This window comes from Gracilinanus agilis, chromosome 5, assembly GCF_016433145.1.
Source record: "Gracilinanus agilis isolate LMUSP501 chromosome 5, AgileGrace, whole genome shotgun sequence".
Lineage (NCBI taxonomy): Eukaryota > Metazoa > Chordata > Mammalia > Didelphimorphia > Didelphidae > Gracilinanus > Gracilinanus agilis.
The window spans coordinates 178,401,650-178,473,738 of NC_058134.1; the positions used below are offsets into that span (position 1 = coordinate 178,401,650).

The 72,089-nt window shown below is 37.2% G+C and overlaps 1 protein-coding gene across 1 annotated transcript; it reads right to left on the bottom strand.

Moving 5' to 3' along the window:
* Positions 1-4,025: 4,025 nt before the first annotated feature.
* On the bottom strand, positions 4,026-51,004 carry ITIH2 (inter-alpha-trypsin inhibitor heavy chain 2). The gene is made up of 21 exons (XM_044677853.1): positions 50,883-51,004; positions 48,774-48,848; positions 45,776-45,814; positions 42,617-42,789; positions 40,372-40,476; positions 38,291-38,453; positions 36,916-37,023; positions 35,349-35,477; positions 32,641-32,757; positions 30,584-30,752; positions 29,335-29,460; positions 27,570-27,751; positions 24,943-25,128; positions 21,856-21,995; positions 18,008-18,180; positions 15,698-15,832; positions 11,894-12,007; positions 7,975-8,173; positions 7,528-7,700; positions 5,405-5,516; positions 4,026-4,477 (listed from the first exon to the last, which is right to left on the bottom strand). The coding sequence occupies exons 1-21, from the start codon at positions 50,964-50,966 to the stop codon at positions 4,318-4,320; spliced, it is 2,862 nt and encodes a 953-aa protein (XP_044533788.1). The 5' UTR covers positions 50,967-51,004; the 3' UTR covers positions 4,026-4,317.
* Between the last annotated feature and the right edge of the window lie 21,085 nt (positions 51,005-72,089).

The window sequence follows — 72,089 nt, forward strand, 5'->3', positions numbered from 1 at the left end:
AAATGTAAGGTATTCTATTACAAAAACTGACCTGAAAAAAACAGATCTAGGAGAGAGAATTTAAGAATCAATGGACTACCAAAAAAGCTTGACCAAAAAAAAAAAAATTAAGCCTGAATATCATGTTTCAATAAATCATGAAAGTAAACTGCCTAGACTTATTATTTTATGTGTGCATATATACGTAAAATAATATGTTGTAACAAGTAAAATAAGAAAGAGTACCCCACTCATCATTTGAAAGAAACCCCAAAATGAAAACCCCAGGTGGTAATATCATAGCCAAAATCTAGAGTTTATGGATAAAGAAAAATACTCTGAAGAATCAACTAAAATAAAATAACTTCAGTAGAATTTTAGGATATAAAATATATTCACATGAAATATCAGTATTTTATCAATGAAATCTAGCAGGAATAAATATAAATTTCATTTAAATTAAAGCAGAATAAATATATAAAATACTTGAATATACACATAGGAACTATATGAATAAAACTACAAAATACTTTATGGAAATAAAGACAAGCCTAAATAATTGGAAAAAATATTAATTACTCCTAGGTAGACTGAAGCAATATTATAAAAATAACCATATTATTAAGGAGGCAGAGGGTACCATGGATAGAGTGCTGAGACTGGAAGTCAGGAAGACCTGAGTTCAAGTGTAGCTTTGGGCACTTACTGTGTGACCCTGGGCAAGCTACTTAACCTCTGTTTTGCCTCAGTCTCCTCATCTCTAAAATTAGATCAATAATAGCACCTATCTCTAAGAGTTGTCAAGAGGATTAAAACGAGGTAATTATAAAGTGCCTAGCACAGTGCTTGGTGCACAATAAATACTATATAGATGTTAGCTATTATTATTAAATTAACTTATTTAGTGTCTTCCAATTAAATTATCAAAGAATAATATTGAATAGAATAATACTGAAATTCATTTGGAGGAACAAAAGGGAAACTGCAAAGTAAAGCATTTCTAAGGTTTCATCTCACACCAATAAAGATGAACAAACATGACAAAAAATGTTTTGAAGAGGTACAGGAAAATGGGCATGTTGATGAACTGTTGGTGGAGTTGCTTAATTGTTCTGGAAAGCAATTTGGAATTATGCCTCCAAACTGTCTGCAATCTTTGGCCCATTGATACCACTCTAAGGTTTATACCCTAAAGAGAGCAAAGCAAAGAAAATGTCCTATATGCTCAAAAATATTTATAGCAGCATTTTTTTAGTGGTGGCAAAGAATGAGAAACAAAGGGAAGGAATGCACAAATTCGTCTATCGGAATGTAATAGAATACTTATCATGTTGGAAGTATGAAGATAGGATTAACTCTTCCCTGCCCATTTTTTGATTTAATCACCCAAAGCATATACACCCCACTTATCCTTAAGTATGGGGAGGTCTGTGACCCACGTGTGTGAAAGTGGGTGACGAATCAGAATTGACTGACTATCCTAAGCAAAGCTTTAGCTGTAGTTGGTCCATGTAAAGTGGAAGGAAGACACAGGAAGTGACGAAAAGAAATGGTCTTTAAACGTGGCAAGAACTTCCTGTGAAGAGGTTTTTTTTCCGCCTTCAACTTGACCCTGGAGGAGCTTTGGCTGAGGACTGCTTTCTATTTTCTATTAGGACTACCACATGGGTGAGTGAAAAAAGCTGATTTCCTTTCCCTGACTTGTTCTGGAGGTACTAGCCTCTGGAAAGGTCCCTTGTCTTGGAGGAGGTCTCGTGGCTAAAACCCTTGTTTAATTTACCTCTGGGCCCCCTTTGCTGGGACCTTTGAAGCCCTGCCTGGTTCGGACTAGGCCAGAGTAAATATCTATTCTCTCTGATTTTCTTACTTTCACTCTTTCTCCTTTTGTAAATAACCTATCACAAAAAATCATTTGGAATTAAGTAATAATTCCTGGCAACTACACTCTTATAAATGTAGTCCATCCCTTTTATTTTTACCCCTAACGTTCTGGCCCTTACAGAAGAAATGATTAAGGAGATGGTGTCAGAGGAAACTGGTGAAACTTGGGAAATTATGTAGAGTGAAGTGAGCAGAATGAGAACAGTTCCCACTATAACATCACTGTAAAAACAATTTTCAAACTTAGCAACTCTGATCAACACAGTGGATAACCATGATTGTGGAGGATAAGTGGAGAAGAATGCTGCCCACCTCCCAATAAAAAGGTAATGGACTAAACGTGCAGACTCGAGACATAAATTTTTAGGCATGGGAACAGATGGGAATTTGTTTTCCTTGACTATGAATGTTTGTGACAAGACCCTTGTTTGTCTTTTTTTTTGGTGGGAGAAAGGACAGATGGGATGGAAAAATGTTTGGTAATTGGAAAAAATGATATTTAAATAAAAAATAAAAACTTGCAAAGCAATGTCCAGCTTTTACTTGTTTACATGAGATTACTCTCTTTAATTCTATTGAGGAACTCTAGTCATACTTCATAAAAGAATCATTGGATGTTAACACCTTGTTAACACATTAACACTTCATTATCTCTGTTATCTATTTTTTTGCTTTCTGTGACTGCATCAACTAGGAGGAGAGCACACCCTCCCTTCCTTAACTATATTTAAATATGTATTTGTATATATATGTGGACATATAGATTTGGGGGGAATTTTTTTTTTTGCATTAGCCTGTGATTGGTGTAGGGAACTTTCCATGAGGAAATTCCCTTTACCAATTCTAATTACATCTACTTTTTATGTACTGTTATGAGAAAGAGATAAGTATAGTAGGAGAGGTGAAGGTTTGCAGAGGACGGATGCATGAGACCTGGAGATGGAAAGATCTGGCATGCTGGAAGGAAGGGTTAAGCTGGAACTGAGGAGTTGTTAGCTCTCTCGCTCAGAATGTGAACCTGGAGGGAGTGATTGCCAAGTCCTGAGGGTTTTATCCTGTCCTCGTTACTGTCCTTGTTGCTGTGTTTCCTTGGAAGAAGATGCTGTGAATCTGACGCTAGCCTGAACCAGCACCCAACTATCTGCAAGGTCAGTAAGCAGAGGTCTGGGTCCAATTGGACCTGGGACCTACCTTTGAGGCCTGTCTGATCTGTCATAGACCAGCACCTCTATTAATAATCAAGAGAGGTTTGGATAGTGTAGGATAGCTAGAACAGGGTCTGAGTTACAGGTTAGAGAGGTGAAGGGTGATATGCAGACCATCAAAATCTCTGAAGGCCCTTCGTGAGAAAGTTTAGATCTGGGGTTATTAGCTAGTGAACTAGTGACAGGGATTCCCCTTCCCCCCCAAAACTCTCTGTGGAAATATACTACACCTTCCATTGACTTTACCCAGTTCTGTGACTGAGTGATCTGTGTGCTAGACCCAGATCAGGCTCTGGCCTGGTCAGGGCTACTTGCTGGGCACTTCAACCCACAGTGTGAAAACCCTGGCACTGGCCCAAAAGAATCAGTTGGTCTCTCAACTGACTATGCCCCCAAAACCCACCAATACAGTACATACACATATATGTGTGTCTGTATATATAGATGTACATATATGTAGTTTTAAACACTTACCTTCCATTACACAATCAGTTCTGTGTATTGTTTTTAAGGCAGAAGAGTGGTAAGGGCTAAGCAGTGGGGGCTAAGTGGCTTCCCCAGGGTCACCCAACTAGGAATTGTCTGAGGCCAGATTGGAACCCAGGACCTCCAGTCTCTAGGCCTGGCTCTCAATCCACAGAGCTACCCAGCTGCCCCCCTCCCCCCGCCATATTTATATATATATAACATTAACAATGAAAAAATTCAGTCAGGTATGTTCACTTTGGAAGTATATTCATCATGGAAAAGGACTCTGGAAATGAATCAACAGCAGAAAATTTAGCTATAACTAATGTATTTGCATATTCTTTGATTAAAATATTAGTAACTCAAGAAATGATAAAGGTTTAAAAAAATGTATTTTTTGAAATAATCAGTTTCATCAGACAATTGTTTTGGCTACAATTTGGATTTATTGAAAACAACAACAACAACAATGTCCAACAATACTTCAAGACATACTAACAGCATTACTTTTTATTTTGTGTAAAAACTATGCTGTAAAAAGGGGACCAATACAAAGGAAGAGTTTGTTTCAGATATTTTAATAGATGGTTTTTTAGTTTTAAAACATTGCAACTTCCTTGAAAGATGACTCTTTTTCTCCAGCTTCCACTCTTACATGGCTAGGGTCAAGTTCAAATCTTTTTATATATAATTTAGTAATTTTAAAGTTCCAAAATTGGAAAAAATGAGAAAAATGAGGGATGGGAGAAAATTAGACTTCTTTTCATAATATCCAAGATTTTATCTAGACATTTTTGAAAGGTTCTTTGAGGAAGCTGTAGAGCTGAGGGACAAGGTAATCCTTATAATGTCCATCAAGGAAACCTTTTCCGCTGTTGTGTACAAACCAGCAGGGAACATCTGTTCCCAGCACTATATCCGTTCTGTAGTCTTTCTGCAAACCCCTGAAAAGATAGACAGTTAGCACAGTTAGGTCAGGGATCAGGAGAGACTAAGAGACATTTCTGCCATTCTTGATACTAATTACAAGTTGCCATTATTCCTACTGTGCTCATACTAGCAGTGTGGGACATCTGGACAAAGGGTAGGGAAGAGGGCACTTGAAAGGGTGAAGAAAAAGCAATATCGACTTAAGTATGCAACTGGTTTGATCACATTTCCTACATAGAGGCATTGGGATATTGAGCTTTCCAGAAAGGGCTTCACAGAAGATTTAATGAATAGGAGAAATCAAATTTCAAGGGATTATTGAGCAGCTCTTCATGAATTTTAAGAAGAATAAACCCGATCCCTTCTATTCTCTTCATTTCTTCTTTCTTTTGTAAGCAGGTTTAGAAGAGTTACCAACTCAAAGCTGGCTAACTGGTAAAACAACAAACAAATTCAGGAATGATCTTTTGTTTGCAAGGGAGCTAAATATGAAGAGAATTTGTTGAGGTTATTTCGTGATTACTGCTATTCTTTGGACTTAATGAGATGCAACTTGTCTGTATCTTACAAATATGTTGAATTTCACAGCCTATACAGGTTGTTGATCAGTCACCATTTTAATAAAGAAAAAACCCTGAAGGAGATATAAGATGGGATTTAGACTAGGTTTCACTTTGTGGAACTGAAGAATAAACAGAAAGGTAATTGAATAGTTAGCTAATTGTTCTTGGCATTTAATAATACACAAATATATCTTTTATTTAAAGATATCAGTGGCGTTCATACTACAAAAATGATAAGTTTTCTAAATATTCTCTTCCAGTGAGATTTGGTCAGTTTGAGGGAAGAAAGGTTTGATATCCTTTCTTTGCCTCTTCTTCATTTTGAAGTGGAAATTCAATTCCATTATGGCTTTTTCCTCACCCAAGCAATTCACTCACCTGGTAACAGTTAGCTTGTGTCCTTTAACTTCCATGCTAGCTTCTGGCTTCCCAGGGTCTCGACCAGGTCTCTCATTGAAGATTCGTACTTTTGGCTCATGCATGAACTGACCTAAAGAAATAAATGTTGAAGTCTTTTTTATTTAGCTAATGCTTTTTCATGCCTCTTTAGGCTTTATCAACCTAGATTGCTATGTGTGTGAGTCCTGTTAGTTAACAGCATTCCTTCCAGAGTTTTTAGGGTGGGAAATGCCCTCTAGAAAATGAAGGAAGTGATGCTCAGGAGAGGGGGTGACAGGTGTATTTCAGAGAGCTGGATCCCTGCTGCTTCCCTCTTGGACTCATCTCATGAGAGATCTAAGCATGGAATAGATCATAATTGAAATCACATTTGTTAAATCACAAATGAGGAGTAAAGTATTGATGTGTATGTGAAATTTAGGGAGTCATGGAAAGGGGGAACAGAGCCTGCAAAATACAGGCTTCTGCCTGAGACCCAAAGAAGGGGTGGTGTTTGTGTTTTTGTTTAGGACATGAGATCCTTAGATCTAGAGGGTTATTGAAAGGCTAAAAGAAAATAGTCAACCCCTTTATCAAAGCCATTGTCCTAATATAACTTTACTGCCTTTGTGAACTAGTTAACCTCATCTACCTGTTAATCAAGGTAGCTTAGGTGGCACAGTGGTAGAACTCTGGGCCTAAAGTCAGTAAGACTCATCTCCTTGAGTTCAAATCTGACCATGGGTAAGTCACCTTAACCCTGTTTGCCTCAATTTCCTCATCTGTAAAATGAGCTGGAGAAGGAAATGGCAAACTATTCCAGTATCTTTGCCAAGAAAACCCCAAATGGGGTCAAAAAGACCTATTAAATATTTTCAATGTAAAAATTTAAGTTTTAATATTAAAATTTTACCTGTCTTTTCAAAAGATGATCAAATCTCAAAGATAGAATCGGCATCAGAGATCATCTTAACCCAACCAGTACTTCAATAGAGATATATTCCACAATATCACTAATAAATGAGCATCCAAATGAAAGTTGTGCAGTGATGAGGCACTTTTCTGGATAGCCCATGCCATTTTGGGGCAGCTCTAATTATTGGGAAAATTATCTTGACATGTACCCAAATCTGCCTTTCTGAAACTTCTACTCATGGCTCCTATTTTTTCCCTCAGGGGCCAAGACTATGATGAGTTTAATTTAATACATTTAATACCCCTTTCACACAGAGTCATGGTTTTACAGCTTGAGGGGATTTGAAAGATTACCTAGGCTATTTCCTGCTGTTTACAGTTGAAGAACTGAATCTCTGAGTCCTGAAGAGACTTTATGATCATGCAGATAATAAAGGCACATACAGGATTTGAACAGAGGTCCTCTGTTTCTAAATCTAGCACTCTTTCCACTGTTCCTTACTGCCTCCAATGCATGAAGACAGCCATCACATCTCCTGTAAGTCATTCCTATTCCTGCTAAACAATTTCTTTAGCAAATCTTGGGGTGGCACGGTCTCCCCTGTACATATCTCATTCTGTCAACATTCTTCCTATGGTGTTCCTAGAACTAAACATCATCTTCCAGATTTGGTCTGGCCTGTGAGATTAACACCTCTCTTATCCTGATCATGATGTCTCTTTAAACTGTTCTGGTTTATGAGTATGAAATCTTGTCTCTGAAGAAGCTTTACTTGAATTTTTGAATAGCTATAGCCTTCATTTATTCTCCTCTGAATTGTCAGGTTTTTTTCCCCCAGAATTACAGAATCTTTAGGGTCCAAATAGTCAAAGGAGTAACTAACTGAACAAGAATATATAGCCTTTGCTTGAACAGCATGTATATGAGAGAACCTAATGGGACAGATGTGGGGGAAGCCACTACTTTCCAAGGAAATAAATTCTCCTTTTGGTAAGTTCTAATTGTCAGGAAATTTTCTTCTTTACATCAAGTCTAAATTTACTTCTTTGCGACTTCCAAACCTATTCTTCATGATTTCTATTATGAACAATAATTGGTCCTTGGCTTTCTTCAGTTGCAACTTCTAGCTTAGAAAAGAAAGCCGTTTGAAGTTCTAATAATACCTAGAGATTTGGTGATATCAACCATTTTCAAACAAGTACTTTACCTATTAGTCCATGGGCATTCAGTGAAAACTTGTTTGTGGGAGGAATATAAATACCCAGAAAATCTACATTAACAGGATGTTTCTTCCAGACACGGTGAAGTAAAACTGAGAAGGACATATCTCCATCCAGGGTGATGTTCACAGTCTTCTCTTTTTTTACCGAGACAAGTAACCTAACAAAAGAGTAAGACCAATGTAAGATTAGTTTTATTTCTGGACAGACCTAGAAAGCAGCTCCACTCAACCCCAACAATAGCCATGAGCATTTCTCAGCATTGCTCCTCATAATTTTTTTGTTAAAAAAATTTGCAAGACATTGTTAATATAGATCCTATTTATGTCATTAATTTATTTTAATATACTATCTCATGTTAACATGTGGTTGACTAGATTATTTCAAAGATAAAATATAAATGGAAAAAAGAATTGTGATACAATGATACTTACTTCTTATGAACAATGTGAGCTGTGTCCAACCATGACATAATGGTACTATGGCGACCATTTTTCAGGGTGATCATCTCTGTGCTAATTTCTATTTTCGTGTCTTGGCTTTGGAAATAAAATGCTAGTTTTCCAAAATAGGTACTTAGTTTTTTATTCTTAGGCATCTTTGCTCCAATGAGCTCTCCATTTACCAGTACTCCTATAAAAGGAAAAGTAATGCTCCCTTTATTTATTTATGTAAATATTTGATAGGAAGAAAGAATGTTCATTAAGTGCTTATTATTATTAAGTGCTTAGTATATGCAGTACAAATACAAGCAAACAAAATAGTCTTTTTCCTCAAGGAGCATTAAGAGAGGACAACACCTAAAGAAAAGGGACCTGGTGTAGTAGGTAACTTCTGGAAAAAAGATGGAGAACAGCTTGAGTGACAGATCATCGTTTATAGAACTTGGAATTTACCCAGATGGCATGAGCTAAGGACAAAAGACAGTTGGGACCACCTCTGTAAAAGCCCAGGGGCTCAGCCACTCTTGGTCTCAGTCTTGAAAAGGGATTTCTGGAGGGTAGAAGGTGGTGAAGGGTGGGTAGGCCTATAGACCAGCAGACCCAGCATCCATACCTTATTGTCACAAGAAGTCCATTCACCTATTACTAAACAGAGCTGAGAATTAACAACACAGCTGTCAAGAAGATTATCACTATCCCTTCCTTTCCTTTGGCCTAGACCACGGCCGGGTCTGTGAGGGGGAGAAGAATCTCCAGCCAAATACCAACTTGTTGCTCATTGATTAGATTACTTTAACCTTCATTAGATTTAGCATAGCCATTCCCAACACCTCTTTCCTTATCCTGATTCCTACCTTCTTTGAGTCAAAGCATTAAACCCTGTTCAAACTTGATGCAAGTGAAGACTGGCATTCATTCCAAGGGGCAAGCGAATAAACGACAGCCAAAGGAATTACCAACATCACAGTCAGTTAGTGTTATCCATTCAAATACCAACAACTAGCCCATTACCAACCGTTATCATTTACCCTAACCCCAAGCCAAGGAACCAGAGGGGCTGTTGAACAATACATAACAGCTTCTCCCTCAATAACTTTGGCTTGGGCACTGTTTGTGGGGTCAGGTGCTTAGCTGAGTTGGTCATCCATAAGCCCTGGTGTTTGCCAGCACACCTTGGTGGCTACCCAGGTATCGCCATCCCACTCAGCCTAGATCCATTTACCACCTGAGGATCTTGGGCCAGTTTATCAGGCCCAGCTTATAGAAGCACCTTCCTGTCTATCCTTCCATCTAGTTACCCCACCACTTTGTGCATAACACTGGAAACCATGTGGGATGGGAGGAATCTGCTGGTGAGGAGCAGAAAAAGTAGAGAAGCCTGGAGAGTGAATTGTGTAGCACTGATGGTTGGGGTCCTTCATGTCATGGTGCTCCACCCAAAGGAGTCCCCAATGAGGAGGGCAGGGATGCAGGGCAAAGATTTCTTCAGAGTGAAAAGGCAGTTGATTAGGAGATGAAGTCCGGATAAGGCTGATAAAAATTCATGATCTGGAGAATTTTTTCCCACTGTGTTAAAAGGAACATTTAATATCCTTTCTAAGGAATGTCACCTCTCATAAACTCCTGTTCCAGTGCTTCCTCATGGTAGAGAGGTAATCTTGGAGCAGAAGATCTTGTTAAGTTTTACCTTTATGGAAAGTCAAGCACGATCCTGACAGCAGATTGGGTCAAGCTGTTTGAGGACCATCTTAATTAGGGAAAGAGCTACTCATTATCAGAGAAGTAGGTGTTAAATTTTTTGACCAAAGCAACCCATGAAGCAAGAAAATATTTTAAAAGTTCCATAAGCCCCATATAGCCATTTTCCACTTAGACAATAACAATGGAGAAATGGTCAAGAAAGGGTCCAGAGAATGTTAAAAGACACATCATGTTTTAGAATCTCTATAAATTTTCTGTTGATAATTTAAATGTGAGATTTATCCAATGTTTAACAAATCAAAGTATTATTGGAAGAACTGAGAATGTTGAGAATCTTGATGCTGACAATCTCAGAACAAGCCATTCCACAGAAAAAAGCAAGGTTCAGTTCTTTATTAATAAAATCTAATCACACACATATATAAATTATGCATTTATATATAAACATAATTATATATATGTGACACCATTAGTGTTATTTGAAATGGAAGAACATGGGAAATTTTGCTGAACAAACTTGGGCAAATAAAGGAAAGCATATATCTAAAACCAAGAACTAGCATTACTTGAAATAAATACTAGACACTAAAAAATATAAACCAAGATATGTAAGGATGCCCCTTCTCACCACTATTACTTTATGTAATTCTAAAAATGTTCACTATAGCAATAAAAGTAGAGATTAAAATTAGAAGTGTAATTGTCAATGAGACAAAATTATCCTTATTTGTGGATGACATGATGGTTTTCTTAAAAAATCCCAAAGAATCAATGAAAAAAGAGACTAAATTAATTAAGATACCTAATAGCATAGGTAAAAGAGGATACAAAATAAATCCAAAAAATTACCAATCAAAATCAAAAGGAAGTAATAAGAGAAATCCCATTCAAAATAACTATAACTATCCCATTGAACATCTGGGAGAAACCTACTGATATGCAAGTAGGACTTCTGTATATACTCTTTAGAGAAATTAAGGAAGACAACACGGGAAACTTTCACTATTCATGATTGGGCTGTGCAAATGTATTTAAAATAATTATATAGATTTAGTGCTATGCCACTCTAACTGCCAAGGGATTTCTCTATAGAACTAGGCAAAAATAAAATTGAAAAGTCTAGAATCATAAGGGGAAAAGGGAAATAAAGGTAAGAATGAAGGGGGTATACCAGGCCTCAAAGTATATTATAAAATAGTAATCATCAAAATTCTTTGGTCCCGGTTAAAAGACATAAAATTAGCTCCGTGAAACAGACTAGATAACCAAGAATCAGATGCCATTGAAAACAGTAGTTAAGTATTTGATAAATGCAAGAACCTAAATTATTAGGATTTTATAAGAATGAAAAGCACTTATTTTGTGCCCAGGCACTGTATAAATGTTAGCAATTATTATTATCTATGAATATGCGTATGAAGTTATCCAAAGAATGAGCAAAAGATCACAGTTGATATTTTTACTCTCCCAAAAGGACAAAAATAATGGTTGACTTATGTACCTCTCTTTTCATCCTTATAAAATCCCAATGAGAATTATCTATGCACATGTAGAGAGTCTCTTTCATGAAAAAATGGGAAGGAAACAGACAGTTTGGCTTTTGTAGACAATTTTTTAAATAACAGATTATATCTATGTAGTCATACAAGCGCCTGAAAGTTTTAAAGAATACAAAATCATCACTGAGTTTGGGGATTATGTAAAAGCATTTGACTTTATACAATAAAATGGAGTTTTAAAGATTCTTCTCCCAGTGGAGTCCCTTTGATATATGTTAAGAATAAGGACAGGTAGGTGGCTCAGTGGATGCCAGGCCTAGAGTCAGGAGTATGTGGGTTCAAATCTGACCTTAGACACTTCCTAGCTTTGGGACCCTGGACAAGTCACTTAACCCATTTGCTCTTCTGCTTGAAACTGATACTTAGCTTCAATTCTAAGATAGAAAGTAATGATATAAAAAATAAAAGCGTGATAAATCCCTATCCTCAAGGAGCTTCTATTCTATTGAATGAGACCACAGGTGCACAAAAAAATTAAAACAAAATATATGCAAAATAAATATAATTTCCCAAAGATTCTCTGAGTTAGGGAGTTATGAAGTTTCTAATAATGATGGCATAAGGAAAATAATCATTGAGTAGTGGTGGTAAAGCATGAGAAATGAAGCATTTAGTTGATCAGGCTTAGATGTAACTTATTTGTTACTTACCTGTCCCTGGATCGGAAACCAAGTTGAGAATTTTACCAGGTTCTGAATCAATATTGAAGCAAATGTTCTTTTGACTCTTTGGTAGGTAAATGATGAAATGTGGGTCATTCTCAACTGAAACATAAACCCCAAAAGTCAAAATGCAGCATCAACACAGGAAGGGAACAAAGCTGAAATGGTCACTGTATCTTCTTCCTATATAGTTTCACTTAGGCTTTATAAACATGTCAGTATCTAAAGAATTTTTAAAAATTAAATGTTAGTCTATTATTGCTATACAGCCTATTACTGATGCTGCCCTGTGGTATGTCAGGAATTCTGGGTTATCTGACATCTGGACAACCTCTTGACAGAATTGAAAAGGCTTTGAGTTTGGACCTAGCAATAGATTGCATTCCTATTGTTGACCAGTCGCTAATTTGGAGAGGCTGTCCTAAGGTTTTTCAGTCATTGTGGCCCTCGAAGTGTATCTACTTAATATAGTGGCTGTAGTCTGTTTTGGTGGAAGGAGTAGCTGTATCAAAATATTTAAGTACTATCAGGTGAATAAACAAAGAAGTATCAAAGCAAGTAGAAAATTCTTTCAATAAGAGATTATGACCTCAGTTGCAATTTTAAGCATGTACAGGAACAAAGAGAGGCAAACTACATCAAAAGCACATTTTTTTGGCCCTCTGTAAAATTATTTTGGTTTTATACCTACCTCTGACATCTCCATCTCCATTTCCTCCCATAATCCCTATCTCTCAGCTTTGGACTCCCAAATATTTTCCAAGGTTTATATTTTTGCCATTTTCTATACTCTTCTCAAGAAAATTTATCATCCTCAATGCTTCCATTCAATCAAAAAATACTACTTAAAAGTGTAAGATATTCCCTGCCTTCGAGCAGCTCACAATATAATTAGGGAGATAAGCGATAAACACACAAAACAAACTAATGATACAAGAGATAATTGTCAAATCAACACAACAGCACATAAAATATAGTACCATATATAATTGATTGCCAAAGAAACAATACGGATGTTATCTATGCTAATGTAGTTAAAATTAAAAAGAAAAGAATCATCCTGAAAAGGCTTCAAAAGGTAGTTTAGCTTTGAATTGGGTTGGATTTGTATAGGGGAGAGAAAAAGGAAGAAACTTTTATAAAAGTGATAATGCAGAAGAGAAAATGGACAAAACATTTATAATAATATATTCAAGAGATACCAAGTCATCCCTGTTAGAAGAGGCTACTCAGGACGGGAAGTAGTTGGAAATGAGAAAAATTGAAGTTTGGTTATATGAAGCCTTGAAATGTCAGGATAAGGAATTTGGATTTTATTTTACAAGCAACTGGGAACTATTGATGGTGGCTGCGATCTTTTGTTCTATTATGTAGATAAAGGAACCGGAGGAGATGCTACATTTCCCCCCTCTACACAATTTCTTCCTTTTTTTTTTTAACTGAAATGGAGCAAACTGGAGAGATTGTTAGCAAGATAACTGAAAAACCTCTGACTAAAGCCCATGCTTATAGAAATTATAAAACTCTTGATAGAGAACTTGAAACAACAACAACAACAATAGCGAACATTCATATGCTGCTTCCTGTGTGCCAGGCACTTCACAATGACTATCCATTTTATTCTCACAACAACCTTGAGAGGTAGGTGCTATTACTATCCCCATTTTACAGATGAAAAAACAGGTAAACAGAGGTTAAATGACTTGCTCAGGATCACACAGCTAGTAAGTGTCTGAGGTTACATTTGAACGTAGGTCGTCCTGACTCCAGTCCTGGCTCTTTATTCACTGTAGAATTCAGTGTAGTATGATCCCTCTGTGTCACCCTCCCAACTTATATTCAGTTTGGGTCCACAGAGGGTCGTGACTACTTTTCATTTTAGGGTTCTATTCCCTGTTGGTCTGCCATATTAAGCTTAACCCTCACAAATCTCCATCAATATGCTTTCCATTAATGATGCCAATAAATATAGTTATGTCTTAGGAAATATAAATACTAAGATGGTACATTGAAAACATCAGATATGAAACATCCCCAACACAAACCTATATTCACTTCCCCTTTTTATGTTCTTAATAATACTTTTTTTGGGGGGACAGTTAGATCACTCAATGGATAGAGAGCCAGGTCTAGAGATGGTTGGTCCTGGGTTCAAATATGCCCTCAGACACCTGCTATCTATGTGGTCCTGGGCAAGTCACTTAACCCCCATTGCCTAGTACCACTTTTTTGCCTTGGAATCAATACACACTATTTGTTCTAAGATAGAAGAATTTAAAAAATAATAATTTTTTTCTATGTTTACTTCAACCAGTCATTATCTTAGCTTTTACTGACTCACACTTCCTCAGCATTCTTCTTATTGAAAGCACTGTAGTAGTGCAAAATCTCAAAGAATTAAAACTTTGGAGCCATCACTAACCGGAATACGTGTTTCTTTATGTGCAGATCTAATCCAGTCACTCCTCTTTGAATCCTTCAATGGTTCCCCTAAAGAAAGCTCAGAGTTCTTAGATGAGCATTCAAATCCCCTACAATTTGATACTTCCTCACTTTTCCAACTTTATACTATGTCCATCTATGTTCTAGTCAGCTAGTGGATAGAGCACCAGTCCTGGAGTCAGGAAGATCTGAGTTCAAATCCAGTCTTAGATAATTCCTAGTTCTGTTGGCTCTGGGCAAGTTACTTAGCCTCTATTTGCCTCAGTTTCCTAATATGTAAAATGAAAATTAATAATAGCATCTGTTTTACATGGTTGCGAAGATCGAATGAGATAATACTTGTAATATTCTTAGTAAGGTTTCTGGCACCTACCAAGCTCTATAAAAATGTTAGGTTTAATTAAAAATTATTTATCAATAGCAATAATAATAACATTTCAGCTTAGGTAGATGTCTCTGTCTCCTATATATATTCTTTGCTTTTAGGTGGGACAGTAGATAGAGCACTGGGTCTTGAATTAGGAAGAATTCAGTTCAAATCCAGCCACAGACACTTTATAATGGTGTGACCCAGGGAAAAATCACTTAACTTCTGTCTGCTTATTTCCTCAATTGAAAAATGAGGCCAATAATGAAACTTACCTCATAGTATTAACAGGATCAAATGGGATATTTGTAATGTGTTTAGTATAATTTCTAGCACATATAAATGCTTGTTCCCATTCCCCCCTTTACTCACACATTTCCCCTAACACTGGGAATGTTCTTCTCCTCTCCATTTAGTTCTGTTGAAATCGCGTCCATTATTTAAGACCCAATTCAACTGTTCTACTTTCTATAAAAGCTTCCCTAATCCCTAAATCTGTAATGATCTTTCCTAGTCAGAGCTTTGTGAAGACTTCCCTTATGTACTTATGCATTATTTTGTATTACAGTTATTTGTATATGCGGTATCCCTCTACTAAGCTGTCAGCTTCTTGAGAGATTCAATAAGACTCCAATTTATTTAATTTCTGTATCTCCCCACTGCCTGTTATACTCATCTGCTCACAGTAGATATTTAATAAATGTGTATTGAAGTCTGTAGTAGTTGAATTATCTTCAGATCAGAAAGCTTGGTCTTTGAGCTATATTTATATATCATTTTCTGCTTCAAAAAGATCACCACCAGATTTTTGTACATTTGAGGCAGGATTTATCTTCTTTTTTCTAGAAGACATTTGTGCTGAATTTGAGAAGTCTTCCTGCTCTCTGGACAATGAATCTTGGCTTAAGGTAAAAAGCTCAGTAGGAGGATGGCACTTGAAATGAGACCTGGGAGGTGAAGAGAAGGGGCCAAAGATCTTTTACCTCTTATTACATGAGGAGGAGGTGTTGATATAAGCACCGGAGCTTCTCTCACACTCATTGGACCCATCGTTGGCGGAGGTTTGGCCCAAGAGGGGATTGAACTTTGAGTAGTCTTCTTCCCAGTGGATAAGGCACCTGTGTAGGAAAAAAATGGTTTCTAGTCACTAGGGAACATGTTCCAAGCACACACTATTTTAAATATTTGTGAAAAAATTATATTAAAAGTCTGGTCTTTTCTTAGTATTCTTTAGCTATAGATGGCTCTCTTTTCATTTTTATCCTATATTCTTTCCCTTTATCAACCACATCCATGTGTGCCAGTTAATATTAATCTATTATTTTAAAGCTATCATTGTTATTGGACCATTATTATCAGATGTAGTTATTTATTTGTAATATGAAATAATAAGACCAAATTATTTCTAAGATCCCTTGTAGCTTTAAGATTCTATGATTCTGCCATTCAAAACTATAGTTCGTTCATTGCTGGAGCTCAGCAAAAGTTAAATCTGGTTATCAAGCTGTGCATACTTACGTAAGGTTATTCCTTTCTTATGATGCTCATAGGCTCTTCTAACAGCTTTTGCTATTAGGAGTTGGCATGTCCCTCTCTATGAACTAGAACCTCAACCAGACACTTCTAGTTTTTGACTCTTGGCAATTTGGAAGCTATCATATAAAGATGATCTATGTTGTTGTTTTAGTCATTTTCAGTCATGTCTGACTCTTTGTCATCTCATTTGGGGTTTTCTTGACAAAGATATTATAGTGGTTTGCATTATTTCTCTAGATCATTTTACAGATGAGGAAACTGAGGCAGAATTAAGTGACTTACCCAAGGCCACACAGCTAGTAAGTGTCTGAGATCAGATTTGAATTCAACTCTTCTTGACTTCAGGCCTGATATTTTACCCACTTGGCCACCTAGCTGCCCTAAGGGTGATCTTTTTAATCTCCTTAAAAATTAGTGATTATTTTCCTCACAAAGCACCACTGATATGAGAAGTTCTGCATAAAACTGGTGAAATAAATGATAAAATTCCTTTCTACTGTTTATATGAGACCACTAAAGAGAATTCACAAGCAGAGAAAAGGTAGATATATGATAAACAGAACAACACAGCATACTTGCTTCCAACTGTTTTACATTTGCAGTGGAGCTGAAATCAAGACAAAATTGTAGATTTTTAGGCATCTAGAACCACAGGATTGGTGGTTATAGTAAAAGGAGATTTCTCATCTCTTGATTAACATGATTAATTTAATTTATCAGTCTAATTAATTAATTAAATTATTTAGGAACAGAAGCTAGAAGGTAATATAGAAAATATGATCAGCAATGCCCAGCACAAAAGAAAAGTGTTTTAATAATGAGTATGGAAGAAGGCTTATCTTAGCTGGGCAGTTCTAGCTCTGTAGGCATTTTCCTAATTCTGATACTATGTATTTATCTAGCAATCCTCACATCTTAATTTGGTTTTCCAGGTATGATGCCCTAATGAAGAGAGATGTTCCAATTATAAAATATTTAATTGGCTTTCTGATACAAATCATTCTCTTCTTTTCCAAAGCCTCGATCACTTCCAAATCATTTGATCATCAAGGAAATGAGAAAAAATGATTTTGGAGAGAGTAGTGGCCCAACACACTCTTTGACCAAGTGACTCTTTCCTTGTTGTTATTCCTAGAACAAGATACTTTATCTCCTGACTCTAAGCATTTTCACGGTTTGTTCTCCAGTCATTAGAATTCTCTTCTTCCTTCTGGCTTCTTTCAAGTTCCAGCTAAAATCCTACCTTCTACTGGAAGATTTTTCTAACCCTCCTTAGTTCTAGTGACTTTCTTCTGTTGATTATTTCCAATTTATACTGTATATATCTTGTTCACACATATTTGTTTGCATGCTGTCTCCCTCATTAAACTGTGAGGTCCTTGAGAGCAGGGATTGTCTTTTGCCTTTTTTGTATTTATTGACTGATTGACTGAGCTCATAAGATTATTTCATTGTTATCAACTACAGTTAATGTGCCCTCTTGCATTAAGGAGGCTGAAAAGATAAATAGCATTTCTTGTGATATGTGCAGATGTTTCTTGAATGTGTTTTATAGATGTTAGTCACAAAGAAAAAAGGGGAAAAAAGGAGTAAACAATAGAGTAACCACTCCAAAGTAAACCATAATGAACAGTTGGAGTACCTACTGACATAGGCCAAAAATGGCAACAGCTTTAAAGTGATACAGAATTGCCTAGCATTTGACTCAGGGCCAAAGAGATAGTCTCTATGTTCCTGGACTAAACAGAAACACTGACCCCGACAGCAAGGTTTTTTTTGGTCCATCGGAGCATCAGCCAGCATCCTCTCATTCCCATCAGCACTTTCAATCAGCATGGCAGTAAGTGGACTCACAACATGGTGGTCCAAAGACATCTGCAGGATAGTTCTTGTTATTTTCTTTTTGTCAAAGTTTGTGGTGGCCAGGCTCCTATATTTTGGGGGGAAAACCCAAACAAACCATTACTAAAACATTCCAGCCTGAATTAGAGATTTATTTTGGGAATAGAAATCTGGGTCCAAATCTAGACCCAAGTTAAGTTGGCTTTTAGGTTTGTGGAGGAAATGCTTAATTGATTGCTGCCATGATATAATGATACAGTGCTTTATCAAGAGAGCACTATATGTGCTACTCATTTATTAATTAATCTTTTAAAAATAAGTTTTAATTGCTGTCTTCTAATTTTTACATAATCATACATTATCATTTTCCTTCTCAGCCATTCCATATGACAAATAGTATTTTTTTAAAGAGAAAAGCAATCAGCACAACTGAACAGAACCCAAATATATGTACAATGTAAAGCAACTGTGGACTTATACACACAAATGGGTGGGTTGGGAGTATCTTCTAATAGTTCTTCATTTAAGTTCTCCTTGATTGTTATAATTTTGTTATGCTTACTTTTGATGTTTTTGTCATGTCATGATTCCATTTACAATTGCTATAGTTATTTTGCATATTGTTTTCTTGGTTCTGCTTACTTCATTGCATCAGTTCATGTAGATCTTTTTATGCTTCTCTGTATTCACCACATACACAATTTTTTATAGGACTTCTCTTATAGGACAAGTACATTCATGTAACACAATTTGTTTAGCTACTCCCTAATCAATGTGCATCTACTTTGTTTCTAATTCTCTGCTATCACAAAAATAAGTATTTTGCAATATGTGGGGATTTTCTTCTTATCAATAGCTTCCTTGGAGTGTATTACTTCCCAGCAATATACTCTGGTTCAAAATGTTTTGCCACTTTATTTGTACAATTACAAATTGATTTCTGAAATGGTTATACCATTTCACAGCTCCACAGTGATATATTAGCCCCTCCAACATTGACTACTGCAATTTTTTCTGCTCATCTTTGCCTATTTTCAGGGTATGTTATTAATTAATCTTGAGCCAGCCCATTTTGCCTTTATAGAAAGGGATGAGTGATTTCATCAAGGAGACCAAGCCCATGGATTCATAACCTTATTTCCACCACAGACTCACTCAACAATGCTTTAACAAAGAAACAATTATACACCTAATTTATCTGATTTATTTCCTATATACTAACTCATTTTCATTTTGACTATTGATAATGACAATATTTAGAAGCAAATGTATACAATATAAATTTATCGACTTTGTAGGATTAGTCAAATAAAAACAAAGTTCATCTGGAGAAGCAAAGTTCTCAAGGGAAATAATGAAAAAAAAAGGAAGGAATAGACCAACCATTACCAAATCTCCAAATTACACAATTTGAAGCAATAACTATCACGACTATTTGATAATGTTATATGCACAATCTGGGATGAGATGGATGCCACCTTGAATGACAGGGATGGCAGTTGAGCATTTGGAATGTTCCCAGGTGCTGTAAGCCAGGGGCAAACGTCAGTTAGCCCCACCCTATATATACCCCCTCACAGCTACATTGGAGGAAGTCTCTAGACTCAGAGGCTCAGAACTGGAGATCTCAGATCTCTGAGTTGAGACTTGAGCAAGCCTCTGTGGTTCAATCTGGGCAGTGGGTAGCTAAAGGGTGGTTGAAGGGTGGCCGGGTGGTTGAAGAAGAAGAGGGAGGAAAAGCCTGAATCTATTTCCTTGCTAGACTGTGAGAGCTAATGAACCATCAACACTATTGGTGAGAGAGCTGAGAGAATAAAGACAATCAATATTTATCTACAGCAATAACCTTCCCTATTCTCTGGCTTGGCTGTGGTCGAGTCTGGCCAGAGCTAGAGAGAGGGTGAAGATATCAAGCCTCCACACCAGCTTAGTAGCCTCCAATCCTGATTATTAATTAATTTAATAGATAATAGAGCAATAGGGTTTCCAATCCCCAATCCTTGATTTTGTTATCCTTTCCCTACCTATAGATAAAACAGCGTTCAATAACATGTACCTTCCTGAGTGGTCTTTCTATCATGGCCCTTGGGAAGGGAGTTCAAATATGCAGTCAGAACCTGATCATTATCCAAAGCTGATCAATAGCCCATTACCAATCTATCCAGCCCCAACTTGGGCATAGAGAGGTTAACCATCCACCTAACCTTTTAAGGGTCCTTACTTGGGTAGCTGTTAAAGGAATTGCTGACAGGTTATCAACCAAACCTGTCAGGGAGAAGGGGATAATTTACAACAGCAGCCAAGGTGAGAGGAGTAGGTGTTCCTCCCCACTAACTGCAGTTAAGGAGATCATAGACAGATACACATTATCACCATCATTATATATACACATATCCATCTCTACCCACATATTTCATTAACAATAATAATGTCTAACAGTTATATAGTGCTTACTTTGTGCCAAGCACTGTGCTAAGTGCTTCATTATTTAAAAAAACACAACAGAAAAATTGATTGGTGGAACAGATTAGCTATGAATTGGTTCAGTTGCTATAGAAAACAATTTTGATTCACTAAAATGTTCTTAAATTCTATATGCTCCCTGACCCACAAATATTCCTATTAGGCATACTCCAGTGAGGTCAAGGACAGAATGAAAGAACTCATATATACATAAATATTTATAGCAGCACATTTTATTGTAGCACAGAACTGGAAACAAAATTGATACAATATTGAGGAGGAACTTTTAAATTCACGATTGGTTGTTGATTTTTGTCAGAATTCTGAGTACAGCAATTTTTTTACTACCTACCAGTTGAAAAAAATGTATGTCCTTCCCGTCTTTGTAAAAGTGTGGGACTATAGGTATGGAATATTATATATACTGTGGGGCATGACTGATATATTAGTTGTTTTTTGTTGAATTTTTTAAACTGTTGCAAGGGATGGCTTTCTGTTAAGAGAAGTGGGTAGCATGTATTCAGAAGTTAAGGTGATGTAAAAACAAAAGATATCAATAGAAATACGATTAAAACAAAAGTGAATGGGAATAGCTATAAGACTCCGGAATATATATTTAACAAAGAAGTTTGTGGAATCTCCTTCTCTGGTAATCTCCAAGATTTTGGTACATGCCTCTTTGTATGGAGTGAAGAGTATAGCCATAGCTCAAAATGGGAGGTGAGTGGCAGAGTAGATTAATACTAGATACCCTTTCAATCTTGATTTATAATTTTTCAAAATCAGAATCCAAAACATGTCAGTGCAGTTATGTTTTCAGTATGATGTAGTCCTGGAATTAAAGAGTCCTGGTCTTCCAAGTCTGATGATTTGAATTCAAATCTCTACTGTGATTTTCTTTTTGGTCCCAAGTAGAATGTTTAACTTCAATGAGTCTTGGTTTACTCATTTGTAAAATGGAGATGCTAAAATTTTTATTATCTACCTTTCAGAATTGTCTTAAATAATATGCTTTGTAAACTGTAAAGTTATTCTTCAATGTTAGAATTAAAAAATGAACCTAACTCATTCATAGAATTGGGTGAAGCTTCAACCATCTACAAGCATTTATCAAATTCCTACTATGTGCCATCACTTAGTTAGATATTTGGGGAAAAATACTTATCCAAACTGTTTGCTATTAATTTGTAACTCCTGTGTATCTTCTTTTGGGGAATTATGTGAAAATTTCTGATTTGCATATCAAGGAAATATCCCAAGAAAACAGTTATTACTTTGTGAAATGCTCTTCCCTGCTTACCTTTCGGCTAGAAGTTGATTGATGGTTAGATAAGCCCACAATTTCCTGGTGAAATCAGGATCTGCATGCTTGTCCTTTGACAAGAAGGCATCCAAGCCCTCCATTTCTGCCAGAGTATCCATGACTAACTGTGCATTGGCCTGGAGGACAAAAAGTTCAATGGAAATAAGTCCAAAGAAGTCTATCAGTTGCCATTTCACCATCTATGGTATGTAGAGTGACTATGGTGTGGTGGTGATAGTAATAGTCTTTTTTTTTAGGAAGATTTTAAAGGAGCAAATAGCACCAAACAATCCCCTCCTGCCCCATTAAAGATTAGGTATACAATCACAAGTCAGAATGCTGGATCAGTAAACGTTCATTTTGCAAACTTCCCTGGATCTCTGAGTGCCAGTTTTTGGATTTCAATTCTGCCCAGAGACATCAAACAGCAGTATTGGTTCTTTGACCCAGACCTGCCATTTCCAGCAGAGTGGGGATTCCTAGTGAGAAAACTCCCTTTAACAGTAGTGATCAACAACAATCCTGTAATTTATAGACTTAGAGAGTTGCCCAGGGGAAATGAGTGATTAAATAACTCATTTAACTTATACAGTAGGAACCCACATCTGTGAGATACTTCCAAGACATTCCTGGATGGCCGATCTGGATATAATTTGTTAACTGTGGGTAACTGGAGATAAGCTGTTAAGTTTGGGTAACTGAATCAGCATGGATTGGAGGATAAGAGAGTGGGGGCACAATTGTATTATCAGGACCACTACTCTTGTGCTGTGGGGCCATTATTACAGGGTTGTTCCTGACTAGAGAAATCCTTCCTTGTTTAAAAAACAAACTGTTCCTGTATGTTGAAAGTGTTCCTGTCTACTCAGATCTGTAACCAGCTAGCAAAAAAACCTGTCAGTGTTGGTGAAGGCCAGAAACCAACTCCGGCCTGGTCCAACTAGGGTTGAACTCAGCCATAAAGGGTTCACTCTGAAGTTAAAAAATAAAAAAAAAAAAGGACCAACTGAAAGAAAGAATAACAATAAACTAACAGAAACTCAGGGAAATAGGGAAATAGGTTGGGAATGAATGAGAAAACAACAGTACAACTACACAGTTGCTTAAGGAGAGATAACACAGTGGGGAAACAAACAGTAACTGAAAATCAATATAGCCAGGGAAAACAGTTTTAACAGTGGGATCTTGATGGCTGGGAAAGAGACTACCAGGAAGGTTTTATAAAAGGTTTGTTTAATGTTTGATAAGGACAGGGAAGGAGGGAGAAGGTTAGCTAAAATCTTAATGTCTATGACCAACTGTCAAAAGAATTTTGGTTTGGGATTGGCTACACTATACTAACTCAGACAGCCAGCACTGACAGGGTTGCAGAGGGAAAGGGGATTTTGGGAATCTCACAAAACACGTCCAAAATTATATCTAGTTGTTATTTGGACACAGAACACTTCTGACACAGCGAGTTAATCCAAAGAGGGCTAGGGAGTAAAGGGCTCTCCTGTTTGCCATCCACCAACAACAGTAAAAGCACCCAACTCTCCCTAGTTCTTGATTGAAGCTCAAACTCCTCTATTAAGATCCCAAAAATAGTTCACAGGCTTAGTTGAACAAATACTACAGCCTCCAGCACTCTCCCAGGTAGAAAACTGTCAACTCTCTCAGTGTCTGGGGACAAACCTCTCTGAACTTTCTGGGTTTAGAATGTTCACAGCCTCAGCCAGGTTTTAGCTTGGTCTGTCTGCTTTCACTATAATAAGTGAAATTATTGTAAATTGTAAATTACCTATAACAGAAGATACTAGAAGACCTGCTTCATCCTACAAATCAATCTGGGAAGATTAAATAGTGTCAGGCTAGTCAGGTTTGGGGATCTAGATAGACAGATTAGGGCCTTGGGAGCATCAAGATAAAGAAGATATCCCATGAGGGGTTTTATAAGGTGGGAGGATAGTGAGAACCCCTTAGAATTAGAGAACTCCTATTCTTTAATTCTCCCCTTCATAATACCTTGGCTTCAAAATAAATCCCTGTCCTGTTTTTTACCATCTTGTCTGGGAGATTGAAAAGCGCACTGGTCCCAGTGAAGGAAGAGAACTTGATTCTAAGACAGAAGGTGAGAGTTTTAAAAAAAGTAATGGCAGATATCATATTGTAATATGGAACCCATATGCTGTTGTATTATATGCACTTTTTTCTTGGAAATTAGCTATTTCTGGCTATCAATGTCAATTACTTTAACATTGTTATGTGAGAAATATTATTGGAAAATAGATCAGTCAATTTAAGACATCATCATATCTCGATAGTATGGATTATCTAAATTATTCTATCTATTGTTCCTGGAAGTTATGAAGGCAACCAGAAGGTTTTTATTTATATTTCAGTTTTTCTTTCCTTTCCTGAGGAGTCCTCCTAATAACATATGCCAAAGTTCTCCAAAATTCAAAAGACTACTCTTCTGTTTCTTAAAGTTAAAATGAAAAAAAATTGGAAAAATCTAGACATATGTAATATCTCTTCAAATTTTGGGATTGGTATTTCATGGAAGGAATGATATTCAGTGTGATTGGGAAGAAGGTATGTGCAGCCTTGTTCCTTTCTTCAATTCAGGATGGGGAAGGAGATCAATCAATCAATTGCAAGCGTTTTTTCTACTATTTATTACTACTATTTAGTCTACTGTATGGCAGGCATTTTGCTAGGCACGGGGAATTGAAAAATAAAAGGGAGACTGTCTCTTTCTTCAATTATGTTCTATATGAAGAGACAACATAGACATATAGAAGTATATGCAAAATGGATAGAATATAATTTTCTGTGGTGGGAGGGCACTAACAGCTGGGAAATCAGGAAAGGTCTCACGTAGAAGGTGGTCCTTGAACAGGTTTTTTTTTAAACCCTTACCTTCCATCTTAGAATCAATACTGTGTATTGGTACTAAGGCAGAAGAGTGGTATGGGCTAGGCAGTGGGGGTTAAGTGACTTGCCCAGGGTTGCACAGCTGGGAAGCATCTGAGGTGAACTGAGTTTTGAAAGAAATTTGGGGTTCTAATAAAAACCTTCAGCATCATAGCAAAGAAAACATACCGATGTAGCTGTGATGACACTTTCCACGTGGTCCAACTTATCAGGTTCAACTTTTCCCGCCACCACTATTTCTGAGCCTCCAAAATAGTTGTGGAAACTGTTCTGAGTGACATCTGTTACAGATTCCTGGGGATAGTTAAACTGAACATTTCGTAGCAGTGGCGTAGAGACCTGGTTGTAGAATTGCTATAAATGGGAGAAAAAGAAAGAAAACCATTACTTTCATATCAATCTAAATGTCTACAACAGATTTTCTACTGTGGACTTTCAGCCAATATCACTTTATTTATATTCTCATAGCATCTCCACTTCATCTATGGCTGTGACATGAGTAGGATATGAAGAAATACATATAATATTGATTAAACCTGCATAGGCTACTATGACAAGCTACTTGGAATAGTAGCTCATACTCAAAGCTAGGAAGACCTAGGTTCAAAGTCTTCATAATGTCCAGGGGAAGTGGATAAAATTATAAAATGACTTAGCTTGTTCTTGAATACAGAGATATATTATGACACCGTAAATGGATTGATCTATGTCCCAGTAACATTTTCTCCTATAACAAGATCTGCATCGCCTCTGACACACACTGGCTGTGTGATCCTAAGCAAGTTACTTAAACTCTCAGTGCTCTGGGCAACTCTTTAGCACTCTAAGTTGTAGAGAAGGGACTGATCAGCATTTATAAATGGAGTCTTCTCACCCAGAATTTCCCAACTGATGAAATCACAGATCCAGTTCCTACTCCTGGGAACAAGGTCTTACACCAGGTACTAAGATGGAGCCAGAGAAAGGGAAGTTGAGACTTACCAAGGAACATACATAGAGTCAAAGATGAAGACTTGATGAGATCTTTATCTCCTATTTACCCATCCTGGTATTGGCTCTGTTGAACCAAGTACAGGGAACTCATTGAAATGCTACTATATACATATATATACAAAAGGAAAGTTATCTGGAAAAAAACTTCCCCAAACTGGTATATCTTATTTCCCCCAAAATGGAAAATAATTTAGAGTTCAGAATTGGGCATTGCTAAGGAAAAGTGATTTTTTTTAACCCTTGCCATCTTTCTTGGAACTGGTTCCACATAAAAGATCAGTAAGGTCTGGGTAATTGGAGTTAAGTGACTTGCCTGGGGTCACACAGCAAGGAAGTGTCAGAAGCCAGGTTTGAACACTCATCTCTAGGCCTGGCTCTCACTCCACTGAGCTACCTAACTGCCCAAGGAAAGTGATTTTCTTTGTTTTGCAAGGCAATCTAATCTCAGGAGTAATCTCCAAAAAGCATTATTCCAAAAGAAATCATTTATGCTTAAAAGGTCTTCATAAATTTTAGTTTCATCTGTTTTGATTGACCATAACAGTACCAGGACCTTTGAGTAAGAACTGTGTGGTCTTATGATCATAGATCTAGAACAAGGGACCTCAGAGAGTGTCTATTCCAACGCCCCCATCTTGTAGATGAGGAAGCTGAGAACTAGGGAGATTTAGAAATATGCCCAAGGTTGAACAAGTGACAGGTTAATTCTTTTCTCCTGAGCTGGGTTGATGTAAAGGATGAAGTGGGAAGGAGCAGTTCTTTCTTCTCTAAGAGGGTTCCTTCTTGTACAAATGCTTTCCTTCTGCACCTGCTTCAATAACTGACATATTGCCAAAAGTGGAAGCAAGAGATACTTGGGTACACTAGAAGCTGCAGGTTCCTATGATTCTTTTGGACTGCTTGGGAGCAGCAGGAAGCAGCCTTCACCTGGCATTTTTAGATCTGGGACAGATTTATCAAAGATTAGAAACGGAGTGGAGAAGGAAAGGAAGTGCTTCTGACAGGGCTGTATTTCAGTGAGTCTAAGAGTGAGAGTTTAGGAGGTTTGGGAGAGTAACTTCAGTCTCAGGGAGTTGGAGGAGAATGGGAGAAACAGAGTCAGAAAGTGCAGAGCTTGAGACTTTGCAAGAGGGAGCCTAAATGTGAGCATTTGGCACAATTGTCAATAATCTCCTTTGCAGCAGAATTCTGCCTCTTAACGACATTCTCCTAGCTTCTGTTTAGGGTAGTTATTGTCTGGGAGAGGACAGGACCCAGGTCTTTGTGATGGCAGCATAGAAACAGAGCACTTTCTTGTGCATCTTATATCATCTCTGGTAAATGGTAAATGGTAAGCACCTTCTGGCATCACCAGAAGTGTGAAGTGAAGGGAAGGGAAGAATTGAAAACCCTTAGGTGAGAATCTCAGGAGCCTTGATTTCTAGACTTGACACTATAAGACAGCAAAGTGAATGAAGCACTGCTTGGCTTGGAGTTAAGAAAACCTGAGTTAAATTTTGCCTCAAACATTTACTAGCTATATAATCCAGTGGTTACCCTCATATTTCTAATCCATCAAATGGAGATAATAAGAGCACTTATATCACAGGGAAGTTGTAGGAGTCAAATAAAATAATGCATGCAAAGTGCTTTCCCAACTTAATGTATAAAATGCTTTATATATGTTATCTATTATTTTAGATTTTATGGATTTGACAGAAAGAGAATATCAAGAGTTTCCTATAATTCTCTTTATTAGGCACGTGCTGTTTCTTCATCAGCAGACACAATTAGTGAGGAAAGAAACTGGGATCAGTGGGTACCTTGAGCTGTAAAGAAGTGTCTTGGTTTCCATAAATTCTTTGGGCAACTCCATGGTTTTCTTGAGATAGCCTTTCCAAGAAGTCATAGTCAACATCAAACCCTATTCCCAAACTGAACAAGGAGATGTTATCTTGCATGCTTTGCTTGACATTCTTTTGGATTTGGGACAATTTTAGTTCACCTGAAATTGAGGGTGAGAGAGGGAAGAGAGAGATCAAAGAGCCTTGTTTAGTCATAAATTTTGTTTAAAAGAAATATAAATGGCAAATAAAAGTGAAAACATTGCAATTACTCATTTTTATCTCACTATAATAAAATGGTTTTCATTTTTAATTATTTTTATTTTTTCATTTTAATTATTTTTTCTTTTTCAAATAACAAATTTAAAAAAATCTGTCCTTCCTACTACTTTTTCTTACAACTGAGCAAATTTAAAAACAAAAGATAAAACTCCCCAATAAATCCCTTAATACATATCTACATATTCTGGAAAAATGAATTTCTTACTAGCCATGACAGAAAATAGATGTCTTCTCCTGCATCTTAACGATATTTCTGTCAGAAGGTGACTGATAGGTTTCATCTTCCTTCTTTTGGACTCATGGGGTTATCATTGTATAGATTAGAGTTTTAAAGTCTTTGAAATGTGTTTTTCTCTATAATCTTGTTATTTTATAAGTCATTCTTCTAGTTCTGTTCACAATGAAATATTTTCTATTATTTTCTCTCTGACCTCAGTTACCAGTGTCATTGAAAGCCACTGTTGTTACTGTTTGTTCTCATCATCTCAGCTTTATGGGAAGTAGGAGAAGTGGTAAACTTACATCGTAGGTAAATGACCTTTCCTATACCATCTAGAAGTCTTAAATCAGGAGCTTCTGAGATCCTGATCCAAAATTTATGGAAGGGTTTTTAATTTCTCTTACCTTCACCACAGAACCAGCTAGGTGACACAGTGGATAGGTGCCAGGCATGGAATCAGGAAGACTCATCTTCCTTAGTTCAAATCTGCCCTCAGCCTCTTACTCTGTGAGTGACTCTGAGTAAGTCACCTAGCCCCGTTTGCCTCAGTTTTCTCATTTGTCAAATGAGATAGAGAAGGAAATGGCAAATTGCTCTAGTATCTTTGCCAAGAAAATCCCCAAATGAGGGCATAAAGAGTAGGACATGACTGAAAACAACTGAACAACAACAACAATGAATCTTCATCCTTCTTACACTTCTATATTGATGGCATGGTATTATGAATATAAGGCCATAAAGTATTTAACATTCGTTAAAGAGAAATCTTCAGAGAGATGAGATAAGAAATATACCTGGAACTTCTCTGTGTACCACTGTCCCAAAGCCCAGTGCTTATACTGACAGAGGAAATTTCCCTCCAACAGTGCAGGTTGGCTCCTAATTTGCAATTTATACTCTTAGAAGGTTGCACAGGGCACCTAGAGAGTTAATGATCTGCCCAGGTTCAGTGAGGTCAGAAGCAGAATTTGAATTTAGTTCTTTCCACCTTCAAGACTTGTTCTCTAGCCACTATGCAAAACTGCCCCTCATTAATAAATGTTTACTGGATTTCAGAATTCAGCTCAACACATATTAAAAGCTCCATGGCAGAACTTTAGCAAATGTTGAATTGAAATGAATAGTACTATCCCCAAACAGGCAAATACAATCAGATCCCCCAGTTTTAGCCCATCACTTATTCTAGAAAGTTTGATAAGACAGTCAATGAAAACATTCATAATCACAGAGCTCTGAGCTTACCTACTGTTGGATCTCCATCAGAAACCAAAATAATTAAAGAGACTGAGTTAGGGTCCAACATCCCGAGGTTGCTGGCTTCATTCAAAATAAAAATTGCTCTCAAGAGAGCTTCGTTAATATTTGTGCCTGTTAAAAAAACAACACTGCTTAGTTGCACACTCTTTCCTCTCTCAAAAACAATCACACTGTTGATTCTAGGTTTCTTTTGTGATTACTTATGAATAATTTATCCATTGTCCAAATCCTATCTCTTTGCTTCCTCAGTGCCCCAGTTTTCAGAAGCTGGGCAAACTTCCACTTGAGGAGGGCATTCTCCATCTCTTTGTATTCTCATTTTGCTTTAGAAGTGTATTAGTACTTTCTGTGCCCCTTTTTACTGTGTAACGTACCCTAAATCAGCAATCTCAACAATTTTCTCCCTATTCCCTCCCTTCTCTTAGTAGCAATCATATATTTTGCTCAGATTAGTATGTAATGACTTCAGAAGGTCTTTGAGAAGAATTAAAATATAGATAGTAGTAGTGAAAATAGGTGAAAACTGTGAAAGCTTCAAACAAACATAAAATTTGGATCTGAAATCACTGATTGAAATCAACTTCTAAAATTTCAGCCTTCTGAGAGGAGTGACTTTTTTCTTATAGAATAAATAGTAAAAGATTGTAATTTCATTTATTATTTTAAATAGATACAAGTTTGTCCTTCCCTCTTTTTACCACCCCTATGAGACTTTAGCTAAAGTTAAAGACCTGGAGGAGACCTAAAGAACAATTGTACTATAAAGAGAATATGCTATTAAACTTTTCAAATGTCAGCCCCTTTCTATGGTAGGGATAATGTCTATTTTCCTTCTGAAGACCTCTTTACTTGCCAATATCTCTGCTCTTGTCAGGTACTCCTTCATATATATATGTGTGTGTGTGTGTGTGTGTGTGTGTGTGTGTGTGTGTGTGTGTATACACACACATAAGTATATATGTATATATTCACACACACATTTTTTTATGAGAAAATATTATTTTGGTTAAACATTTTATAAACTGGCACATTTTGTCCATGCAAAATACTCATAGATTGTACCCAAGTACTCCATCGTTTAAATACAAACCGAAGCCCTGACTCTAGATATTGGACAAAAGAAGCGTATGGGCATGAAGTAGATGTATAATGTTCTGCAATGCCCTCTGAAGCTTCTGGAATTGGACTTCAATGCTATTTTCTCACTGGGAATTGGGTCAAACCCACATCATACCCCCATTGGGCTGGATCTTCTCAATATACTTCTTGGCATCAGTGATCTGTGCTTTGGAGGCAAGAACTAAATCATCTCTCCAACTTCTGACATTGTGATTGAAATCCACCACTGAGAACTGGTCTTCAGCTCTTAAGTCATCCAATATGGTTTTCATTGCTTCAACAGTCTATTAAAAAATTGAAATGAGAAGTTTCTATCAAAGAAGTAAAAAAAAACCAATTTGAGTGATACTGAATCCATTTCTGTCTGTCCTCTGGGTACCCTCTCAGCCCCACTTTTTCTGGGAAGCCTTTTGTGACAATTCTAGCTAATATCTTTCTTTTCCCTGAGTTCTTTAAAAATACTGTTCATTGTGGTTTTTCTTTTTAATGGCTTCATCTGTATAAATCTTATTTCTCCATATAGGCAGCATGATACAACAGAAAGAGTACTAAATTTGGAGTCAAAGAATCTGAGTTCAGATCTTGGCTCAGATTCTTCTAATTTTGTGACATTAGGCAAATTGCTTGAACTCTGCAGATTTTGGATTCCTTGCAAAATAAGGACTAGATAAAATGATCATTAAAATTCCTGCCAGCTCTAAATTTGAGATCCTATGAGACTGCAAACTATCTAAAAGGATAAGTCATTTTTTTCTAGCTTGGTGTTAAACATATGATAGATGACCAAAATAAATGGGTAAATAAATGAATTTGGCAAAAGTCTAAATTTTCTTCTTTGCATTTTTCACATGTTTCTTAGATTATGTCAGCATGTACCTGTTCATGTTATTAAATAATTATTCTGTAGTTGTTTTTGGTGTATACATGCATTTTTTCTTTCTCTAGTTAAATTGCAATCTTTCAGAGAGGCACGTGGGACAAAAAGCCTGGGAGATAGAAGGTCTAGATTCATCCTATCCTAGTTTTACTATTTATCTTCAAGGTGACCTTAAGGAAATTATATATCCATTCTGAGTCTTTGTTTCCTCTTTTGTAAAATGGGGAAAATTTTTGTATTGCCTGGCTCACGGGGTTGTGCTGTTGGTGTTCAGTCATGTCTGACTCTTTGTGACTTTGTGGACCACAGAATACCAACACTGTTCAAGGAGTTTTCTTGGCAAAGATATTGGAATGATTTGCCATTTCCTTCTCCAGTGGATTAAGGCAGACAGAGATTAGGTGACTGCCCAGGGCCACATAGCTATTAAATATCTAAGATCAGATTTGAACTCAGGTCTTTCTGACTCCAGCTGGCACTTTCAGTCACCTGGTTGTCTTTTCCTAGGGTTGTAGTGGAGCTCAAGTGAGATGGTGCATGTAAATCACTTTCTAAAAGCTAGCTGTAGTAGTAGTAGAAATAATAATAATAATAATAATAATAAACTGAAAATTATATTGCACTTTATTTAATACTTTTCCATAGCAGGTTTGTTGTAAGGAAAAAGTCCCTAACAATATAATGTATCCAAAACTGGAATCAATTGCATTGGGAGGTAGTGAGTTACCTATCACTTAAGGCCATCAAAAGAGCCTTGATGACCACTTGTCTGGTGTATTGTGATGGTAATTCTTTTTTGGGTTTTGAGTTGAACAATACTATGATCCATGGAAGTCTATTTCAACAACACAGTTCTATAGTTCTGGATTCCTAAGTACTGAGGGAATGCGGAATAAAGAAGAAATCATTTAGGTGGAGTTAGTTTGTGATGGCTTTTTGGAGAAGATGAATTTTCAACTTAGTCTTGAAGGAAAACATGGATATGAGTATAAGGAGGAAAAAATATTTTAGATGGGGGAATTATTTGAAGATTGGCTTGGCTGTACCAGGAATGTTCCAAAGAAGCATATAATTCCAAGAAGACAATTCATATAACCTTTAAAGTTCTTCAAGGAACAGGAATTGCGTATTTGCAATTATGGAATCTGAGGGTCCATTAGCCTTTTTGCATAACCGTGTGTGTGTGTGTGTGTGTGTGTGTGTGTGTGTGTATATGGGGCAAAGAAGGGCAGGTATGTCTCCTTGCTCATTACATCCATGACTGGCCTTGTAGTCACTACCTATAAAGTACTCACTTGTTTCATTTTAATTCCCCACATGGATCCACTGACATCAATGACAAAAAGGATATTTTTAGGAATTGGATCCAAGTTTTCAGGAGCAAAGAAATGAACAAAATAACCATTGAAAACCTGTAAAAGAATGAAATCCCAGTCACTAGGCCTGTTTTTAGGGATAAATAATGATCACATCAACAATTCTAAAACACTCAGTTTAGCATGAAATAGTCTTTAGAAGGAAAAGCCATACTTCTTAGAAATAATTTACTCCTAAGTTCTTCGGTATTCTGGTCAAAGGCCAATGAGTTGTTTTTCCTAAAAAAAGTCATAAGTCTAAAAAATAATAGAAAGAGAAGTAATCTTGAGTTTTTATGTGGGTCTGATCACGCTATAAAGATAAAATCTGCATAATTGCATTGCATTCTGTTTTTCAGATAAATGTCAATTGCTTGCTTTTGAAATTAAAAAACGCTTATGTATAGGAAATGGACATATTGGGAGAAATGGACCATTACTCATTAATCTTCTCAGCAATTCTCTGAAGTATTACTTGAAATGTTAATATACTGCATACTTATCATAATCTTTATTGCTTTAGATTTAATATAAATCTCCTTTATGATAGGCACTAGCCATTCTGTTTTGATCTAGTACCCAAGGAGCCTTTTTCATTTGAGAAAGAAAAAAAAAATCTCAAGTTAATGAAATTCCACATTTTCACAAACGGCCTCCACAGTAGCTGTTCTGCTCCTTCCATATCATACCTCTTGCTATCTAAAAATCTTCTTGGAAAATCCCAAACAGTATCTAAGTATTATTTTGGGACTATGTCTTCCATTCCACAACTTTACTGAAATCTTTTTTTTCAAAAGTCAACAGTGACTTCCTAATTGCCAAGTCCATTGATTCCACTGTAGAATGAGTTCATCAAATTCAGTTCAATTCCATTTCATCCTATGCAATAAAGATTTATTAAATCCCTACTCCTCATATTGAATTGACCATTCTTTAAACCCAGTCGAGAAGCTTCCTTCTCCACAAAATCTCTCTTGATATCCATCATCAGAAATGACTTTCCCTATCTCAGCCTTCACAGAATACAACTTTGCATTTTGATGGGAAAAAAGTCATCAGTGGTAGGTGACTCCTCACTGGATGACAGAGACTGGATTCAAAAGGAATTTGATAGACTAGAACAGTGGACTGAATCTAATAAGATTAAATTCAATAAAGATAAATGTAAAATCATGTGCTTGAGTACAAAGTCAACTTTACAAGTATGAGGTGAGGTAGACATGACTAAATAATGGCTGTTCTAAAAAAATCCAGGAGTTGTAGTGGATTGTAAGCTCAATATGAGATAGCAATATAATATGGCAGCCCAAAAAAGCTAATGAAATCTTGGACTGTGTTAAGAGGGACATAGCTTCCAGGAATAGAAGGGAGATACTCACATTTCACTCTGACTTCATTAAACAACATACAGAGTAATATGTTCAATTCTGGGGGTCACAGTTTACGAGTGGATATTGATATGAGGATGAACAGAGGAGGATAACCAGAATGGAGATAAAGATCACTTGAAAGAACTGGGCAAGGGGGGCAGCTAGGTAGCACAGTGGATAGTGTGCCAGGTCTGAAGATGAGAAGTTCTGAGTTTAAATCTGATCTCAGTCAATTCCTAGCTGTGTGACCTTAGGCAAGTCACTTAACCCCAATTGCCTAGCCCTTATCACTTTTATCTTTTGGGACCAATAAGGAGTATTGATTTTAAGATGAAAGGTAGAGGTTAAAAAAAATGAAAGAAAAAACTGGGCAAGTTTAGCCTGGGGATGAGAAGACCTGGAAGGTAGTGTGGGAGAAACATGATTTCTGTCTTCAAGTATTTGAAGGGATGTCATGTGGAGGAAAGAATAGACTTATTCTGTTTGGACCCATAAGGCTTAATCAAGAGTAAAAAGTAGAAGTTCCCAAGAAGTAAAAATTTGGGTTTGATGTCAGGAAAAAAATTTCCTAATAAGAAAAGGCATCAAAAATAGAATGATATGTCTTGAGAAGTGATGGGGTTCCTTAGTAATTCTCATTCAAAGACTGGATTATCACTTGTTGAGAATATTATAATGGTGATTCCTTTCATATATGTTTTGGACTACATGGCTGCTGAGGACCTCCCAGCTCTCAAATTCTTGGATTCTGGGATTCCTTCATGTGCTTATTGTGAATTATCCAGATTTACATGTCTGTCTCCTGGAATGTGAATTACTTGACAACAGATACCATGGTTTAATCTAAATTTCTATCATCTACAGTGCTTAATAAATAATGGACACATGCACATATTAGACATTTGGTAAATATTTGCTTATTCAATTGGATTGAATCTGATGAATTATCATTTTTCAATTTTGATCCCTGGTTTGACCCTTATCTCATGCTCCATAGCCTGTTTCTTTCATCTTTATATCATCCTATAGGAAATATAAAGCCCTTTATTATCCTCAGTGATAACCCCTCTATATTGTGTTTCCTTCAAACTCCATATCAAATTCTCTTCATCTGAAAAATTTAATTCAGGAGACAGAATAGAGAATTACAATTCTCAATCTTCTCTAAAGTCTGTGGATCTGAGAATTCTTTGAAATGGGATCCCAGGCCACCAAATCATGGTCTTTCTGCATTGTAAGTATTCTAGAGACTTCAAGATAGGGAAGTCATGTACTTACTTCAAGTTCACCAGCTTTCTTTTCTCTGTCCACATCATACTTGATGACTAACTGTCCATCTACTGCAGTCTCAGAACAGTTGGAGCATTTTCTTTGTTGATCTACTGTTGGTTTAAAGGAAACATGTGCCTAAAAAAGAACAGCAACATAAATGTAAAATCCTTAATGACCTGACTTATAACTACTCCCTTCTATGTACTTTGTGATTCAATGATATTGAGTTCCTTGCTGTTCCTCTCATGGGACATTCCAATTCCTGATTCTGAGCATTCTCTTTAGTTGTCTTTCATTTCTGTAATCTTTTTTCTCATCATCTTTGTCCCCTAGCTTCTCTGGCTTCCTTCAAGTCTTGGCTAAAGTCTTACCTTCTGCAAAAAGCCTTTCCCAGTCCTCTTCAATCTTAGTGCCTTCAGTCTGAGGTTATTTTCCAATTTATTTTGCTTATATCTTGTTTGTACATAGCCACGGGCACGTTTTTCTCTCTCATTAGAATGTGAACTCTTTGGCTTTTCTTGTATCCTCAGCACTTAGTACAGTGCCTGACACATGGCAGATCCTTAATAAATACTAAATGACTGGCCTCTTCCAATTCAGGAAGAATAAATTCATGTCAAGACATGCTGGCTTAATTAATGGTGCTGAAGGAGTATTATGCCTTCTAGCATGCATAGGTGAAATGGTTCTAACTAGTAACTATTTCACATAAGAAGTGGACTTGGAGTTGGAAAATCTGAATCTTAGTTCTAACAATATTAGGAAATAACCCAAATGCCATTGGAACTGAGGTTGGAACAAGACACATCAACATGGATAAGAAAAGAAGCAGACCCAAATAAGAAACAAAACAAGATAATGAAACTTAACAATCTGAGTAACTCTAGGTAAACTATTTCACCTTTCTGAGCCTTAGTTTCTTCCCCTGTAAAATAAGAAAAATATTTATACTACCTACTTCATTAGGTAACAAACTCTGATCTTTCAAGGTAGAAGAAAGCACTTTATAAAAATTAAAGCATTAAATAGATGTCAGTTACTATCATGGTTATAATGGCCCAGCATATACTCCCCAAAGATGCTATTTATAGGGAACGTATATAAATATTTACCAGTTTCCTCTCTTTACTTTCTAAAGAATGTAAGAGAACTATTTTTACTAGTGGCTATACTGCCTTTCTGAGAAACAATCTCTCACCAACCATGTTGGGGGTAGAATAAAGCTGGACGACTGCTATAATTGTTGAAGATCAACCAGCTTACATGAAAATTTTAAGTTTTACTAAAGCTATGTAAGCTGAGGCCCAAAAAGAAAGTCAGTGGTCAGGTTGGAAATAGATTTCTGGTAATTCTGTTCTTAATTTACCATTGTGATTTAGACTAGACTACACTTGTACCCCATTAATTCATATTTGGAAGTTTATGGTGCTTAGAAGGGGGAAATGATGTTTGGACATTGTCTTATCTTGACTTGAACCTTTCTCATTTTTTGGAAGGCATAAAAAGAAGACAATACAACATATAAACCAATAGCCACTTAGGTTACTACCTAACAATGCAATGTTTACTTTACCTTTTGTTTGCCTTTTGTTATAACTGGAACTCCCTCAAAATGGTCTCCAATATTTTCTGGAACATGAAGAAAACTAATTCCTTGTGGTTCAACAATCCATATATCTACCTAGAAGTGGAAAGGGAAAGTATTTATAACCCTAAAATCTGTTTTTTAACTTTTAAGAGAATTTCCCAGAAGATGGCAGAAAAAATTTGGAATAGGACATTGTTCCTTAAAATCCTTTTATAAGAGAGCAATAGACATGCCAAAAACAAACAAACAAAAAAACTCCCTCTAAACCAGACCTAGAGATGTTAAAAAAAACTTCAAAAGTAAATTGCTTCAGAAAATAAAGAGGAATAATTTGAGAAATGGATAGTAAAATAAATCCATATAATGAATTGAAATTGAAGCAAAGTGGCAAAAGGAAAATATTAGGAATCAACACAATGAGGAATAAGATAAGGATGAAACTTAACAACCTGGAAACATCCATGGACAATGTAAATAAAAAACAATTCCACTGATAAATGACATTTTTATCCTGGAGGACAAAATTGTGGAACAAATGGTAAAAACAAGTGAAAAAATTTCCAGGTGGAAGAATGCTTGAACAAAGATAGTGGATCTGAAAGACAGTGCTGAGGGAGATAATCTAAAGTTTGTTTAATTTCCCTAAAAATTTTGAATTCTCTTTGAGAGAATGCCTAACATTAGAAAATCTTATAAGAAAATTATATAGAAAAATAAATCAATGATAAGATGGCAGATTGGTAGAATTCACAGAACTCTAAAGGTATGAACCCTAGATTCAGTTCATTACATGGTGATAGAATAATAGACTCTCAGAAATAGAAGATATCCTGCAGCATTTAGTCCAATCCTTACCTGATCCCCTTTACCAAAAAGTGGTCTTTCAGCATTTGTCTAAAGGTCTTTGGTAAAGAGGAACTTATAATAATGAGTTTCCTGAAGTAGTTCCTTCTACTTTTGGCTAGCTCTAATTTTTAGGAAGTTTATCCTTGTATTGAACCTGAACCAGCTTCTTTGCTTTTAGTTCTGCACTCGGAGACCAAGCAGGATAAGTCTAATGTGGCTGTCAAGACTGCTTTCTAAATGACAGCCCTCAGAATACTTGAAGACAATTTTCTTTTCTTTTTGAGGCTAAGCATGTCCAATTCCATCAAGTGATTCTTTTATTGGCATAATTTCAAGATATGATGATCCAATAATCTTGTGGTTCTTTTCTTGGATTCCTAACTCTTTATTTTGCAATCATAATTTTTGAAAATGCATTTGAGTTTTAAAATTATTAAAGTTTAAGCTATTACATCTTTTTTAAAAATTCACTACGACTTTTTGGCCACCCTATGTTATGTGAATATGCTCTTACCTCTAAATGTTTGGCTAGTCGGCCAGGCTTCAAATAGAGCTTATGTTCATAGGATCCCAATTTTCTCCATTTCACTTCTTGGTAATGAAGTTCAAACTGTACATTAGATCCTGGGAGGACATTTACTTCAGTTTTGAAGTTCTCCATATCGAGAGAGTTGCTGCTAAAAGTGTTATTCATAAAAATAAATATTATTCCAAATGCATCAACAGAAGATGATTTTTCAGCTAGCTGAAACAATGGATAGAATGCTGGGAAGACCTGATTTCCAACCCGGTCTCAGAGACAAATCGCCTAACCTCTATTTGTCTCAATTTCTTTCACTGTAAAATGAGGATGATAGTAATAGCATCTACCTCCCAGGATTGTTGTGAGGAGCAAGTGAGATAATATTAAGTGCTTAGCAGCAAAATGCCTGGCACATTGTAAGTTCATGCTTCCTTCCTCCAAGTAGACTACTTAGAACAAGGAAATAATCATAAGCATAGCAGAGAGCCATGATCTGTTAGTATTAGGGAAATCCAGACATCTGGGGATCTTTCTGTCAAAAGCAGAGTAGCTTTGGCCCTGAGATATAGATGGGGCTGACAGACAGCACTTTGTTCCTTCAGAAGCGGTTAAGCTCAGCATGGGGTTAGAAAGAATAATTTATTAAAATAGGAACTTAACAGATGACATTTTCTCTTCCTGGGGCTGGACACCAGGTGAATCCCACTCCAGTTGATCCTGCCTTTCTTCCTTCCCTCACAGGAGCCTTATTAGATGCAACCTCACAGCATCTTAGGATCACTGGCCACACTAGTTCCTTTCTCAAGAAGCCCTGGAGAAGCTCACATCACCTGAGTTACCAAAGTTAGGCCTGAAATAACAACCCAAAGCCCCTTTTTCTTATCAGAAGTGAATTCAAATATCAATTTTTCAATTCCCAAGTGCTCCCATCTCCTTCCCCTCATAGATGTAGCAGCCCCTGTACAACACACCCAGGCTCCTTGCTCCCTTCCCCCTATGTCTGATTTTGCTTCATAGATAATAAGCTTGTGAAAAGTCACCAGACTTTCCTGGTTTGGGCACCTTATTCTACTGAGCATCTTAGTGGCCTTGTTTCCATCTTCTTTGGCTGCCTCATATTGTGAACATTTTCCCTCAATAAAGCTTGTTTATTTTTTTCTGTTAGCTTCTGTATTGTGCTGTGTGTTGCCTCTCTGCTACATCAGTATTCTCCTTTAGAAGCATGATCTATTCACCAAAACTGGGGCTAAGGGCCTTGGCAGTTACCCCCTGCTTTCTAAGCCGTGGCCCAAGTCCTGTAGAATGCAACTACTAGGATCAGGAACTTGGTGTCCCAATTGTAGAATGTTTCTTCTTCCAGAGAGCAGAGCTGGGAGTAGTAGGAGCCTGCCCTGAGTCATGTGGCTCTTTGAGCTCTTTGTCCCTGGCAAATAAGGGAAACTCACTGGTCCCTCCTTGTTCTGTATCCTGAAATCCCAAACTTCAATAAGACTATGTTAAGCCAGTACTGTATCTCATCTTCCATGGGGTCTGTGCCCCAAAATCTGATGTCCAAGATACCCCCAAGGTTTTTTTTGGGAGGATTTTACTTTCTCTCTCATCAATTGCATTTATCTTAGAAAGTTGAATTTTGGGCACCTTTTATGCTTCTTGCCTCTGGTGACAGACTAGTCATAGGTCTATATGTGTCCACTTTTGGAGGAAACTATGGAGAGATTTAGTGACTTATATGAGAAGTAGGATAGTATTATAATTGTAGGACAGAATTTATCATTGGAGAAGAGGGTACTCCTAGGAAAAGGATAAGAGAAAGAGTTTAATAATGGGGAAAAAAGAAAAAGACAATGAAGGGAGAGCTAGGTGGCTCAGTGGATTGAGAGCCAGGCCTACAGAAAGGACATTCTCGGTTCAAAATCTGGCCTCAGACACTTCCTAGCTGTGTGACCCTGGGCAAGTCATTTAACCCGTATTGTCTCTTCCTGCTCTTATGCCTTGGAACCAATACACAGTATGGTTCTAAGATGGAAAGTAAGGGTTTAAAAAAAGGCAATCATGTCTTGCTCTGCCCTTACCTCACCCATCCAGCAGTTTTGCCTTTGGCTCTTGCTTGTGCATACAGCCCACGAGCCACAGTCCTCTCTCTAATTGTGCTGGTAAATGTTACCCCATTCACAGTCCTAGAAAAGCAGAGGAAAAGATCCATTTAGTCAAAGGATGCAGTCAGGAAAGGAGGCACAATGAGACCAACCTAACAGCAGCTCCCTTACATTTTTCATCTCTAAAGCATCAACAATTACCTATCAGGTGCTGTCCTTGGTTCTGGAGTTAAAAGACAAAAATGAAACAGTGCCTGCCATCAAAGGAGCTTATGTTACAGGAGGGGGAAAGAACATGCACATACACAAACATACACAAAATATGTGTAGATTGTTTTGTGAAGGGGTGACAGTGGCTTCTGGGAGAACTAAGAAAGGTCCAGTATAGAAGTATAGCTTGAGCTGAGCTTTGAAGGAAACTCTGCATTTTAGGAGGTAATGGAGAGGAGGTATACCATGTATTTCAGGCATGAAGGACTGTTATGTATAGGAGAGAGACAGTAATGTTTGAGAAGGCCAGTTTGACTGGGAAATTAAGTACATATCAAATAATAAGAGCTGAGGTTGGATGTGAATAACTTATCTAGTATGCTTTTAGGGACACAGATAGGTCCTTTTCCAAAAATCCAAAGATCCATAATGTCCACTTATCTATCTTCTTGAAGATACCTGAAAGCCATCAACTGCATTTCTTGCCATTTTACCAAATGCCAACTAGGCTGAGAGAAATAGTATGTTAAATCACTAACTTCTCAGTGTACATTTTTAGGTTTCCTGAAACTTTAGAGGGACTCATAGTAGCATGGAAACATTGAAGGCTTGAATTGGGGAAGAGGGCTTTAAAGTAAAAATGTGTATGTGGGAGATGCAGTCCTGAGAAAAATGTAGGTTAACTTTGGCTCTGGACCTTTGCCTATCCTTTTAAACTTACTTCTCTCCCCTCATTGATCCCTTTGTGACTACAAAATGCTTCTCCACGGACACCTTGTTAATCTGTTTTGTTCTAAGCCCAGCTGACATCTAATCCCCACTAAGATATTAGAAAATAATGATGTTTCTCCCTTTCTTAGGGATATTATATTTTATGAGAAAACTCTTAAAATTAAAAAGTCTCCTAAATCCAAAAGAATGAACCTTTAATGGTGAAATCAGACTTTTTTTAGGCAAAAAAGATATTAGCTGTGGGTCTTGTCCAGTCTGCTTTAAATCTCACCATACAAGTAAACAATTTATAAAGCCAATTTTGTGTTCAAAATGAATTTTGTCTATCTATCTCACGATTTGTCCTAGAGTCATTCCTTTAAAAAAGTGTGATTTTCTTAAAGATGCATTATGATGTTTGAGTTTTTCACTACTCATCAGGATGTGAACACAGACCTGGTAAACATAAGAATTGATTCTTTTATACTTAATACTTCTTTATTTGCCTAAATAAATGGACCATTGGCTTAATCAGCTATGTGATTTCTATTATAATTAAATATATTGGGGCAGCTGGGTAGCTCAGTGGATTGAGAGTCAGGCCTAGAGGCAGGAGGTCCTAGGTTCAAATACGGCCTCAGACACTTCCCAGCTGTGTGACCCTGGGCAAGTCACTTGACTCCGATTGCCCACCCTTACCACTCTTCCACCAAAGAGCCAATACACAGTAGTTAAGGTTTTTAAAAAAATAAAAATAAATATAAAAAATATAATTAAATATATTAAAATTTATCTTCCATTTTGAAAAAATAACTATAGTAATGGGGAGTGCTAAGATAATTTAAGGATTTCATGGATCATTATGGACTATGAAAAGACTTCGAAGCTTGTTTGAAGGGATTCATCTTATATGAAGTCATATTTTATTGACATGGAAATGTACAGTAAGAGTTGGCATAATGAAGTAAGAAAAGAAGGCAACATGAGACAAGAAAACTTGGTTCAAATCCAAGTTTTGCCACTAGTCACTGTTTGACCTTTGGCAAGCCACTTTAATCTCTCTTAGACCCAGTTTTCTCCTCTGTCAAGTAAAAGGATTGAATTATATATTTGCTAAGATTCCTTCCAGTTCTATAATACTTTGTGTCTATGGTGATTGATTTTTTTTATACATTCTTTTCTTCTCATCATTAGCCATCTTGTGTGAGAGAACTGCCTTACTAATATATATGAAAAGTAAACAGGTGGAGCCACAAAACAGAGAAGATAGGAAGTCCAGGTTATACTTAGCCTTACTCACATGGAAAAGTTAGTAACGAAGGCTCCTCTGGGAATCTGAACATCTAACTCCACATTCTGTGAATATGGAGAGTTATTCACCACTTTGCATTGGACAACAGTATTGGCCACCCGAGAAGTAACAGTGGATTTTACTTTATAACTGTAAAGAGTTATTTGGTCATCCACATTTTCCTGTGGTAGAGAAAAAGGATTCTAAAGTGAAAAGAAATTAAATAACCATACTTATCCTAATAAACCATAGGTAAACACTCTGTAAATTATAAGATAATTCAATTCCACAATAATTTATTGAGCAACTATTAGGTCCTATGGTTAAGTATAATATAAGTTAAGAATTGAAGGACGCAGATGGCTCAGTAGATAAAGTGCCATGTCTGGAGATGTGAGGTCCTGGATTCAAATCTGTCCTCAGATACCTCTTAGCTGTGTGACCCTGGGCAAGTCACTTAACCCCAATTGCCCTACCCTTACCACTTTTCTGCTTTGAAACCAATACTTAGTATAGATTCTAAGACAGAGTGTAAGGGTTAAAAAAAAAAAGGATTGAAGGAGACAAGGGACAAAACAAAAGACTGAAGATATTTGAGGAGGGAGAGGACACATTTAGCATAGAAGGAATGCATTATGTATATAAATGATTACATGCACATGTTCGGAAGTGGGAGATGCTTGTCAAATTCAAGGAATGAATCATAATTTTAGCATCATAGTTTTGTTGGAACATAGAGAGAGGGGAGTAATGTGAGATAAGACTGGAAAGAGAAATCAGAGATTCTGAGATACTGTAGACTCATCTAAATGGTGATGCTAGTTGGAAATACTGGATTAGAATTCAGGAGAGATGAGAGTTGGATACATGGATATGGGAGTCAGCTAGGTGATGATAAGAAGTGAAACCAGTGGAGCAGATGAGGAAGTAAGAAGGTAAAAAGAAAAAAGAAGTAAGTCTAGAACAGGGCATTGTGGGGCACTCATGCTTAGGGAGATAAATGATGAACCAGCAAAGGAGATTAAGAAGGAATGGTCAGACATATAAAGGGGAGATTTAGGAGACATCAGTGTCAAGAGTTAAAGGAAGAGGCAGCTAGGTAGCATGATGTATAGAGCACCAGTACCTTGGAGTCAGGAAGACCTGGGTTCAAATGTGACCTCAGACATTTCCTAGCTGTGAGACCCTGGGCAAGTCACTTAACTCCAATTGTCTAGCCTTTAATGCTTTTCTGCGTTAGAATTGATATTAAGACAGATGATAAGGTGTTCTTTTTTAAGGGATTAAGGGCAGCTGGGTGGCTCAGTGGGCTGAGAGCCAGTCCTAGAGACATAAGGTCCTAGGTTCAAATATGGCTTCAGATACTTCCTAGCTGTATGACTCTGGTTATTTAATCCCCATTGCCTTGCCCTTACCACTCTTGTCTTAGTACCAACATATAGTACTGATTCTAAGGCAGAAGGTAAGGGTTTTTTAAAAAAAGAGAATAAAGGGAAAATTTTTGTTTTTTTTAAAGAGAGAAGTGAAGCTATAGACAGAATAGAGGAGATAAGAGAACTCATGACAGATTGCCTCAATTTCCTCAATAAAGGAAGCATGCTTTTTTATTGAGAGGTAGTACAAGTGGGTTGGGGTTTAAGAGAAGAGAATTATAAGGTGTCAGAGTTAGAAGAGATCTTGTAGGTCAAATCTTAAAGGAGAGGGAAATGCATTTGAGAAGGCTTTGAACATCAAATGACTCAATCAGAGAGGAATAAAATTATTTTTTAAATAACTCATTTTCTATCTTAATAACAACTCCAAGACAAAAGGGTAAGGGCTAGGCAAACAGGTTTAAGTGACTTGGCCACAATCACACAGCTAGGAAGTGTCTGAAGTCACATTTGAATCCAGGACCTGATTCTAAGCCTGGTACTCTATGTACCAGCAAGCTGCCTCTCAGAAGAAAATGTTATTGCGTAAGGCTGAATGGTTAGTTTTTATATGTGCTGTGGTAGACTATAATCTTTTTGAGGACAAGGACTATCTCATTTTTGTATTTGCAGCTTCTAGTACATAGTAGGTGCTTCATAAGTACATGTTGGTCATAGGTTCTATGGTAATTTCCCCCCCACATAACCTTTCTTTTCATGATTTATAATATTCTTGTCTGATAAAACTAGGTTTTACTAGATTATATAGAGAATATATATATATACATACAAAATCTATATAGGGAATAAATAACTCTTCAGTCTTATTCAACATGAAGCCATGGACAATCTTAGTCATGGTTAAAGCTTACTCAAGTGAAGAAGTGAATGCAAATAAGCCTGGCACATAATAGGCTCTTAAAATTAAAAAAACAAACAAACAACTCTTACCTCTATCTTGGAGTCAACACTGAGTATTGGCTCCAAGGCAGAAGGGTGGTAAGGGTAGGCAATGGGGGTCAAGTGACTTGCCCAGGGTCACAAAGCTGGGAAGTGTCTGAGGACAGATTTGAACCTCGGACCTCCCATCTCTAGGTCTGGCTCTCAATCCTCTGAACCACCCAGCTGCCCCCCATAATAGGCTCTTAATGGATGTTTGTTGATTGACTGGTGACAGCTTTTAGTCATTTGGTTATTAGTAGCAGTGAGCCCCAAGACAAAGTTCAGAAAAAATACCCTCATGATTTTAATTTTTATTTCACATCCTATAAATGACTTCTCTAAGTAACCTTCTAGATCAGAGGTCTAAGCATAATTGAAATAATTTTCTTTTGAAGTCTTCTTGTCATTGTAGGGCACTGGGCCACTTAATATTTAAAAGTGCTATTCCCACATGAAGCTCTTATCCTTCCAGGTAGCTGGTATTGTTTTTATTTAAATCAAAACCAGCAGTCAAATCTGAAAATAAGCACAAATATATCCATAGAATTTCCAGGGTCATTGGCAAAGCCTGAGGATATTACACATTTTGCACAGTTTGCCAGTATTTCAGATATTTATGAATATACTGTATTCTTCAGCACTACATTTAAATCTCTCCCAAATTATGCAAGGAAACATTTCAAAAGTCAAGTAAATACTCTCTTAGTAACCAAGGCAAAGAAAACAGTAGAATTTATTTCCAGATAATGGTTAACAGCAAAGTCATTCTGTCCCCAAATCCTAATATACTTCTTTAGAAGTAAGGTGAACTTACCGTTACTTTGTCAGATTCTTGATCACTGAATATGCTTCTCTGGGAAAAGAAGTTAGATAATTACATTTCAATAGCATGTTAATTAATTAGGCCTCGGAGGGTAAAAACCAACTGTCTTGATAAAATTCTCTGGTACAATAAGTAGAAGAAATCTATTGTCAGTCAAGCAATAGATATTGGCTTGTATCAACACTGAATATATTTCTCAGCCTTTTTGTGATCATTGACCCATGATTCTAAAACTAATGGTTGAAGAATGAAAATACAGTTAAACACATGGATGTCAAATAGTTACTCTGATCCTGGACTTTTTACTGATCTCTTTCCCCACTTTTTTGGATTTGAGGACCAGAGTTTGGAGGACCAGGGTTCAAATGCCACTTCTGACAATTTCAGTTTGTAGCCTTGGACAAATCACTTAAACTCCCTGAGTTTTAGTTTCTTCACCTCTAAAATGGACTTACACTAGATACTTTGTTCTCCAGCTCTAAATCTATGATCCCATGGTCCTAGACCCAGATAGTGTCTTAGTTTACTCACCCGTGGAATGGGTCAGTGGGTCAGGCTTAATGGTTGACTAATTGGCTTATTTAGCATGTCAGATCACAGAACAAGTGATGAATTTAATTCACTTCACCACATCCCACATATTCTACCAAGTTCTTAATCTTCCTTTCTTAGTTTTCAGCATTTTTGACTATCCATTTTTAATCATCTGCTACTCATCTATCATTTCTGAGAGAATCTGTGTCTTGTATCTTCTAGCATTCACTGGAGCCTGATGTCTGGAGCTCAAACAAATCTTGTTTCCATCTTCACATCATCTCTTATATATATATATATATATCCACTTATCTCTACTCACAAGCCATAACCATAGTTTGGGTATTTATCACCTCTTGCCTACACCAGTGCAGTGACCTTCTGATTGCTCTCCTTATTTCAAGTTCTCCTCACTCCAGTCCATCCACCACTCAGTTGCCAACTCGATTTTCTTCCAGCTGTTCTGACCACAGCACCCTGTAATCCCCTTCTCCCCTACCCAGTTAACTCTGGAGTTCTCCTATTATCTCCACAATAAAATATCAACTCCTCTGGCTTTTAAAGAAAAGCCCTTCACAATCTGGCCCCTTACTATCTTTTGAGTCTTGTAGTACTCTACTTCCCTCCATATATGATCCAGCTATTCTGGCTTTTTTTGCTATTCTTCACATAAGACTTTTTGTCTCCTGATTTTGTGCCTGAAACACTCTCCCACTTCGCCTCTTTTAGCTGCCTTCCTTCAGGACTCAGCTCCAATTTCACTGAGTTTTTTTCCTGATTCTTCCTTCTGCTAGCACCTTCTTGCTGAGATTACCTTCCATTTACACTGTTTGAATCTTATATGTAAGTAGTTCTTTACACATTGAGCTTCTTGAAGACCTTTATTCTTTATTTCTATCTTTATTTACTATACATATATATGTATGCATACATATATATATGTATATATATATATTTACCTGTTTGACACATTATTAGTGCCTCCTAATAAATGCTTCTTGGCTGACCTGATGCTGTCATTTGTTTCAGAGCTACAACTCCCATTGGGGTGGTTTTGTAGGCATGCATAGAGCATGGGTTGGGGGCAAGTATTATCTTTAAAACTCAGTACCACCTTCTAGGCTCTCCTGTGAATGTCTTCTTTCTGTCACTGGCTGCCAGTTGAGTTGCCCTTTTCTCGCCTTTTCTAGCCTTAGTGGTACAGTGGGAATAGCAAGAGGATTACATTATGGGAAAGCTTTGGGAATGATGGGAAGTCACTATTATGATAGTGCTTCTGTGACCAGTAGCTATGGAAGAAGGTGACTCTTCTTTAAAAGTGTGAATTCCCTGAAAGAGTATACTCAGAGCATGCACTTTCTTTTGAATGATGAAAAGCATTTTGATGGACTTAAGAAGTAACATAATTGTGTGTCTGTGTCAGATGGGTTTGTCTTTATGCACCTTCAGGAGAATATTATGTTTTCTTTTTGAGATGGTTGGGAAAATTTTAATTGTCCGGGATAGATCTTTTACACTGCTTTCTTCTTGAAGTAGAGAGACAGGAGGAAAGCTAGTTAGCTAGGTGACTGCTAGTAAAATGGAGATTAACGTCATAACCCACCGTGGATTCAGTAGACTTCCTGAGTAACTAAGAGTCAGCCTGGGATCCTAAAATAAGCAAATGAACCCAATGCCGAGGTAACTGATTCCATAGCACATGGTATTCTAGGGTAGAAGACATGATTTACCTTTGGGACCATGAGGAAGCCCAATATTATGACATGGAACTCTCACTTAAAAAGTACCATGGGCTGAGGTAAGCCTAAAGATCTGATGAGAGAGAAAATGTTTTAGAAGTTTAAGCACTCCCTAGACTTGGACTAAGTAATTTTCTTTTATACAGAACTTCAAATTACACTCATGGGTGGTATGGTGGTAGAGTTTTCACTGCCCAGCTGGAGGCATGGGATTAAATTTCCAGCCCAAGAAATGCCATTTTTTTTAAGAATCAGAGTGATGCAATGGATTGATTTCTGAACTTGGAGTCAGGAAAACCTTGCCCTGAAGCCTGTTTTAGACACTTGCTAGCTGGAAAAGTGATTTAATCTCTCTTCACTATAAAATGTATGGAGTGGCTTCAGTGAGTTTCAAAGATCCCTTCCAGTTTTAAATTGATGATCCTATGAACTTAACTGTATAGTTTTGAAATTGGATCTTCTTTTTCCCCCTCATATTTAAATACTAGAAATGGACTACTGGATTCTAGAGTTTGTGATGGCAGAGGCCATATGGGAAATAGAAGAATGCCAGAATTAGCCACCCAATAATTCAATTAGACAAATAGGGTATGGTGGTAGGTGCTCTAGTGCATACCCTCAAGAAGCCTACATCTAACTCAGACTCTTTAGTCAGTTAAAAGATGCTTATTATCTCTTTCCTTGTTTTTTCTTTTTTGACCTTAAATTTACTGTACCTGGTACCTTCTGTTTTCAAGAGCAAAAGGGGACTTTTCAGGATCCAGGTCCACCAAATCTTCATAGTCCATGAACTGAAAGAGAATTTGGGAAATACTCCAAAGGCTGAACCACTGACCAGAGAGGACGCTTCTGATGGGGGACTAAAGGGGAAAATAGCTTCTAAATTACACTGCTAAAGAAGATTTTTGCATTGTCAAGAATACAAGAAAGGAAATGTAATTGGGAAAAAATAAAACATTATAGAAAGAAAAAAAGAAATGAAGAAAGGTAAGTTCATGTTATAACTATGAGATTGTATAGAGTCAGAGGTCTGGACAAATTGACTTCTCGAGATCTATTTAAAAAATGGAATTCCACAATTGGAACATTACAAGGATCTTTCATGCCATCACTGGTGCATGCAAAGTGCTTTGAAAACTTTAACATGCTATATAAATATATTATTATTAGAAAGTTTTGAGTTTTTCATCCTTAGTCAGATATCAAATAATAATCTTATTGGTATTAGAAGTTCCTATGAAAGTCTAGGAATAACCAAAAGCTATATTTGAGAAAGTTCATATAATGTTAGAATTGAAAGTAGTCTTAGAAAGCATCTAGTCCAATTTCCACATTTTGTTGACTTAGAAACTCTGGTTTCCTCATGATCACATAGTAAGTGAGTGGTAAGGTTGGAACAGAATCTTAGGTCTTCTAGGATGATGTGCTTGAGGATGCCGCATAATAGAAGGGAGCTGAATAGGTAGACATGGGAAGTATCTTAGTTGACGTCTAAAAGATTATTGCTAAGTTTGCCAGAAAATCAGTTGGAGTCATGGGCTTAAGGCTTAGGGAATGGGTCTCAGGAATATTAAATATTTTTAATTGTGTCTAAACTCTGTGTGCCTGTCTATGAACTAATTCCAAATCAAATGTACATTATTGACCTGAACAATAACTCTCCAGACATTTAAAATAGCATGGTGACTATCTCACCAATAGGAAGGAATGAGAAGAGAATTAATTGGTAATCCTGATCTCTTAATCAGGCTACAAATATTTTTGTACATATAAGTTCTTTTTGCTTTGGTCTCTTTGAGTTATAGGCCTACTAGAGGTATTTCTGGGTCAAAAGGTATGTGCTATAAGACACAACAAAAGGGATCGTTTTAGAGAAACCTAGGAAGATGTTTATGAATTGATGCAGAGTGAAATGAGCAAAACCAGAATAATTTTTTTACTATCACAATAGCATTATAAAAATGAACAACTCTGAAAGATTTAAGAACTCTGATCATCAATACAATGGCCAACAATGATTCCAGAGGACCAGTGATGAAGAATGCTATCAATTTCCTGATAGAGAAGTGATGGTTAAATCTACCAAAATCTACAAAAAATTTTGAACATATCCATCCAATTTAGGAATTTGTTTTGACTATGCATATCTCCTATAAGAGTTTTGTTTTTCTTTTCTTTTCTTTTCTTTCTGATGGGTGGATGGGGAGGTCAGAAGGAGAGAAAATAAATGCTTTTAATTGAAAAAAATGCAAAAATTCTTGTCTCTGGCACATTTTCCAAGCATAAAGTTTTTGGAAAAAATTCATTTCTAAGCAGATAGTGAATTAGTTGCAAAATTGCCAAAATATTCATTTAGTATTTAAGAATGTTTTCAATTCAAGCACCTTGCCAGTCTAGAAGTAGTGAGGAGATCATCAGCTGACTGAAAACAGCTTCTGACCTCTTTTAGTCTGTTCCCCCTGCTCACTGTCCCCACTGCGAGGCGCACAGGTCCTAGAACTTTGGACCATGACTTTTCCTTAGAGATGAAAAGCACTGGTGCTTTGAAAATGAATTTTCCTGGCACATTTCTCTTTCATCACTTGGTATATGAATGAGAACAATGCTCTTCATTCGGCTTACCTCTCATGCAAAGCATTTTAATGTTTTAAGAGATATAAAATTCTCCATAGCAATCATAACATGAGACAGTCCGAGAATGTGGACTGAATTTTATGAGAAAGTTTCATTCCACACAGAATTCAGTTAATGAATAGCAAGAGTAGGAGGCAATTTAGAGAGCAGAGCTTCAGATGTTCAGAAAGGCACTCTGTGGAAATACTCACTTCAGGGAGTCCATTTGTAGGGAGATCCAGGCTTCGTGCTTCAGAAAGCAATAAAAAGAGGAGGAAGCCCATGAGCCGTTTCATTTTGTTCGTCTGCTTCACCCAGAGCAGCCAGTGTGGGAAGCACCGCGCTCCTATGTACTATGCCAAGTTCAAAGGAGAGTCAGGGAGGTGGCGATCTGTTTAAAAAAAAAATTAAAAAGAAAAAAAGAGGGAAAATCCAAACTTTGTTCAGAAGTGGGACAAATATTTGTTCTAGGGCTGAAACCTGACCTGTGGGGGTGGAGGAGACACCCAGAGGTTGCTCAAACAGCAAAACTCTGCCCTGCTTCCCGTGATAACAGGTCAACCTTGGATGGGCACTCTTATCTTCACAGATCTCTGTTGATTTTAGGTAGAGCCTTTGGAACTCCTTCTGTCTGTTCTGAAATCTTAGTGCAGGTTTATCCAGGAAAATGATGAGACCAACGTGAAAGGTTTCTGGGAATAAAATGCATCAGCACTAAATGAATTTTTAAAAGCATTTATTAATCACTTACTACATCCCAAGGATTGTGCTAGCATAATCAGAAAGAAAGATCTATCTTTAAGAAGTCTATATTCTAAGAAGGGAAAATAATTCATGAAGAGAAGATGAAAGAAAGAATGGAGAGGTAGGGCAGGGACTGAGGTAGGATCTGGGTGTCAGGACATGGTAGAAAAAGTCCAAATAGTTAGGACAGTGGCCTGGAGAGGAATGAAGACATGGCTAGCTATGGAGGTTCCAAGAGGAACCAGCCAGTACAAGGGAGAGACTTCAGAGGATGAGGATACTTCCAATGAGAGATGTCTAGGGGTAGGGTGAAATCTCCAGGGTGAAAGTATTGTGCAACACTGCATAGAAAGTCCAGAGAGTTTAGAGTGCAGCCAAGAGAAGAATGAAATCATAGCTAGCTTGGATATGCTCCTTCAAAAGGAGCTGGATCCCCCTACATTTGGCATATAATGCCTGCTCCTTCCTCTCCTCTCTCTCTGGAAACAATAGTCTCCACTTTGTAGTGACTTTTCCATGGGAATTTCAAGCCAACACAGTGATTTAGTTTGAGATTTTTGTAGAATCTTTAAGTCACACTGGGGGTTTGGGACAGACTCTAGGACTAGCCCTTGGAAGAGGAGCAAGGAGACATGATTCTCTGTTCACAACTGTGCTATGGACTAGTGAGAGATATTGGGCAGCTAGATGGCACAGTGGATAGAGTTCTGGGTCTGGAGTCAGGAAGACCCAAGTTCAAATCTAGCTCAGACACTTCCTAGCTTGTGTGACCTGGGCAAATCACTTGACTCTGCCTCAGTTGCCTCATCTGTAAAATGAGCTGTAGAAGGAAAAGACAAACTATTCCAGTATTTTTGCCAAGAAAATCTCAAATGGATGTGGCAAAATTTGGACACTAATGCATAGTTGGTGGAGTTGTGAACTGATCCAACCATTCTGGAGGGCAATTTGAAACTATGCCCAAAGGGCTATAAAACTGTGCATACCCTTTAATACAGTAATACTACCACTGTTGGGTCTGTATCCAAAATAGATAATAAAAAAGGGAAAAGAAAGGACCTACTTGTACAAAAATACTCATAGCAGCTCTTTTTGTGGTGGCAAAGAATTAGAAACTGAAGATATGTCCTTCAATTGTGGAATGACTAGACAAAATGTGATGCATGTGGGTGATGGAATACTTACTATTTTGCTATAAGAAATGAAAAGCAAGATGATTTCAGAAAAAAGCTTGAGAGATCTGTGGGAACTGATGCAGAGTGAAACAAACAGAACTGGGAGAACATTGTATATAGTAACAGCAATATTGGGTCATGATCATCTGTGAAAACTTGAATGCTCTGTGCAATGAAATGCAATGACCTGGGACAATCCTGAAGGACTTATGTCAGGGAATGCTATCCACCTTCAGAGAAAGAAAGAACTGTTGGAGCTGGATGGATATAGATCAAAGCATTATACCTTTCACATCAGTGTATTTATGGCTTTACTTGGGGATTTTATTATGTATGAGTGTGCCCTTACAATAGTGGCCAATATGGAAGTGTGTTTTGCAAAATGATAAAAATAAAATTTAAAGGAAAAAAAAAGAAAACTCCAAATAGGTCATTGAAGAGTCAGGCAAGACTGAAACGACTGAACAATAACAACATTGATCAGGGTGGTATCTGCTGCAGTGTCCCTTAGGTTCTCAGGGGAGTGCTATGAGAATTAATTATGATACTATAAAGAACGCCAAGCCTTGTGGAGAAAGGTACTGTATAAATCACAAGTACAATCAACTCTCTTGACCACATTAATAAAAGTTAGCAGCAGTTTTGTTAGTCTAGGGTTTTTTCCCCTTTAATTTTAGAATGCATTCTAAAATCAATGTAAAAATGCTTTATCTTGCCCACCACCAGGTGTCCACATCACTTCCTGATTATTTCCAAATCATGCTGTCATGTTGTACCCTCTTCCCCCCTTTTTAGCTCCCCTTTATGTGTTGCCTACCCCTAGTGGAATGTAAGCTTCTTATAGGGACTGTCTAGCTTGGATTTTTATCTCCAGCACTTAGCATGGTGCCTAGCACATAGAAAGCCTTTAAGAAATAGTTTTCTTTATTCATTCTTTGGCAGATTATTTGCTTTCCCTGAATTGCTAAGGAAGTGGGCAGGGATACTTTCAGAAATGAATGATATGGTTTCTTTTTTTAAAAACTGTACCTTCTGTCTTTTTCTGTGTGATTTGCCTAAAGTCATACAGCTAATAACTGTCTGAGGCAGAATTTGGATTCGAGTCTCAGGAACTCCAAGACCAAAATTTTATCTATTATTCCAATTAAGTACCACTTCTTCTGGAAGAGCCATTTATAATTGCTCTAGGTGCTAGGGCCTTTCCCTCAATCCTAATCTTACCTGTCTTCTTGACTTTCGTCATGGCACCAGACTTCCATAGCTCTGGAAGAGAGAATGAGGCTGATGACTTTGTGCCACTCTGCTTCCCTTAAACCCAATTTATGAACGAGTCAAAAGACATCATCCAGGGTTGTCATTTTGGTTCTCCCTGAGGATGAAGGACAACCACCACCAACCAGGGCTTTCTTCTCTAATGATACTTTCCATCCATTTTGTATGTGTCTTCTATGTACCTATTTATTTACATATTTTCTCCCCTTTAGAACACAAATCCATTGAGGATAGGAACTGGTTTTGCCTCACTTTCATACCCCAAAGTTTAGCACAGTATCTGGCATATAGTAATAGATATAGCCTGGACCTGTGATTTCATTGGCATAGGGAATTCCAAGGTGAGGGAACTTCCTCTACCAATGCAGGGGTTCCTTCTCTACAACATAGAAAGTTGCCAAAGCATTGAGAGGTTAAGTAAGTGCGCAGCATCACATAACCAGTATGTATCAAGGCAGGACTTGAACCCAGGTCTGGCCGCCAGTTCTCTATCTACACTGAGTGCATCTCTGATATATAGTTATTAATAAATATTTGTGGATTGATTGATTTTAGTTAGGTATATGGATACCTCATAACCATTTTCTTTATAATCATATCTATCTCTATATAAAATCTCTCTCTCTCTAATCTATAATTCTATATAGTCATATAATCATATTGGCACAGCCCAATATCCTAGGATCCTTTATATGAGATGTGCTGAGAACTATGTGTCTTTTCTGAAGGCCCTAAAGCAGCCTTTCCCTCCAGCACGCTTATGAATATTAATAATAGATTATTTCAGGTGATGAAGTCGTTGTCAAAGTCTAAAATAACGAAGGACCCCTGTGCTCTCTCCTGAGAATGAACACTGGACAGATGAAACAGAAGACTGTTTTGCGTTGCTTCTCTATTCATTCGGTCATCTTACATTCCTGAGTCCTTGGAAAATACATCTGGTTTGACCTCTCTCTGTTCAGAAGGTCTAGTTACTCCCTATCAGTTTGTGTATTCAGGTCACCGGATTTTGTACTGGGTCATCCGTCTCCAGGTCTCCTCTTTGATGAATTGAAAGCATCTCCTGCTATTTACTTTAGAGTTAGGATGAAACTCCCCACTAATACAGTTAAGAAACTTGGTTAACAATTCACTTCCTTTATATAAGAAAATAGAGTAGTGGGTAATCCACAATGGAAAATTCATCATCATTTCTTATTTCTTTGCTACTTATAATATAGCTACATCTTTGTACGAGTCTTCTACGTACCTATTTTTTTTTGTCTTTCAGTTCTTTAATCATGTCTCCTCCTGACCCCATGAACTATAGCAAGTCAAGTCCTTCCATCCTCCACTGTCTCCCTAAGACTGTCCAAGCTCGTGTTTGTGGCTTCTATCCGTCTCATGCTCTGCCATTCCCTTCTCCTTTTGCCTTCAATCTTTTTACTTCTATTCTGCATCAGAATGTAAACTCTCTGAGGAAAGGGACTATTTTTGCCTTCTTCACACAGCCCAAAGCTTGGCAGAGTGCCTGGTGTATAGTAACAGGGACAGAGATTGGGCTTATGATTCCAGTGGAATAGGGAATTCTGAGACGAGGGAACTTCCTCTGCCAACGAGGGTGGGCACCTCTTCTGCAATGTAGAGAAGATTCCATTACTTGCTTTAAGAGCAGACCTGAGAAATACCAATAAAGTTATCCAAACAAATCTGAGATGTTTGGTAGAGCTTGGATTCAGCCAACAATGTACCCTTTTGTTTTTCTAATAAAAACTTATTTTTATAGGATCTACAGCTTTCGGGGGATAGTGGTAGGGCCTAGACCGATTTCATTAGTGCAAATAAACTCTCCAATGAGGAAACACCTTTGACTGATGTAGGCTGGCACCTTTTCTGCAAATTATAATCTTAGTTGGCTTTTTTATATGCATACATATATATGTGCATATATACACACATATGTATACATATGAAACTGCCACTCCTTACTGTGGAGATGTACACAGTTTCCTATCTATTATCTATCTCTCTATACATATTTCTTTTGCTTAAAGGAAACTATAAATATGTATGTAGAGTATATATATATATACAAAACACACAGACACACATGAAAGTACCACTCCTTATCTCAAACATTTATTGTCGTTGCTCAGTCACATCTGACTCTTCATGACACCATTTGGGATTTTCTTGGCCAAGATACTGGAGTGGTTTGCTATTTCTTCTCCAGTTTATTTTATGGATGAGGAAACTGAGGCAGACAGGGTTAAATGACTTGCTCAGGGTCACACAGCTAGTAGTCCTATAGTCCAGATTCGAACTCAGTAAAATGAGTCTTCTTGACTCCATGCCCAGCATTCTACCCACTGCACCATCTAGCCGCCCTCTTCTTAGGACTAAGCTGATGGGAATATTTGTTTATTTATTTATTTGGGGCCAATATGTATTTTTATCCCACTTTTGTTTATCCAGGATTAATATGTCCTCAAACCTATTTCCACAGTATAGCAAGCATTATTATGAGAAAAACACCTTGCAAATGTTAACATGCTATAAGATAGAAATCTTTATTAATGGGGATGGTGATACTGTAGCCAGGGATTCTTGATCAACCTATCATCAAATAGCTCAACCTGGTGACTTTTTTTAAAAAAATAAACCCTTACCTTCCATCTTGGAGTGAATACTGTGTATTGACTCCAAGGCAGAAGAGTGGTAAGGGCTAGGTAATGGGGGCTAAGTGACTTGCCCAGGGTCACACAGCTGAGAAGTGTCTGAGGTCAGATTTGAACCTAGGACCTCCCGTCTCTAGGTCTGGCTCACAATCCACTGAGCTACCCAGCTTCCCCCTAACCTGGTGACTTTTGAGAGGAGCCCCAGCCAAAGCCTGCAAACATTTTGGGGGGAGAGAATGTCTGAAAATCATCGCTGTAATGATAGCTAATAGCTAGAAGTTATATTGTCCTTTAAGGATTGCAAAGTGCTTTCCATTTGTTATCTCATTTGGTTCTCACTATTACCCTATGTGGGAGGTGTTGTTTTTAAGCTTACTTTGCAGAAAAGGAAACTGAGCCTGAGGAAAGGCTAGATGGCTTGCCTAGAGAAGAGATATCTGGAATCAGCTCATAATTCATAATTCAAGAGAACTTTCAGTGTGAGCATTCTCATCTCTCAAATCAGCAAAGGGTTCAGATGGTGGCTAGATTTCTTGTTTTGCCGATTGTTTAGGCTTAATAAAATGATGGAGAAAATATTAACAATACAAATTAAACCTAAAAGGGTTCTGTGGGTACATTTTTTTTCATTCTAAAGAGCCAGTGGTTAAACATTTACCAACATATTCCTGGCCCTGGGTCAAACAGCTAGGGTCTGAAGTTGATTTGAAATCAGTCAGAAACCCCAACTTTCTGGTATCTTCTCATTCGCCTTCCCTTTTACCCCCTTCATATAGTAATTGACTTCAGGAATAGTAGATTCTTTCCACAAAAAAAAGCTGGGGAAGGGGTTGGCTTTAGTCTAAAAATGTAAGAGGTTTCAACTTTCGGCTCTTCCAAGGCTCCATAACTTCTTTTGTTTTTATTTTATCTTACAATATATTAATTTCAAGAGAAAAGAGTGGTAAGGGCTAGGCAGTGGAGGTTAAGTGATTTTACCAAGGTCACATAGCTGGGAAGTATCAGAAGTCAAATTTGAACCCAGATCCTCCCAAATCTAGTCCTGACTCTCAATCCATTGAGCCATTTAGATGCTCCCTCCATAACCTCTTGAGACAGTATCCTTGAAAAAAATCGTTTCTAATTATTTTATTTTCTTTTATTTTGATAAAAACATCTAACTTTCATGAGAATTATGTCATACTAAAATGAAATTGTGTCTCATAAAACACCACAAAACATATATATATAATATTATTATATTATAGCATCTCACTATTATAATAATATACAATAATATATTATATGGTTTTATACAATTGTATAATATGATTAAATTAATAAATATTAAAAACATATTATTTTTTATTTAAAATATATAATTTAATATATAAGATACATAATTTTGGGGGCAGCTGGGTAGCTCAGTGGAGTGAGAGTCAGGCCTGGAGACAGAAGGTCCTGGGTTCAAACCCGGCCTCAGCCACTTCCCAGCTGTATGACGCTGGGCAGGTCACTTGACCCCCATTGCCCACCCTTACCAATCTTCCACCTATGAGACAATACACCGAAGTACAAGGGTTAAAAAAAAAAGATCTAAAAAAAAAGATACATAATTTTATATTATATATAATTTATAGAAATATACAAGATATACTTTTATATAATATATAATTTAAATATAGATTTAAATTATATATTATATAAAATAATTTATATATAATACATAATGTATAAATTGTTTGATTATAATATATAATATATTCTTTTAAATATATAAATTAATATATAAAATATGTTAAAATACATAAAAATCTATATTGGTATCTATATCTGTCAGGGGAGCTGCTTTGACCAAATTGCCAGTCTGGTGTAGCATTAAGCTACACTCAAAGATTTTTTTAAAAAAATAAACCCTTACTTTCCGTCTTGGAGTCAATACTATGTATTGGCTCCAAGGCAGAAGAGTGGTAAGGGTAGGCAATGGGGGTCAAGTGACTTGCCCAGGGTCACACAGCTGGGAAGTGTCTGAGGCCAGATTTGAATCTAGGACCCCTCATCTCTAGGCCTGGCTCTCAATCCACTGAGCTACCCAGCTGCCCCCTCAAAGATTTTATAATTGAACGTTTCATATGCAACCTTTGGTCCAACATCCCCAAGGCTCTGGGCTCTCTGATACTGAGGGTTGTCCTATCTCCCCCCACCCTTTTTCAACTTTGCTGCCCTCACTCAGGGACAATCCCCAAAGGTAACTCTGGTATAATTTGTTCTGAAGTTTCCACAAATGAGGCTTATGGGTTCCCAACTCCCAGAGGAGGTCTCAAGGTACAGATACATTTTGGATACAGGACAGCCTTTATTTCATGCCACAGAAACTGCAGAAGTCATAAAGGGCTCCTAGGAGCCCTTTAAATGACCCAATTTCTCTCCTTCTCTCTGCGATGGCCCATTTCTCCACTTGAATTCTAAAGTCCTTCTGTTTTAGTGGCACCAGAAGGTTTGGATTTACATTGTGGGGCATCCCTAGCACTCCATTGCATCCTATACCAGCAGTCTCTCGAAGACTTGTACTGGCCTTCTGTGTTTATTTGACTCCTGGAAAGCAAAAATACTTTGAGGCTGTTGGAGAGCCAGTTCCTTTCTGTTGAATACATTGATCCTTACAATATCAATAACTTCTGGTATTTATGAGAAAGGGATGTGGCTAGGTCCTGATCTCTTGCCAGGCCATTATGCTTTGGAGGCAACTTGCCTAAGAAATCTCTCTTGTAGGGTCAACTGGGTGACTCAGTGGACTGAAAGCCAGGCCTAGAGATGGGAAGTCCTGGGTTCAAATATGGCCTCAGACACTTCCTAGCTGTGTGACCCTCGACAAGTCACTTATCCCCCATTGCCCAGCTCTTACCACTGTTTTGCCTTGGAACCAATGTATAGTCTTGATTTTAAGATGGAAGATGAGGATTTAAAAAAAATCTCTTATCTAACTGGAGACCTGAATCTAGGATCATGCTGCTTGGCTTTCTTCTTCAATTAAGAATCAGGAGCTCAGAAATAACTTGATCCATGATCTCCCACTCACTTTGGGCTACGTGGTCAAGCACATGCAACTAAGAGATCGTGAGATCGTAGATTTTGAACTTGAAGGGACCTTAGAGACTACTGAGTCCAACTCTCTCCTCTGAAAGATGAAGAAACAGAGGCACAGAGAGGTTAGTGACCTGGCTAGGGTCACACAGATAATAAATATCTCAAATGGGATTTAAAACCATGTCATCCCAATTCAGAATCCAGGCTTCTTTCCTCTACACTGTGCTCTTAGTTCTATCATTCTGGAAGAAAGCAAAAATAGTCTAATCATTCTTCCTGGTTAAAGCTCCATATATTTGAAGACGGTTTTTGTGTTCTTCTTAAGTCTTTTCTTATTTAGCATAAACATTCTTGGTTCCCTCAATAAATCCTCCTCACCAAGGTATTGAGACCCTTCCCCATCTAGACTGTCTGCTGCTCAAATGTGACATCCAGAATTGGTTGCAATATTCCAGCTGAGATCTGGCCAGGGAAGAGTTCTGCAGAAACTTGATCTTCCTCATCTGGAAACTATACCTCTTGACTAAGCCCAGGACAGTCTAAACTTTTGGCTTTTGTGGATACTTTAAATAATATTGAGTTTGTAGTTTCTTCATGGAAATACTCAGATCTTTTTCAAATCAATCAATCAATCAATCAATCAATCAACAACTATCAAGTACATAATATATGGGAGCGACTGTGCTCAGAGGTGGGGATATGAATATAAAATATGAAACACTATTTGCAATGAGTTATATGAATTGCTGTCTAGCCATATTGTTCTTGCAAAGTTGATTTTTTGGATATGAATCAAAGACTTGGAGAAGACTTTACATTTATCCCTCTTAAAAATATTATTTTTTTAGATTCAATCCATCTTCTAGCCTATCTTTGGATCCTGACTCTATTACAGAATGGGTTAAATGTCTCTCCTAGCTTTATTTCATTCCAAATTTGACAAGAAGGCCATCTATACCTTTGTTTCAAGCTCTTGATAAAAACGTTAAACAACTTGGGAGCCAGGCATAAATCTAGTACTAAATATAGTGTCTGGTGTGCAGTCTTGTCTGACTCTTTGTTACTTACTCCATTTGGGATTTTCTTAGCAGAGATGCTGGAATGGTTTGCTGTTTCCTCCTCCAGCATTTTTGTTTTTACAGATGAGGGAAGAGAGGCAAAGGGAGTTAAATGATTTACCCAGGGTCACAAAGCTTGATTTGAACTCAGGTCTTCCTGACTCCACTTTCTCCATTGTGCCTCTTGACTATCCCATAGTGCCTGTTACATAGGTGATTAATAAATGCTTATTACTTGGGACACTCAATTGGAGACCTCTTGATAAAGTGAAATAGAGCCATTAATGTTTATTCTTTGGGTCCAGTAATTTAGGCAATTTCAAATCCACCTACCTATATTATTGTCTACTCTATATCTCTCTAATTTTCCTAAGGATAATACTAATATGTATATAAAACATACATACATAAATCATATGTGTGTATATGAATGTATACACAAATAGCACATATTTGAGACATAAACATAAACACATATGTACCTATCTCTTAGGAGTCTATAGATCTGGGGCTAGAAGGGATCCTATTGATTATCCAGTCCAGCTTCTTCATTTTTCAGATGAGGAAAGTAAGACCCAGAGAGGGTAAATTCATATAGGTAGGAAGTAGAAGAGTTATGATTTGAACTTAGAGCATTTGATTCCAAATTCAGCATGTCTTTCCACTGTGTTTCACTGATACAACATGAGACACTTTGTAAAATGCTTTCTGAAAATCTAAGTAAATTATATCTGTTACAATTCCTTGATCTACTAGTCTAGTTACTCTATCAAAAAAAGGGAAATGAGGTTAGACTGGTTAATCTGTTTTTAAGTGAAGATATGCTAGTACATTGTGACTTCTTTTAGATGCTCACTAATCTTTTTTTTTTTTTAAGAAAGCTAGATGGCTCAGTGGATAGAGCACCAGCCTGAGAGTCAGAAAGCCCCCAAGTTTAAATCTGACCTCAGACACTTACTAGCTATGTGACACTAGGCAAGTCACTTAACCTGTTTGCCTTAATCCACTGGAGAAGGAAATGGAAAACCGTTCCAGGATCTTAGGAAACCTTATAAACAGTATTGGCATACTAAGGTCCATGGAGTCATTAAAAGTTGGACAGGACTGAATAACAAGAAATCATTTTTTTTAAATTAAAAAAAATAACCCTTCCTTTCCCTTTTGGAATCAATACTGTGTATTGGCTAGGCAATGGGGTTAAATGACTTGTCCAGGGTCACACAGCTGGGAAGTATCTGGAGCCAGATTTGAACCTAAGACCTCCCATTTCTAGGTCTGGCTTTCAATCCATTGAGCTACTCAGCTGCCCCCAAGAAATTATTCTTTTGGTAATATGCTTTAGGATTCCGTTAGGAGTCAGTGGAACTCAAAGCCATAGCTTGCAAACAACATTCTATTCCTCTTCCTTCCTTCCTTCCTTCCTTCCTTCCTTCCTTCCTTTCTTTCATGGAAAACTAGGACATTTCCCATTCTCTAATCCTGTTCTCTGTGATCTTTTAAATATTAATGATGGTAACTCAAAAATCTAATTTTGTACCTAGAGATAGGCTGTCTGAACCTGGGAATTTGAACTGAAATAGAGTATATAGTACTCTCTACTTATGTTGGATACCAATTCATTGTTAGCCACATTTTCCTTTGGCTTTTCCAGTCCTAAAATCATTCCACTTTACAATTAAAATGTGGCAGGGATTGTGCTCAGAGGTGGGGATAAGAGCATAAAGTACGAAATCCCCTCTGCTCACTTAATATGAATTACTGTCTAGCTATGCTGTTCTTGCAAAATGAATGCTGGGTCATCAACACTGATTCTGTAGATACCTGGTTCAACTATTTCACTTAGCATTTGTGATTTCATTTGATCTCAAGTTCTGACTCAAACAATGGCCCAGTTTCTTTCTTGAACTTCTTTTCTTTTTGAACAGAGTAAAAGATTTAGCTGATGGTGTCCAGGGAGAGACACTGGTGTAAGGGGAGAGACCTCAGGCCTTTTCCATGTTCAAGGTTATCATGTCACTGTGTGAATAAGGGATTTGATTCTTTTTTGGTCTTGGATTTTGTTCTTTCACTTTAAGTGAAGGAATGAAAATCTGCAATTTTGTGAATTTCAGAAGATCAGGAGCTGGAGCCATCTTGGCGTCTAGGAGTTCATTCTGGGCTGAGTGTTTTTAGCTATTCTGGCATTAGTGATCCAAGAAGTGAAGAGTAACCTTCAGGACCTAGTCTAGCAATGATGGGGAGGACCCCTCCATCAACAATGCTACATTTGGATGGAATTTGGGTTGGTCCAATGCTTTGTAAAGACTATGATAAATCTGAGTCAATTGTCCCCAGAAACTGAAGTAGGATAGAGGAGAATGTGCCTCTAAGATATTACAGGGATTTGTCTATACTTCTGTTCTTGTTATATATTTGAAATAAATCTCTTTTTGAAAAAGCTAATTGATGTTAATTGGTTAAATGGAACTGAAGCCCTAATTACTGGCAGTTAATAATAAGGGGATCACACTTGGAATTAGGGTTTAACTTGAGCTGACAGTAATACAGAGAATACCTCAACCTATTGAAGCCCCCTAGAACCCTAAAAGGAACAGGTAACTGACTTTACTCTAGGGAAGTGAGACCAAAGAGATAATAGGAACTCCTCACCAGACAAACACATTGAAAATTTTGATATTTCTGGTACTTCTTACATGAACAAGTCATACCTTTTCCATTCATCCTTTGGTATCTAACCTTCCATTTTCTGTACTTGAGTTTTGAAAATTTAAGCTGGGCCATGAATTCCTATGCATTCATTTTCTTTTCTTTAAACAATTCTCCCTTTCCCTGCTTATTAAAATTTCTCCTCTTTGTACCTTCAGAATTTCCTGTACCTTCATGGCTTCCTTTGTCTCCTGTGATGGCATTCTCTATAGAATTTTAGACCAGTGGATCCTACCTATATATCAGATACTTTATGGTTGTCTTTATGGTATGTCTTCATCAGGCATGAGGTTGTAGAACTTCTCACCAATTTCTGCATCTGATTTTACCTGGGATCTTTATCTGAAGTTCTGTGATAATTAGATAAAGTCTACACTGCCCATCTTTAGATTTAATCACCAAAGGTGAGAGCACCTCCAATCTTGGGAGGTCCTAAGCCACGTGTGCTAGAGTGAGTGACGAATCAGAATTGACTGACCTGCTCCCTGGGCGGTCTATGAGAATCGTCTATTGTGATTGGACATGCAAATTAGGAAGGAGGCACAGGAAGTGACGCATAAGTGACCCCTTTAAAAGGAGAAGGTCCTCAGTCAACTGAGTCTTTGGTGGAAGAGGGTGTCTGGTGATGGGCTTCTGGTTTTGTGAAGGCGACTTGAGGGAGCTTTGCTGGTTCGTGACCGAGACTGTTCCACATGGTGAGTTTAAAGACTGAATCTTCCTGAACTTCTATTAAGAACCTTCTTTTATAGACTCTGTGAATGAAGTTTGCTCCATTCACCTCCGGGCCTCTGGCTCTTTAATCCTCCACTGAGAGTTAAGATCTACCTGGACTAATCAGTGGGATAGATTCTCATTCCTTACTTCTTCTCTCTCTTCTCATGTAAATAAACTTCCATAAAAGTCAATTTTGACTTGAGATTATTCTTAATTGAGGATTGATAATAGTTCAATCCTCTGGCAACCATCTTTTAATATATTGAACCTATAAAGTCCCTTTTTCCCCTTATAGTTCTACCCTTTCCCTGTTAGCATTTATATAGTGCTTTAAGGTTTTCAAAGTCCTTTACAGTTATTATCTCATTTTACCTTAACAACAGCCCTAAGAGGTAAGTGCTGTAAAAAAAATTAATTTTAAAACCCTGTTTTACAGTTAAAAAACTTGCTCAGAGTTACAAAACTAGTAAGTATCTGAGGCTGAATTTGAACATAGGTCTTCCTGATTCCAATGCCACCTAGGGATTCCCTCAAGGACAGGCTGAAGGACATCTGAAAGGTCATATCTTGCCTTTAGACTCATTATGGTCCAGATGTAAGGACTGGGGTTTAACAGTACCATGGCCATGCTCATGGCCATATAGCTTTATGTTTTGGGGTTACATGCAGTGCAAGTATGGTGGGAGAAGTAATTTCCCCAATAATGATGATCTCAGACCTAAAGAATGAGGGAAATGCCTTCCAGTTTTGCCTTCTACATCTAAAAATGAAGGATATGGAGTCAAAGGTCTCCTTTTCTAGGAGGGGGATAGGACTATCTTCTTCTTTAGTTAACCATTCATGATTATTCCTATGATTGAAGGATCATGTACCCCTATCCTCTATCATAAGGTATGTGATTTCTTCACTCACTAATTCAACAAAGATTTTTGGAGTTCTAGAGATGAATCTCTCAGAATACCCCTCCATTCTCATGCTCTCTATGGATATTTGGAAGTTCTTGTCTGAAGAACAGTCTTTGCCAGCATGAACCAGACCTCCTGGAAGTTTTATTTATTCATGGTGGATGGTACATTGGGGAAATATTATAAAACTGGGGAATGGGGTGCAGGAATGAAGTAACCTGGTTTGGCTTTGCAGCATAATTATGATAAAATTGTTAATTGGAGATGAGTTAAAGCTTTACTTTTTGACCACCATAGTGCAATTATCAATAATATGGAAATAGGTCTTGATCAATGACACATGAAAAAACCAGTGGAAATGCGCGGCGGCTACAGGGAGGAGGGTTGGGGGGTGGTGGAGGGGAGAGTAAGAATATGAATCATATAACCATGGAAAAATTTTTCTAAAAAATAAAATAAAATAAAAAGCTTTACTTTTTTATTCAAAGCCTTAGTCACAGAATTTTTATGGTGGTGTAACTCATTGCCAATTCAGACATATCTCAGAGATATTGTGGGTTTGGTTCCAGACCACCGCATCAAAGTAAATATTGTAATAAAGCAAGACACGTGATTTTTTTTTAGTTTCCCAACACATATAAAAGACTATATCGTAGCCTATTAAGTGTGCAATAGTATTAAATCTAAAAAAAATGTACCTACCTTTATTAAAAATTCTTTATTGCTAAAAACTGCTAGCCATCATCTGAGGCTTCCGCGAGTTTGTAATCTCTTTGCTGGTGGAGGTTCTTGCCTTGATGTTAGTGCCTGCTGACTGTCAGGGTGGTGGTTGCTAAAGGTTGGGTGGCTGTAGAAATTTCTTAAAATAAGACAACAATGAAGTTTACTGCATGGATTGACTCTTTCATTTGAACCCTTCGAGGCCATTGTAGGGTTATTAATTGGCTTAATTTCAATATCGTTGTGTCTCAGGGAATAGAGAGGGCTGAGGAGGAGGCCAGGTGGAGCAGTCAGAACATAAAGACAACATTTATTGAATGCTGTCTATGTTATGTGGGTGAGGATCCTGGAGGCCAAAACAATGAGCACAGCAACATCAAGGATGTATACAAAGATGATCACAGATCCCCATAATATAACAATTAAAAAGTTCAGAGTATTGTGAAAATTGCCAAAGTGTGACACAGAGATTTGCTGCTGGAAGCATGGTGCCTGTAGACTTGCTGGATGTAGGATTGCCCCAAACCTTCAATTTATAAAATAAAACAAAGTTCACCTGTACCAATCCTTAAACTAACCTTGTTTTTAAAAAGGCAACCACTAGATGGCATGAAGTGTTCACCTATTCTGAACCGGTCCAGTGGAACACAATGTGTGCAGTGTCACTTCTGGCCATGTTCTGAGCGAATTCAGTCCAATATTGTGGCAAACTGGCAGGAGCAGAAATGAGAGCTGGTATTATAGAAATGTAAACAAACTCAGCTGTAAGTAATATTCAGTAATTATAGTCCTAATGCTATAAAACTAATTAAATTAGGAATCATAGTTTTGACATGTTCATCTACTAATGTCATTGTTATCTATTGACTGATAAACTTCACTGAAAGAAAATTCTGTCCTTCTCAGCCCGGGACCCAGAGTCTTCCACATTGTGGCTCATTTGTCTAAATGAAAATGAAAACCAGATGTTTCCTCTGACTCCCTTCTACTCATTCTGTTTTTCAATCAAACTGCCTTTACTAGTTTTCCTCTGAACTTTACATATCACCTTCTGCCTCCATGCCTTTTGCATAGGACAGGCTAGCTCCAGGGTCCGCCTCTCCTTCCCTCAGTGCCTCTTAGAATACTTCAGCTTCTTTCAAGGACCAGCTCCAGTGCTACCTACTATATGTGCCTTTATTGCTCCCTCCTCTCCCTGAGACTCTCATTTGGGTACAATTGGAGTGAATTTTATCTATATTCCATCCCTCAGATGTTTCTGGTATGGAGGACTGAACCTGGGTTCATAAAGAAAACCACTTCCCTGGTCACTCTGTTGTTATTGAAAACTAATTATATCAGAAATACTTTCTTCAAGAGAAATTTTTTTAATGTTTGCTAATTGAAAGAAAGTAGATGATCATTGATTGAGTAATGGTTGAATCAAATGTGTATTAATCTGATGGTAGATTACTGTCATAAGAAATGACATATATGAAGAATTCAGAGAAATGTAGGAAGATTTTTATGAAGTAATAACAGAGTAAAGAAAGCACTAGGAAAACAACATGTATATAACAATGGTATGAAAGTAAATAGAAAACTAAAAAATAGTTGAATTTAGATTCAAGGTGGTGACTAATACTGGTTCCAGATAAGGAAATATAATTACCTTCTCTTAAGAGAGAAGGGGAAGACTACTGCTATCAAATGATGCATTTGCTTCTCAGATGTGGTACCTGTGTTGGTTTATTTTACTTAAGTTTTTTTCATATTGGAAGGATATATGGTGGGAGTATAGGATTAGGGCATTAGGAAATGTCTGTGATATTAAAAAATGGCATCAATATGATAAAAAAAGAGAAGAGGGTAGGAAGGTACTGGACATAAAAAGTATTCAACAACATCATAAAAACCAAAAATGACTATGTCTTGGATAGGAAATGGCCAATATAAGAGTAATTTTTGACCAGCTACTTGTGTACAGTAAGACCACTGGCTAATTAGAGCAAAGGTCAATCAGAAGAAACAATATAGATGAAAAGAAGATATTGTTTAAGGATAATAGCTCCAATCTGATCTATTCATTTCATTCATGTCTTGACTCTCTCCTTATTTCTCCTTTCCTTTGCTGGTTGTCTTCCAGTCTTGGAGAGACTTACACCATGGCCCTGCTATCCTGATTGACTACTCTGTCATCTGGATCACTATTTTATGAAGAGCCATAACCATGTTTCATTTCACTCACATCTTGCCTCTCTCCCAAGTTTTCTTCCTTGTAAATCCCATTCTTTTCCAGGTTTGCTTAATTTGCTGTTTTCACTCATTAGGGTGTAAGATTCTTGAAGTTAGGGGTTGTCTAGTTTGCTTGTATTTGTATCTCTGGTACTTAATATAATCCCTGGCAATCTAGTAAAAGCAGCAAATAATGATTGCCCTATCTAGCTAAAAGTGAAGGAAGGACAGTAAACAATTTGACTCTGATTGTTACCATTTCTTGGAGAAGATGGGCAGATTTTAAGCAATCACCATTACAAAGAAGTTGAAAGAAGCCAGAAACTGCTTCCTCCAAGAAAATACTTGATCTCCTTGACATGCAGAGAAATAGGGCTTCCAAAAATAACATTAGTTGAAAATATAAATTCAGCTGTAATATATTGGAGAGGATAGTAGTGCAAGATTATATAATGAGCATCACTTACGAAAGAGTGAACACCAGTGGTAGAGTTAAAATAAGTCTTCAGAAGAGACTCTACTAAGTCAGATCATTCCAAGAACATTTATAGATGAACTATGAAGGAGGACAACAGTTATGTCCAAAAATGGAATACCTCTACCAGAGCTTCTATAGTGTTCTATTGTTGAAACAAATTATAGTGGAACTATCACCTTTGGGTTTTAATACAGCACCCAGTCACATGAGGAGATAGAACTAGGAATGGAAAGAGCACTGGTTATGGATTTGGAGGTTCAAATCCCTCCTCTAATGTTGGGCCATCTTGGGTAGATCAAGTTAACTATCAACCTTAGTTTTCTCATCTATAAAATGAATGGGGTGGACTGGATGGCCTATGAAGTACCTTCTACCTCTAAATTTATGAACTAGGGGCAGATAGATGGCTCAGTGGATTGAGAACCTAAAGAGGTGAAGACTTTGGTTCTAATCTGGTTTCAGGCACTTCCCAGCTGTGTGACCCTGGGCAAGTCACTTAACTCCCCATCGTCTAGCCTTTGCCTCTCTTCTGTCTTGGAACCAATATACAGTATTGATTCTAAGACATGTTAAATTGTGTGAATTAGATATCTAGAGGATCTCCAACCCAGTCCAATCCTGGAAAGACTCACCATAGGAATCACAGTCATGTGTCTGACAACCTGACAGCATGAAGGCCTATTTTTCTTTCTCTTTACTAATAAATACTTATAAATTTAGTATAACACCTCCTAGATTAATGTTTATTTATCATAGATCCTAAGAACTGCTAGAACAGACCAACTACCACAGAGGAAATCACTGGTAAAGGTAACACAATTCTGAAATCATTAAAGGATCGGTTAAGATTTCAAATTGGAGGGAAAAAATTTCCTCATGATGTTATATGCTTAACAGTCATGGAACTGGTCATAATCTTAGAAACCTTGAAATTGTGCATCACCCAAAGAATAATAAATAGATGTGTGATGGGCACAGATAGGCAGCTTTGATTTCTAAAAAAGACTTCTATGAAGAGTGTCATAAAAGATTTCATCTAGAAATTTATGATCAGAGAAAAATAGTTGGCCAACTAAGTAATGAGAATGAGGATGAATAGATGACTATCCCAAATGCTGCAATGGTACCCAAAGAATGTGAAAGTCTTTGATGAAGATTTTTAATTTGTTGGGCAAATATATTATGTAAAACTTAGGAAAAGATATCAACAAGGGCAGTACAGGAAGAGAAAGTGTATATGGGGGCTCAATATGTACCATTAGAGGGACCTATTTCAATGAAATCATGGATGCACTGAAGATATGAAGTATTATGATGTAATGCCTCAAAAACGGAAAATATCAAGAAATGAGGATGGTTCTACATTAATGTGCAGTGAGGGAAAGCCCAGAGCCTTTACTCACTCTTGTGGTCTTGTATAACTGATGTTCAAATTTAATTTCAATTGAAGTACCAAGATGAGAATGCTTGAGAGGAGAATGACCTATGACTGTCACTAAATGCTGGGAATTAACTTTCTTAACAGGGTAATTAGGACTACATTAAGGCTATAATTTTGCAACTAGGATTATGGGTGTGCGTGTGAAAGTCTGATATAAATAAATGCTTGAAGTGCTTGAAGATATCATCCCTCAATTAATGAATATTTCATAGGCCCAGTAAATCACCAATATGCACACAACAAATTTCAGAGCCCTAAACTGAGGAAATTGCCCTGAAGACAGACTTGTTTTGTTTCCCTATTGATTTCACACCCTCAACCCAACATGATTACAGCAAGCTTACAGCTGCAAGTGTCAGGAGTCAAGGCGAGACAGCTACTGCAAAGACATAGTTAGCATAATACCATCACCATAAAATTATGCTGCCTTTTGTGCCAGGGTGTTGGCAGGACAGAAGGCATTTTGCTGTTATTTATTGGCTCCCCTCTATAGTAATCTCTTCCTATCTTGATGCTATCAACAGGGGCTCCTTTCTCTACCTTGACTCTCCCTTTATGTTCCTCCTTTTTCCTTGCTCACACATCCCTAGGTTTCAGTCTATTTGACTACTTCATCATTTGGATGAAAGGAGAGTTAGAAATTCTACTAATTCTGCTGAGATGAAGTAAGAGTAGGCCTTACCATTTGCCTTGCTCTCATTTCCTAAAATCATCCAGACTTTACTCTCTGTCCTTCCTCTCTGTCCTCCAGATCCTCTATCTTTGTTATCTGATTTATTGATATAACTTTAACACTCGCCTTACAATCGAACTTTCTTTTATCTGTTGTCTCTTTCAATTATATTCTTGAGATCAGGTGCTATCCCCCTTTTTCCATGTGTATTTCCAGTGCTTAGTATAGTACTTAAAATATACTTTTTCATCCTTTCATCCATTTGTTTATTCATTCATTCATTTATGTGTTCACCTTTCCTGACTTTAGATCTCTATTTGTAAGGCTATTCCTACCTCCCAAGCCCATCTTTGAACTTGGTATTCTAAATAAACTTTATCTTGACCCATTCAAACACTGATATGCTTTCATATCTTGAATCATGTTCCTTTTTTCTCAAGAAAGTCCATCCCTTGGTAATAGGATTATCCTTCCCAAGGAGTAGGGTCTTAATCCTTCTTGCTAAATCAGAGTTCAACTCTTTATTTCTTTGTAGAGTTCCTTTATTTATTTGTAGCCTACTCTACCAGTCCACCACTAAAATTCACTTCTATCTTGAGTTCACAACTATCCTTTGCCCAGTGTAACCATCCTAGTCCAGGTATTATATTTGCTAGCATTATGATGGGGTAGAAGCTTTGCTTTCTTTTTGGACTTCATGTATAAAATGAAAGTACATTAATTCTGAAGACGGACATGAACTGATCCAAAGTGAAGTGAACAGAACTGGAAGAATATTGTACATAGTAACAGCAAAATTGTTTGATGAACAAGTATGAATGACATAGCTATTCTCAACAATACGGTGATCCAAAGCAATCCCAAACAATCATGATGAAAAATTCCATCTACATTCAGAGAAAGAACTGATAGAGTCTAAGAATAGACCCAAAACACACTGTATTTCTCTCCCTTCCTCTCTTCCTCCCTCCTCCCTCCTTCCCTCTCCTCTCCCTTCCTTCCTTTGTTCCTTCGTTCGTTCGTTCCTTCCTTTGTTTCTATTCCCCCTTTTCCTTCTCCATCCTTTGTCCAGCTCTTCTTGTTCTTGTGCTTATTCTTCCTTCTTCCTTCTTTTTCTTCTTCTCTCTTTCATAAAACAACTAATATGGGAAAATGTTTTATATGATTGCACATGTAAAATCTATACCAGATTGCTTACTGTTTGGGGCAAAGGTGGAGGGAAGAGAAGGGACAGTTCGAAGGGGAAAGAATTTGGAACTCAGAATGAAAAAAAACCCAACAAATCTTAAAAAATTATTTTTACATGTAACTGGGGTGGAAGCAAAATATCATTTTGAAAAATATTGTAGATGGATTAGCTTGGTTTAGCAGACTTGGCAAATTCTATGACACCAAGAAACTGGGTGGATCTTATAAGAGTGTTTCAGGGGTGTAGTGGTATATGGAATAATTTATTTCTTGACAGTATGATTTCAAATAGTAAATGAGATGTCTTCTTTTTCCCACCTCTCCTAGCTAAATGTAGGTTGTCAGGCCTCCCAATTAGTATGACTAACATTAATAAATATTAAGTGAAATGTAGTAATTTCTCAAGAC

Excerpts from the sequence above, each read along its gene's own strand:
- ITIH2 (XM_044677853.1), bottom strand. The coding sequence starts at position 50,966 with ATGAAACGGCTCATGGGCTTCCTCCTCTTTTTATTGCTTTCTGAAGCA. Across the intron at positions 42,790-45,775 it reads AAGAATCTGACAAAGTAACG|GAAAATGTGGATGACCAAAT; the intron begins GTAAGTTCACCT and ends TCTCTACCACAG. Across the intron at positions 15,833-18,007 it reads AAAAAAACCTTGCTGTCGGG|GTGCCTTATCCACTGGGAAG; the intron begins GTCAGTGTTTCT and ends TTTCCTACACAG.